This window comes from Lathyrus oleraceus, chromosome 5 (genome assembly GCF_024323335.1).
Source record: "Lathyrus oleraceus cultivar Zhongwan6 chromosome 5, CAAS_Psat_ZW6_1.0, whole genome shotgun sequence".
Taxonomy (NCBI): Eukaryota; Viridiplantae; Streptophyta; class Magnoliopsida; order Fabales; family Fabaceae; genus Lathyrus; species Lathyrus oleraceus.
In genome coordinates, this window is record NC_066583.1 from 592,202,798 (window position 1) to 592,274,886 (window position 72,089).

At 37.6% G+C, this 72,089-nt stretch overlaps 1 protein-coding gene and 1 non-coding gene across 2 annotated transcripts; one reads left to right on the forward strand and one right to left on the reverse strand.

Annotated features, from left to right (window-relative positions):
* The first annotated feature begins 29,939 nt into the window (after nucleotides 1-29,939).
* Nucleotides 29,940-33,240, forward strand: LOC127086783 (beta-amylase). Its single transcript, XM_051027592.1, has 7 exons — nucleotides 29,940-30,423; nucleotides 30,761-30,829; nucleotides 30,915-31,478; nucleotides 31,736-31,999; nucleotides 32,337-32,546; nucleotides 32,637-32,876; nucleotides 32,955-33,240. The coding sequence occupies exons 1-7, from the start codon at nucleotides 30,220-30,222 to the stop codon at nucleotides 33,168-33,170; spliced, it is 1,767 nt and encodes a 588-aa protein (XP_050883549.1). The 5' UTR covers nucleotides 29,940-30,219; the 3' UTR covers nucleotides 33,171-33,240.
* A 79-nt stretch (nucleotides 33,241-33,319) lies between these two features.
* TRNAA-AGC (transfer RNA alanine (anticodon AGC)) lies at nucleotides 33,320-33,392 on the reverse strand. Its single transcript has one exon. It is a non-coding gene; the product is annotated as a tRNA-Ala (tRNA).
* Nucleotides 33,393-72,089: the final 38,697 nt, after the last annotated feature.

The following is a 72,089-nucleotide window of genomic DNA, read 5'->3' on the forward strand; positions in this document are numbered from 1 at the left end:
TGTATCTAACAATGGTGCTCAATTCACTAGCACATTAGTTGTTGAATTTTGAAAAGACATGGGAATACAAAATCAGTTCATTTCGGCAGAGCATCCTCAAGCAAACAGTTAGACGAAAGCGGCAAACAAAATCATTTTGTCTGGCATGAATAATAAGTTGGACGAAGTCAAAGGATTGTGGGCCGAGTACTTGAATGAAATTTTGTGGTCTTACCATACTACGTTGCATTCAACTACTCGAGAAACTTCTTTCAGGATGGTTTATGACGCTGATGCAATGATATCGGTTGAGATCAATACGCCAACATGGAGAAGTCCAACTTTTTATGAAAGTGCCAACTCGAAAGGGTTGGACATTTCAACGGACTTGTTGGATAAAATCAGGGACACTACTCATATCAGAGAATTCACAGCTAAACAAAAAATTGCTCGGAGGTTCAATATCAAAGTGAGATAGAGGGGATTTCAAGAGGGTGACTTAGTGGTAAAAAGAGTGAATGGTCCTACAAGGAGGGGCAAATTGGCTCCAAATTGGGAAGGACCCTATTGTGTTCGCCAGAGGTTAAATAAATGAGTTTATAAATTAGAAAGTTTAGAGGATGTTGAAATACCCAGGATGTGGAATGTAAATAGTCTTAAATTTTATCTCAGTTAGACTATGTAATAAATATATTGAATAAAAATTATGGGGATTTACTTTTTTCCCTTGCAAGGGCAAGAGTTTTTAATTAGGCACCCATACTTAGAACAAATTTCTTTATAAATAAAATCCTAGGACGTGTTCAAGGAAAAAAGTCCAAGCAACTTGAAGCCTCTGGCATAATTGGCTTCAGTCGGGTAACATTAATAAAACCTCTGGCCTAACTAAAGTCCAAGCAACTTGAAGCCTCTGGCATAATCGGCTTCGACCGGGTAACATTTAATAAAATATCTGGCCTAACTAAAGTCCAATCAACTTGAAGCATCTGGAACCGGCTTCAGCCGTATACTATTTAATAAAACCTCTGGCCTAACTAAAGTTCAAGCAACTAGAAGCATCTGGCATAATCGGCTTCAGTTGGTAACGTTTAATAAAATCTCTGGCCTAGCTGAAGTCCAAGCAACTTGAAGCCTCTGGCATAATCGGATTAGGCCTGATAATGTTTAGTAAAACCTCTAGCCTAACTGAAGTCTAAGAAAATTAAATCTTCTGGCATAATGGTTGCGGCTTGGTAATGTTTAATGAGAGCCTCTGCTCTTCATTTAAACATTGAACCCATGAGGCTCTGAACGTCATGTAAAATTTGCAGAGTTATGAATTCAAACGGTATGATTGATTTATCATCGGCAAAATGTCTGACTTATCTTAATCTCCCCGACTATGTGGTCCAGATAAGATAATTACGGCGACCTACGAGGCCGCCCATAAATCTGTAACTCAAATAATAAGACAAACAAAATAAGTGAAGTCAAAGGGAACTCATAGTAGAGAAAATGAATAATGTCATCATAAAACCTTTAAAAGGCTTAATTATTCAGTAGGAAAGCAAAATATTGTTCAAAAAAGGTACAAGGTGATTATCATCATTGATGTCCAACACGAAAACTTAAAGTAAATTCAAATTTCATGCTCGTTCGCCTGAGCCTCTGATGTCAGATTATCATTTGTAACGCCATTCGAGCCTTCTACCTCAAGTGAAGCTTCGTCTATGTCGATTAGCTTCCCATCCACCACAATTTTATATAAATCCATCTTTAACATATCCAGGTGTGGTGCAATACATAGAGCTTGGGCTTTGTCCCTCTCAAAAGCTTCGTCACCCAGTGGAAAGAAAATCCACCTGGACATCTTGTAGCGATTTCTTCAAAGTCTTGTTGAGATGCCGAGATTGCTTTGCTTCTCGAGTTAGGCCAGCATTAGCTGCCTCTAGCTCCGAGCACTTGGTTGCCATGGTTTTGTTTTGCTTAGTTATTTATAATTGAGATTCTGACATCTCCTTTTGTTTTTTCATCTGAGAGAGTTGTTTGGTCAATTCCTCTACTTGAGTATTTTGGGTTTTCAAGTCTTCCCTTGACTGATTCAACTCTTCATTAAGGAGAATCTCATTCTTCTCATGTGCGTCGCCCACTTCAAATAAACCCATAGTCATAACAACATACCTCATCAAGTATGCCCCGAGATTTTGTTTTAATTGTTGGGCACCAATGGACTTTACCTTTTCGAAATCCTCAGTTGTGTTTAGGTGATCATAGAGGAACTTCAACCCGCCAAAACTATTGGACAAAAACTTAAACTTGGAAGAGGGTTTGGATTGATGGCTACTACCCAAATCTTGCATAAGAGTGGTAATTTTCAAAGCGGCTTGACTGACATCATCACTCATCATGGTTTTCATTTTCTTTGGAGAAGTAGGTTTTGGATCCTCAGAAGTAGGGATAGATGTTGGTTGGGGGTCCGATGTGATGAAATCCACTTTAGCGACATCTAACTCCTTTCGTTTGAGGGCTCAGGTCTAAATTCTCGTAAGGTGGCTCTTGGAAGCGAATTGATATCCACGCCTCGCTCTAGCCTCAACCATCAACTTCTTTTGTTCAGAGAGTTTGATATTTGTCATGTTGGCTGAAATAAAAAGTTAGGATCAGTAAAAAGGATGGTTAATGACATCATACTAGAGTGATAAGTAAACATATGGATGATTACCCAAAGAGTTAGAAATTTGATCGGGGTCATCAATCATTTGTAAAAGATCTTTTACTTTCACTACCCAGAAAGCATCCAAGACAACCAAAGATCTAATTTGCAAATTATTTAATTTGTCATAATCAAAGCCAGAGACAAGTAAAGGGTTATCCGACCAGCAGGTCGAGAAATGATGGTTCCCATCTAAATCATGCATAACCCGGGGACATCTTGTCCCATTTTTAAATCGAAGGATTTTGTCTTTAAATCCCTTATAGTTAGTAGTGTAATCTTGCAAAAAGCTCTTTCCCGGAATTCCACTAAGGGAAACCCAACCTCCTTTCTCTGCACCCTTTAACTCGACGAATGAGAAAAATAAATCTAATTCCGGCACTATGTCTATGGTGTCGCAAACAATCTCAAAAGCTTTAATAAAGCCCCATCCATTAGGGCATAATTGTGAGGGATCTATGTTTAAGGTTTTGAGAAGTTCGGATTTGAAGTCAATAAATGGAAATCAGACTTTAAATTCTTCAATAACTCCTGAATAAAAATAAAAATACTCATCTGACATTTCTTTGGGGAGAATAGTGCGCACCTTTTCACCAGTTAAGCAGGGCTCTAAAACTACATCCTCTTTATTTCCAGTAGAAGAGACTGAAATAGTGTAACGAAGCTTCAAGATATAGCTTTCGTCGATAATATTGTGGTTGTAGCTCAAAACCTCTTTTTCTATCAAGGATCTTGTTGCCTCCATCTGAATATCCAAAAAACCCGAGGAGGAAGACTCCAAATCAGTGTTACTAGTGGGTGAAGGGATTTCGCCATAAACTTCTCTAATAATTCGGTCAAAATCCGCTCTATTCAAACAACCCTCACATTCTCACATACATGCATTCCAAATTCTATTCTTATCACTAGCAGTAAGAACGATTGAATATGAAGACATAATAATAACAAAGAAAAAAGAAACTAATAAGTAATGATACCTAAAGTTTGAACGAAGGAATATTAGTTGGTAGACACTCAGAGAGAAAGATATTTGGAAAATATATTTGAATAAAAGCCAAACCTTTAAAAATAAATAGAGTTGTAACAGTCAAGAATTTGTATCAAAAGGTAAATGATGAAATGAAAGTTCCCATAAAAGTCATCATGATAAGGAGAGAGAAAAACTTATCATCATTAAAAAGTAGTTGGTGAAAATAGAATATCACAACATATGGAGGTCGAGGAAGGCTTTGACTCTAAGTATAAAGGGAATTTTTGGGATTTTCTTGTCCAAACACTTTGATCTTTTTGATCTCGTACTCAGGAGGCTTATTTACATCCCGAAAAATTAATTTAACCAACTGAGGTATGAGATCGATGAAGTCTATTTGAGTACATGAGTTCTTTGAGACCGAGTTAGCATGACAGTCGAGTATGTTGGGGTTAGCAGACCAGATATTTGTGCTATCGTCCACTAATCGGAATCCAATTAGGATATCAGAATAAGCAAGACGGAGTCGACCTCCTATAAGTCGGGAATGATCCAGTTATTGCAAGTCAGATTCGAGGACAAAGCTAAGATGCCGTCTGAAGGGTCATAAGAAATAATTACAGGATGATACATTATGTCAAGGGAGTTATAATTAGTGAAGAGACTGACATTACATGACAATTATAAGGACGACAGACGTTAATGACAAAAGTATTTATGAAGGATATATGGACCTATAAATAGGAGAATGTTTGGAGAGTAAAAGACAGATAAAAAATGAGAAAAACACACATAACAGACACTCCAACCATTCATTTTAGGCTCTCATTGACAGAAAACAAGGAAGTCAACCTTTTAGTGTTTTTTATCAAGAACAAAGTGGTTAGTATTCCTTCCAAATAGTGGATTGAAGTGGTTTGTCTTCTTTCAAAACACCAACTTAAATAAGTTATCCCCCAAGCTAAACCGAGATTTTTACGGGCTTATCTCAAACCAAAGTGAGCTTTTGAACTGGGTTGGACTCACAAACCAAATAAAGGTTTTGACCATGATGACCATGATCCACTAAGATTTTAAACTGGGTTTATCTTGAACCAAGAAAGCTTTTGATCAGACCGAGCTTACGAACCGATCAAAGTTTTTTACAAGGATAACCACGAACCAAGCTGAGATTTTGAGCCGGGCTGATCTCGAACCAAAAAAAGTTTTACTGGATTGAGCTTACAAACCAAAATGGTGACTTAGAACCTAAATCCCTAAACCAAAGCTTTTAAAGGATTTATATTTGAACCCAATCAAACACTCCCTTATGGATAAATTATTCAACCAAGATAAAAAGTATTCTTTGGTGAATTTAGAATTATAGGCTAGAGGTTAGCACAAAAAGGAAACTTCCACGGGCTAAAATTAATGCACCAATCGATTGACACTTTGCTCCAATTGATTGGAAGCCTAAAAATAATCAATTATGAAAGTTAAAAAATAAAGAAAATATCCACAAATCCCTTCATTAAGATGTTGTCACAAACGTTAAGGACAAGTTTTGCATTAATCCAATCAATTGGGTATGAGTACCAATCGAATGAACAATACAATATTTTGTCCAAAACCATTCACACAGTTCTTGATTCAACTAGCGCGACTCAAAAACATTTTTAGGGATATTTTATTAAGAAATAAAGGCTTAAAAACCTTTTTAGTCTATGTGTGTGATTTATCCATATAACTTTAAGAAAAAGTCCTTTATTTTTTTCAAAACACAGTTCACTCATACGTGGCACGACACGATTTCACACTTCCTCTCTTTCATACTTTGAGGCTTCAAGACATGACAACTAAACCAATCATATATGAACTTTCTTGAATATTCCTAGAGATGAGGCTTGAGATTTATTCACATTGAGTACCATCATCAGAGGATGTTTGTAGTGATCATCAAACCCTAACTTGTCTACTTGAATATTTAACCGCTTTGATATTTGAATCCTCATAGGTTGTAAAGGTTGTTATGCAAGTTTAGTTTCCATACAGGTAGGTTGTATTATCAAACACTCCTTTTAGTTGTCATCATCAAAAATAAATTACCGCGAGCTTCGTTGATTACCTACAAAACATGATTCCACATTCTCCCCCCTTTTTGATGATGATATCACATCTCTCAGAGAGGTGATAAATGAAACAAAAATATATATTTGGAATGGTTAAACTCCCCCTCAATTGATTAGATAGTATATTATACTCTTGACAGCATAATTCTCCCCCTTTGTCAAAATCTAAATGGTGTCTAAAACATGCATTGCGAGAAATTAAATATATAAACATAAGCATTTAGAAAGGGAATAAAACATTATTTTATTCAATTCAAAGAAAATTACAAAAGGGAAATTACAAAGATAAAAAAAGAAATAATAGGCATAAAAAACCTAGTTCATCTCATCGTCATCCTTGCTTGACACTATTGGAAATATGAGGTTTATTTTCTCCAATTTCTTGATAAATTTTTTAATCTTTGAGTGGATTTCTCTTTGATCATCACAAATGTCATTATTGTTTATTTATTGTCTTGCTCTTGATGGTGCCTTATGAGGTAATGTTCTTCCTCAAATTCCATACCTCATTTGACTTAAGATGCTTTTTCCTATTATTGAATGCACACTTTCCTGATTAATTCACAATAGGGTAGAATCGTGTTCTTCCTTTTGCTATGTAATATATGATGTACCATAGCATCCGTTCAGTTTCTCTCAACTCCATTTTCCAAAAACCAAACTGGATGAGTATCTAATTTTTGGATGGTGCTTAAGTTACTTCTCCTTGATAAGAGTATATGACTCATAGTATAGTGAATCATCCGACTATCCTGACATATAGCACTGGCATCGAGAGGATAAGGAACAACGAAAGATGGATCAGTTAGAGAGATAGGCCATAAACATCAAAGTTGAACTTATTACCTACATCATCATATAAATTATAGTCTTGATTGATGAATGGTAGGTTGCAAGCTTGTGAAATTTCCTCAAGAGATAAGGTGATGTGGTGTTTCTTTACTTTGGAGCTTACAATGCCATTTTGGTAGGTGAGGTTGCCATATAACATTCTTACCAACTTGGGATACCTTTCTTGAGGGACCTCAAAGATGAAGTTTCTTAACCCATCATTTTTAAAGGCTTTTACAAAGAGGAAATCTTTGAATAGATCCCCGTCCAAGTAATGAGAGGTGTACAATTCTCTTTTGTCAAAGTACCAATTGAATTTTTTTCTCTTATTCTTGAGTGGAAAAGTGTTTAGAGAAGTAATATAGAGAGCCTTGATAGGATTGAGTTCTCTTTGGTTCCATTTGAGGTGATGATGAGAGAATAGAGATCTTAGGGATTTCTAATGCAATGCCAAAAGAGGTAGGATGAAATGAGAAAGGAGAGAAAAAAATACCCAAATTTATAGGTATTGTCCAACCGATAGGGTGAAGCTTCCAGTTGACTGGAAGCTTTAAATGTTGGGAGATACACGTTGTAATTAGTTGTTGCATTAATTTCCCAACCACCTAGTTGTTGTTGTGCGTGCCAATTTTTAAATACTAGACTTTTGAGACCATCCAATCGATTGGGGCATGATGTCAGTCGATTGGATAATCTATTTTCAACATTTATGGTTTCTTTTGACCATGTACTGAATTTGCTTTCTTTTGCACATTTGCCCAACTTTATTTGCGCCTCCTTTTTACGAGAGACTATGAAACTCATCTATTTGGTCCATGGTTTTAAATTGTGGTCCGCAACCGCAATTGCGACTGTAATATTGTTGATGCGGTAGTCTCAGCATCCGCATCAGGCTGCAATTGCGGTGTGATTTAAAATCACGCGTTCAACCACAATAGAATTCACATTGAACAACTTCACCAATGTTTCTTCACATGTTTTCATCCTAACTCAAAGTTTGAGAACCCAAAATCTCATTTTACATCTCATTTGTAATGTAAAAGATTAACATTAAGAGATTTTCAATGGTGTATTTTAAATATCTTTCAAAAAAAATTCACGCCACAATGGCCGCAATACGCATCGCAACAACCGCAATGACTGCAATCACATCACATGCAACCGCATCCGCATCCGCGACCGCAACCGCAATTTAAAATCATGATTTGGTCAACACAATAATTTTATTTGATAAGCAAAATTAAATACATTATTTTAAAGGATTTAATCGGACTTTTCCGATAATTTTAACATTAAAGTTGTGCTTTACCTTAAATATCAAGAAAACTTGATAAAATTTTTCCTCTTTTCAGCAAAAACCAACACATTATGAAGTGTCTTCTTCTACAGATTGTTGGATGCGAAAGTTGGTTATAACAACGAGATAGATATGTCCACTATAGACATATCTACTCAACCTAATATGAGGTTAGCTGATTACTAAGGATCAATGATATTGAGATCATTCTCAACAGAAAAATGTTGATATGGTCACCATTGTTGATATTCACCATCAGCGGTTATTTAAGGATTAGAGACTTCAAAAACACAAATAACTTGTATACTCGAGAGCACACTCTTTGCTTTGCACAACTTCATTTAATATGCGCTAAGGCTTTTAGATGCAAAGCATCCCTACAAAACATATTAAGGTTTCACCTTTGGTACCCAGAGTTTCTTGGGTGCAGGTGCATTATTTCTTCTAAAAGGCCTAAGGTTATTGCCTTTAGACCTTTTTTAACTTGTCAAAACAAAAGGGCTCTGTTGCACCCCAAAATTTACCCTCTATTTTTAACTCTAACCAATTTTTTGTTTCACATTCATTTGCATCATCTTCATAGCATAACATTTTTTTCTGTCTTAATATTAGCCGGAATAATTTCTCGAAATTTACAAACAGACTGGTCAAATTAACTTTTTAACTGTGCCTAAAATTAGTCAACGAAAAAATGTCAAGTTTAAGTTTGCAAATGTCGGTAACATTAATCTACAGTTCACGTGGTTTAATTTGACATGCTAAAAATATTTTTACGACTATTTTTGGTCATATGTTGATCAGTCTGAGCAGTTTAAACGGTCATAATTTTTATTTCAAAATCCGACCAAACGCTGTATTTTTCCGAGTCATTTATTTCGCGCTGATTATTTTGACGTGTTCATTTTATTTTTTCGAGCATTTTGGTGCCCGACTTTCAGTTTTTTTTTAGTCTATTTATTTTTATATTGGGTCTAGAATAAATAAATAGGTTAATTAGTTTTTATTTTTTAATTTTAACTATTTTAATTATTTAACTTTATTCAGTTTTTAATTTAATATTGGGTCTAGAATAAATAAATAGGTTAATTAGTTTTTATTTTAATTTTAACTATTTTAATTATTTAACTTTATTCAGTTTTTAATTTAATATTGGGTCTAGAATAAATAAATAGGTTAATTAGTTTTTATTTTAATTTTAACTATTTTAATTATTTAACTTTATTCAGTTTTTAATTTAATATTGAGTTTCAAAATAAACTTAGGCCCATTATCATTAACCTAATTTGTTCCTATTTATATTTACTAGCATGACTGATAGAGGGGGCCAAAGGACAGAACAAAAAAGGAGAAACTAAGAGTGGCTGATCTATACTATCGTACACACGGTTTGGTAATAGTTTATATATGATATATACTTTATCTATTTTGTTGATATATTTGATTATGTTTTCGGATCGGATCGTGTCAATACGTCGTTTTCACATATACGTGTATGAGGCGTGACATTTGTGTTATCTGATCCAGTTGCGATGATCGCAATTTTGCGCTAGCAACGCCGTTGTTTTTTTTAATTCATTTTTTTTATATATACATATATTTAGATCTGCATATTTTTTTTCATAACTAACTACCCTGATTTTTCCTAAACACTGATAATTTCGCCACAAACTCTAAATTTCAAACCTAAAACTTTAACCGTGTTGTTTCCTCTAAACCATAAACCTTTTCTTAAACCTTAACAAACCTTATTATTATTTCCTATTTTCACTCTTATTTATGTTATTCATATACTGTAACTGCTTCGCCCTTGTAATATTTTAAGTTTTAACTTGTAATATTTTCAGTTTTACTTTTCGCCATCTTTATTATGTAACTGCACCAAAGCGTTGTAATAATTAGGGTTTTATTTTCTGCCATTGATTTTCTGCCATTTTATTTTTCTGCCATTTAAATTCCTGCCATTGATCCTATATTAACTGCGTGGTTTAGTAATGTAGGGCGTGAAAACCTACTAAATTAATTATTTAATATTTTTCTATAACCTTTATTTATTTTTTTTGTAAATAAATAATAAATACTAACTATTTTAATAACTTTTTTTATTACTTACTTATAATAATAAATCCTTATATATTTTGTAAATAAAATCTAATGGACCATTTTTCTAATTGAATAATAATAATAAACCTATTAATCTAATAATTTGATATTTTCTATAACATTTATTTATTTTGTAAATAACTAACTTAATATTTTTCATATAACTCTTTTATTTTATAATTTGTACATTAATGTATTTTAAATTCTTTTATTATTACTAATTTATTTTAAACTCATATTTTTCTAATAACTTCTAAAAAAATCTAACTTGTTTAACCTAAAATAATTTCTTTTAAAATTCTAACCTTTTTATTATCACTTTATTATTATTGTTATTTTAATATTGCTTTATTACCATTGTTTATTTATTATTTTATTATTATTTGCTTTTATCTATTCTATTTTTTCTTCATTATTTTCCTTATTTTAATTTTGTTTTATTTATAATATTAGGAACAAATGTATAGGTTGTAAATTTATTCTTTCTCGCCTGATTATTATGTATCTGTCTCATAGCCATGTAATAGTTTAGGAATTTATTTTTCTTGCTTTTATTTTTTTAAATATTTATTGCGTGGTTAGTAATTTAGGGAGTGCAAAAAACTAACTGTAAATAATTGAACTTAGAAAATTAAATTCAAGACAAATATCTGAAAAATAACACTCACACACGTAAGTCGATCTTTGATCGCCATCTGTACTTCCTAGGGTATTCCTCTTGGTTGCCCTCTTTAAATGGTCAAGTCCCTCGAAAATAGGGGCGTCTTAAGCAAAGTCCCTTCAAACAGAAAAATCATCAAGTCCCTATAAACTTAAAAGATCAAGTCCCTACGAGGTTGCCTACGATATAATGATCTTGTCCCTTCGGTAAATATGATGATAGTCCCTACGAGTTGCTAAAGACACCCCTTATGTTGCCTTCATTGACCATACGATGACCCTACGCCCGTCCCTTAAACACATCCAAGGTAATGACTACCTATTCCTTAATAATAGGGACAGTCTTACCATTGAAAGAATATACGAGAACACGAAAGACTTAATCTAGGGTAGGTATCTCATAGTTACTTGCTCACACTTTTCAAAATTACTTTTACACCTCACAATTTCTAAACTAGGCTTTGTATACACCCATACGAGGGTCATTACAAAGTACTTAAAGAAATTTTTCTAATCACACACTACACTCTTGCAAACAAACAAAGTGAGCTAAGTAACTAAGAGCCCATGGATAACCATGGATATAAAGGGTGATAATACCTTCCCTTTGTATAACCTACCCCCCGAACTCAAAATCTTTTTAAGGTCTTTCCTGTTCTTTTATGTCCTTTCCTTTTGGATAAAATAAAAGTCGGTGGCGACTCTTGCTATCCGCAACATTTAACTAAAGTCAGTTCTCCCACCGTGTTACAGAACTGACGACTCTGCTGGGGACTTAATAAAAGAGGGGTACCCTTAGGAATTAGATCACTTTAAAATTGTTTGCCTTGTTTGCTTTATACTTATCTGTTGGGTGCTCTTATGTGTGAAAGACCCTAACCCGGATCTAGTGTACCTTAGGTAAATGGCAATAGACCAAGGAAACTGTACGGCGTATATCGATATGGTTGATCTGGTGGCCATAGTTAGTGTGACTTCTTGGTTGGTGCTTATGTTCCTTAAGCAAGTTGAGGATAATATGAGGCTGCCATATGTTGTCAATACACTAACTGACTTTTAGAACCCTAGTCATCCCATCTTGGCCTTTAGAAAGTAGTGAGATAACCGGCTTTGGTGAAGACTGAAGTTGGTTGATACTCGATACTACACTCATTGAGATCCTAAACTTGGAGGGTTTTGGTTGGCAAGTAAGTTGCCTACTGAACAACCACCCTTGTGAAGGATCAATGATTTTGAGATCCCTTAGAACCTGGTTACTTTTGTAGGACAGGATGAATCAACTAAACTTCAGGGGAGGGTACTTACCTTTAAACCTCATGCAAGCCTTCAAACCTAGGGCTATTGTGTGACTTGTTTGTGTGTGCCACATGTTTGTGATTGAGCATAACATCATAGCATCATCATGCATCATAAGCATAGCATTTTCACTAACCATTTCAAGGACCAAAGGATTTATCTTTGTTCTTTATTGCAGGTCATGGCTTCTGCTCGTAGGAATACTATCCGGATCAACTTTGTAGGAATACCTCCTAAGCTTAAGGAATTGGTCTCTCAAGTTTCTGAAAACTCCCAGTTTATCAAGAGGCATGGTCACCTACTGGATCTAGTCACTTCAGGGTTCAATGAAGACATGATGAGTGTCCTGTTTCAGTTCTTTGACCCTAAACATCATTGCTTCACATTTCCCGACTATCAGCTGGTTCCTACAATGGAAGAGTTCTCCAAGCTTCTGGGTATACCTATTCTTGATCAGAAACCCTTCACAGGCTTGAAAAAGAGCCTAAACCCGAAGTCATTGCTGCAGCCTTACATTTAAAGAAATCAGACATTGTCCTAGAAACAAGGAATGGAGTTAAGGGTATTCTTGCTAAGGTATTGATGGAGAAAGCTCAAGTATTCCTGAAGGCTATGAGTTATGATGCTTTTGAGGAGATCTTAGCCCTATTGATTTATGGCTTAGTACTGTTCCCCAATCCAGACCAGTTCATAGACGTACACGCCATCAACATATTTCTGACTCGCAATCCAGTGCCTACATTACTTGGAGACATCTTACACTCTCTTCATACCCGTACTACGAAGGCACGAGGAACTCTGATGTGTTGCATACCTCTATTATCTAGGTGGTTTATTTCTCACCTTCCTCGATCAGTGATGAAGAATGAACAAGGGTTCAGGTGGTCCAAGAGGATTATGTCACTTTCTCATTCAGATATTCATTGGTGCTCTAGATCTATGGAGAATGTTACCATCATTGACCGTTGTGGGAGTTCCCTAATGTGCCACTCCTTGGCATAAGAGGGGGCATTACCTACAACCCTTCTTTAGCTCTACGTCAGTTTGGTTACGCTCGGACTGATGGTCCTCATGACATGCTTATTCAGGGTATTGTGTTCGACTACGACAACGATCTTCAAGGTTAACGTCAAGGGTTCATACGAGCATGGGGTAAAGTGGACAAGGTTGACAGCAAGACTCTGGAACCCAAGTACACTATTCCTATGGAACCATATCTCAGATGGGTACGATCTCGTGCTCAGACTCTTATGATGCCATATCCTGCTATCCTGCCAGTTACCATGGAGCCTGTTGCTGAAGGAGATACTTCTTACACCATTCTTCATCCAGACATGCCCACTGACATGGAAGAGTTACAGAGGTCCTGGATCCAGTTGAAGGAGCAAAGAGATACTTTTGAGACTCATTACAAGGCAAGTCAGGAAAGAATCCTGGAGCTAACAAAACAACTTCACGAGGAGCGGAATCTCAACTCATACCTCAACACAAAGAGGAAACGTCTATGGGAGACTTAAAACCCCATTTTTTGTATTCATTTCATTTTTATTGTAAGCCCAAGGGGCAAACAAGTTTATTACTAATAAAAGTTTACTTTTTGGTGGTTTAAACAAATTTAAATCCTACGGTCCTTGAAAATATTGCATAAGCATCTACATACCATATTATTGCATCACAGGTTTCTTATGAACAGGTATCTTATCTTCTCGCTGTTTATTTCAGCAGAAATGGCTCTTGAACAGACTGTCAAGATCACTTCCAAGGGTCTTATCAAAATTACTGCTGAAGGCCTGGTGAAGACTGTTGCTGAAGTTAGAGTGCCTCCCATGATTATTGCCACTCCTGGCCCTATTCCTTATACTTCTGATAAAGCTATACCCTGGAATTACGGTTCTGATGTTTATATCCATGGTGTTAAGCAGGAACCTTTGACTGATACACCTGTTACTGATGATAACCTTGATGTTGATAATATTGCTGGATCTAGTAAGATCACCAGAAGTGGAAGAATTTTCTCTCCTCCAGCTACCTCAAAAAATACAGTTCTTCCAACTACTACCTCCAATTCTGAGCCAAGTACTGATGCTCGAGGCAAAGGTCCTGTGGTTGAACCTGTGCAAGCTGAAGCACCGACTGCTGAAAATCTCTCTAAACAGATGGAAGAAGTGCTGAAGATCATTCGTAAGAGTGATTATGATATTGTTGACCAGTTGGGGCATACTCCCTCCAAAATTTCCATGTTGTCTTTGTTGCTGTGTTCTGAGGCTCATGCTAAAGCCTTGATCAAATTCTTAAGGACTGCTCATGTACCAAATGAAATTTCTGTGGATCAATTTGAAAATTGTGTTGCACACCTGACTTATGATAATGGGTTAGGTTTTTCTGATGCTGACTTGACTCCTGCCAAAAGAAACCATAACAGAGCTTTACATATCTCCATTGAATGTAGGGGCACTACCTTGTCTCATGTGTTGATAGACAATGGCTCTTCATTGAATGTACTTCCCAAAGAGGTTCTGAACAAGCTCAGTCCTGAAGATGCTGTGTTAAGATCAAGTAATATAGTGGTGAGAGCCTTTGATGGTTCAAGAAGAGTGGTGCATGGAGAAATAGATCTCCCGATCAAAGTAGGCTCTCAAGTCTTCGATTCTACCTTCTATGTAATGGATATTCGTCCTGCGTACTCTTGTTTGCTTGGGCGCCCCTGGATCCACGGGGCAGGTGCTGTGACCTCCACTCTACATCAGAAGTTGAGATATCCAGTGAAGGGAAAGATCATAACTGTTTATGGAGAGGAAGAATATATGGTCAGTCATGTGAATACATTTAAGTATGTTGAAGTGGAAGGTGAATATGTTGAGACTCCTTGCCAGACATTTGAAGTAGTTCCTTGGGTCGTTCCCGCTACTGAAGCTCCTCCTGTGGTTAAAAGAGTTCCTGTGGTTACCAGAGTACCTCCTACAATGGCTTCCCTCAAAGATGCTAGAGCTGTGGTTGAAGAAGGTGGTTGCACTATTTGGGGTCAGCTTCCCGACATTCCTTACAAGTCTGACAAGTTTGGTTTGGGTTTCACTGCAGAGTCCCAGAAGGCTGTTCGTCGTGCTCGTGCTGTTCGTATCACCAATCCAGGGAACATGAAAGATCAAATCAATGATGTGGGTGACTATAATGAAGACTACAATCTGGATAACTGGATTTTTCCTACTGGGGGTGATGGGCTCAACAATTGGAAGACTGAAGACGTTATTCCTATCTCCTTTAGTCAGGAGTAAATACTATTACTGTGTTGTTTGAACAATTAAACTTTTAAGCCTTGTGCCTTACCCGGGGCACAATGGTATGCTTGTTTCGGGATGTCATTTCATTTGCATACTTCATTCAATAAAAATTAATGGACGTTTCGTTTTCGTAAATATTGGGCTCTTTGTTTTTCTTTTATTTTATTTTCATCAGCTATGTGTTCTTACACACACCCACATCACTAAAATGCAGATCCTCATCCACTATGGATCCTGTTGATAACATTTCTACTATTGCCAATTATAATTTCGAGAATCTGATCTATCAAGCTGAAGATGGAAAAGATGAAGATTGTGAAGTACCTGTAGAGCTTGCTAGGTTATTACAACAAGAAGAGAAAGTTACACAGCCGCATGAGGAATCAATTGAGGTTGTAAATCTGGGTACTGAAGTAGACAAGAAAGAAGTCAAAATAGGAGCAGGCTTGGAAAACAGTGTCAAAGAAAGATTGAGTCGGATGTTACGTGACTATGTAGAGGTTTTCGCTGGAAAAATCAAGAGATGATATGGAATGATGAATGTCAAGAAGTTTTTGACAAAATCAAGAAGTATCTCCAAGAAATCTGATGCCACCAGTTGAAGGAAGACCTCTAATCATGTATTTGACCGTGTTAGAAAATTCAATAGGGTGTGTGTTGGGGCAACATGACGAGTCTGGTCGAAAAGAGCATGCAATATACTACCTTAGCAAAAGGTACCGACTGTGAAACAAGATACTCCCAGCTCGAGAAAGCTTGCTATGCTTTGGCTTAGGCTGCTCGCCGACTAAGACAGTATATGTTGAATCATACCACTTTATTGATTTCTAAGATGGATCTTATCAAATATACATCTGAGAAACCTGCTCTCTCCGGAAGAACAACAAGATGATTGCTGAACTCTGCACGCAGTTCAAAATAAAACACCATAACCCTTCTCCGTACCGGCCAAAGATGAATGGCGCCGTGGAGGCTGTTAATAAGAATATTAAGAAGATCATACAAAAGATGACAGTAACATACAAAGACTGGCATGAGATGTTACCCTTTGCTCTTCATGGTTATCGCACTTCAGTGCGCACTTTGACAGGAGCAACTCCTTTCTCTTTGGTCTACGGAATGGAAGCCGTGATACCAGTGGAAGTTCAGATTCCCTCTCTAAGAATCATGAAAGAGGCAGGTTTAGACGAGGATGAATGGATTCAGACTCGACTCGACCAGATAAATTTGATTGATGAGAAGAGGTTGGCAGCTGTTTGTCATGGTCAGATGTACCAGAAACGGATGATCAAAGCTTTCAATAAGAAGGTTAAGCCAAAGGTATATCAGGCTGGTGACCTGGTAATCAAGCGTATCATACTACCACAGGGTGATCCTAGGGGCAAATGGACTCCTACATATGAAGGACCATTTGTGGTCAAAAGAGTATTCTCAGGAGGTGCCATGATGCTTACTACTATGGATGGTGAAGACTTTCCACAGCCTGTAAACGCAGACATAGTTAAAAAATACTACGCATAAAAAGAGACCCGCTAGGTTGACTGGCCTAGGCAAAAATAAGGGCATCCCGGCAAACCAAAAGGGTTCGGGAAAAAATTAGGGATATATATAAAAAAAAATGTACACCCGGCAAGTCGAAAACCTGAAAAGGCGGCTTGGGCAAAAAAGGGTATCCCGTTGGATTGAAAACCTGAAAGGGCAATCCAGGCAAAAGTTAGGGATTAAAGCGTATGACTATGTCTCGTTTGGACCACTCATGTAACTTCAACTGATGGTGCTACCTAAATCAAGTTCAAACAGATAAAGATCAATCCAATCGTTTCTGTCTCAACAGCAGAAGATGAGATATTTGAAGATAATGGCAATAGTAGAATTGAAACTCAATAAGGATCATTTTTCACATAGCTGTTTTCTTTGTTTTATAAAAAATTTACGACGAATTCCTCTTACTAGGATTTCTGTCTCCTTGTACAAACTTGCCTATGTATAGGTCACTTTGTGATATAAATAAAATTTCATCTTTGAATCCAGGTTTACTTTTACTCTATTTACATAAGCGAAAACGTCCATTGGTTGTGTTTGAATGTATGTATGCTTTTGAATACGATTGATGTTTACCAGAAATGCATAAAATGCAGTAATAGTATTTACTAAGGACGAACGAGGGTAGTAGTTCAACGAAGCTTCGCCGGTTCATCCCCACTACAAATCCCCAGTCGAGCAAATCTATCTTTATAGATGCTTCGAATTACGTCTCCCCTTGAATTTATGTCCATCTCTTTTATCCTCAGTCGGGATACTCAGGAACTTATTCCTTCAATAGAAGTACGACGAACGAATACGGGAAGTGACAAATACTATACTATCAAACAAGACGGGAACGAGTTCCTCATATTCTTCAGCAACGAATCGAGATTTATTTTCCCTAGCCAGCAGTTGTTATACAAAGATATCCGGACGCTTCAGGCCGCATGATTCATACATACATCATTTACATCATACCATGGCATATCCATAAGTGCATAATACATTTACTTAGATGCACCATGCCATGCATGCATACATATTGCATAAACTAACCTTTTCCTTGCAGGATGGTTATATACAGATAAAATACTATCAACAATTCACAACAGGTCAGAAACGATCTATACGAAGATCTAGTGCTGATACTTAATCATTACTCAAGGTGTCCTTGGATAGTAGGCAAACGGTCTATACGAAGATCTATTCCCTAGTCCAAGATGTTTTCAGGAGAGTTAATCCTGATACTCTTTTGTCCTCGGATAGTAGGCAAACGGTCTATACGAAGATCTATTCCCTAGTCCATGATATTTTCAGGAGATTTCATCCTGATATTCTTTTGTTCTTGGATAGTAGGCAAACGGTCTATACGAAGATCTATTCCCTAGTCCAGGATATTTTCAGGAGATTTCATCCTGACACTCTTTTGTTCTTGGATATTAGGCAAACGGTCTATACGAAGATCTATTCCCTAATCCAGGATATTTCCAGAAGAGATAATCATCACGAAGATTTATTTCTACTGGTTTATTCAATAATTCAAAACAGTTCAGAGACGATCTATACGAAGGTCTAGTGCTGATACTTAATTCAGAAAGAAATCGCCACGAAGATTTGGTTCTGACACTTAAATTAAAAGTATGTTCTTAGATACGATTCAGAGACGGCCTATACGAAGACCTAGTACTGATATCCAGTATCAACATCAAGATATTATCACCTCCTGATATTATGGATGGCATCTATAAGCTCATCTCCAGTTCTTCCAAGTGGCATCTTCAAGCCCACTTAAGCATATACAACTAGTCATCAGTGTTACTTTATGCACCAGCGAGTGCAAATTTTTGGGCTTTTGTGTTCAATCCCCTTCAACCTTCCAAGTCATGAATGGCACACAGTCCAATCTAACTCCTCAGGTTTCAGAAAATTGAACAGGGGCAGCTGTTGCACCCCAAAATTTGCCCTCTATTTTTAACTCTAACCAATTTTTTGTTTCACATTCATTTGCATCATCTTCATAGCATAACATTTTTTTCTGTCTTAATATTAGCCGGAATAATTTCTCGGAATTTACAAACAGACTGGTCAAATTAACTTTTTAACCGTGCCTAAAATTAGTCAACGAAAAAATGTCAAGTTTAAGTTTGCAAATGTTGGTAACATTAATCTGCGGTTCACGTGGTTTAATTTGACATGCTAAAAATATTTTTACGACTATTTTTGGTCATATGTTGATCAGTCTGAGCAGTTTAAACGGTCATAATTTTTATTTCAAAATCCGACCAAACGCTGTATTTTTCCGAGTCATTTATTTCGCGCTGATTATTTTGACGTGTTCATTTTATTTTTTCGAGCATTTTGGTGCCCGACTTTCAGTTTTTTTTAGTCTATTTATTTTTATATTGGGTCTAGAATAAATAAATAGGTTAATTAGTTTTTATTTTTTAATTTTAACTATTTTAATTATTTAACTTTATTCAGTTTTTAATTTAATATTGGGTCTAGAATAAATAAATAGGTTAATTAGTTTTTATTTTAATTTTAACTATTTTAATTATTTAACTTTATTCAGTTTTTAATTTAATATTGGGTCTAGAATAAATAAATAGGTTAATTAGTTTTTATTTTAATTTTAACTATTTTAATTATTTAACTTTATTCAGTTTTTAATTTAATATTGGGTTTCAAAATAAACTTAGGCCCATTATCATTAACCTAATTTGTTCCTATATATATTTACTAGCATGACTGATACAGGGGGGCCAAAGGACAGAACAAAAAAGGAGAAACTGAGAGTGGCTGATCTATACTATCGTACACACGGTTTGGTAATAGTTTATATATGATATATACTTTATCTATTTTGTTGATATATTTGATTATGTTTTCGGATCGGATCGTGTCAATACGCCGTTTTCACATATACGTGTATGAGGCGTGACATTTGTGTTATCTGATCCAGTTGCGATGATCGCAATTTTGCGCTAGCAACGCCGTTGTTTTTTTTAATTCATTTTTTTATATATACATATATTTAGATCTGCACATTTTTTTTCATAACTAACTACCCTGATTTTTCCTAAACACTGACAATTTCGCCACAAACTCTAAATTTCAAACCTAAAACTTTAACCGTGTTGTTTCCTCTAAACCATAAACATTTTCTTAAACCTTAACAAACTTTATTATTATTTCCTATTTTCACTCTTATTTATGTTATTCATACACTGTAACTGCTTCGCCCTTATAATATTTTAAGTTTTAACTTGTAATATTTTCAGTTTTACTTTTCGCCATCTTTATTATGTAACTGCACCAAAGCGTTGTAATAATTAGGGTTTTATTTTCTGCCATTGATTTTCTGCCATTTTATTTTTCTGCCATTTATTTTTCTGCCATTTAAATTCCTGTCATTGATCCTATATTAACTGCGTGGTTTAGTAATGTAGGGCGTGAAAACCTACTAAATTAATTATTTAATATTTTTCTATAACCTTTATTTTTTTTGTAAATAAATAATAAATACTAACTATTTTAATAACTTTTTTTATTACTTACTTATAATAATAAATCCTTATATATTTTGTAAATAAAATCTAATGGACCATTTTTCTAATTGAATAATAATAATAAACCTATTAATCTAATAATTTGATATTTTCTATAACCTTTATTTATTTTGTAAATAACTAACTTAATATTTTTCATATAACTCTTTTATTTTATAATTTGTACATTAATGTATTTTAAATTCTTTTATTATTACTAATTTATTTTAAACTCATATTTTTCTAATAACTTCTAAAAAAATCTAATTTGTTTAACCTAAAATAATTTCTTTTAAAATTCTAACCTTTTTATTATCACTTTATTATTATTGTTATTTTAATATTGCTTTATTACCATTGTTTATTTATTATTTTATTATTATTTGCTTTTATCTATTCTATTTTTTCTTCATTATTTTCCTTATTTTAATTTTGTTTTATTTATAATATTAGGAACAAATGTATAGGTTGTAAATTTATTCTTTCTCGCCTGATTATTATGTATCTGTCCCATAGCCATGTAATAGTTTAGGAATTTATTTTTCTTGCTTTTATTTTTGTAAATATTTATTGCGTGGTTAGTAATTTAGGGAGTGCAAAAAACTAACTGTAAATAATTGAACTTAGAAAATTAAATTCAAGACAAATATCTGAAAAATAACACTCACACACGTAAGTCGATCTTTGATCGCCATCTGTACTTCCTAGGGTATTCCTCTTGGTTGCCCTCTTTAAATGGTCAAGTCCCTCGAAAATAGGGGCGTCTTAAGCAAAGTCCCTTCAAACAGAAAAATCATCAAGTCCCTATAAACTTAAAAGATCAAGTCCCTACGAGGTTGCCTACGATATAATGATCTTGTCCCTTCGGTAAATATGATGATAGTCCCTACGAGTTGCTAAAGACACCCCTTATGTTGCCTTCATTGACCATACGATGACCCTACGCCCGTCCCTTAAACACATCCAAGGTAATGACTACCTATTCCTTAATAATAGGGACAGTCTTACCATTGAAAGAATATACGAGAACACGAAAGACTTAATCTAGGGTAGGTATCTCATAGTTACTTGCTCACACTTTTCAAAATTACTTTTACACCTCACAATTTCTAAACTAGGCTTTGTATACACCCATACGAGGGTCATTACAAAGTACTTAAAGAAATTTTTCTAATCACACACTACACTCTTGCAAACAAACAAAGTGAGCTAAGTAACTAAGAGCCCATGGATAACCATGGATATAAAGGGTGCTAATACCTTCCCTTTGTATAACCTACCCCCCGAACTCAAAATCTTTTTAAGGTCTTTCCTGTTCTTTTATGTCCTTTCCTTTTGGATAAAATAAAAGTCGGTGACGACTCTTGCTATCCGCAACATTTAACTAAAGTCAGTTCTCCCACCGTGTTACAGGCTCTAAGTGACCAACTTTATTGCAATGTGAGAATTTACAAACAAGCCGATTCCTTTTCTTCCTATTTAATTTCTTACTGGGTGTTTTATCTGACTTAAATCCTAGTCCACTTTTATTTTAGGAAGGCCTTTGACTTGATAAGATCAAGCCAAGATTTTCTTTCCTCTTAGTAAATTTATGGAGGGTTTCATGCAGGTCTGTCACTTCCTTTTTCAATGAGACACATCTCTATTAAGTTTTTGTTGAGTTTAAATATTGGTCATTTCTAACTTAAGCGTTTTATTGCTTTCTTCAAGGAACTCTATATACCCCTTAAGGCTTAACTTGTAGTATTTTAATCCTATCATTTTCTTCAATTAACTTAGCACTGATTATAAATAATTTCTGGTAAGATGGCTTAATTACCTCATAATCAACTTCCTTGTAAGATGCTTTCAAGCAAATTTCTTCTTTGTCTGAAGATGATTCTTCTATGGTTATCCCCGAGGATGACTCCTCTTCATTTGTGGAGGCTTTGTCTCTTCTTTCAGAGATTTTACTAGATGATGCTTCTTTTTCACATTCCCTGAAGATCTTTCAACTATTGAGTATTTTCTTTCTAAGTAAGCCATGGGAGTTTTTTGATATGAGTTTGATGAGGCTGTTAATGATTCTTCAATCTTTGAGCTAAAACCTTCATCTTTAAGTAGCTAGACTAGTTCATTCAACTTTTCTATAATTTGATTCTTTGATTTTCCTAAGATTCATGAACACTCCCATCTTTTAATTTAAGGATTGGATTAAATTTCTAATTCTTAACTCTTAGATATTAGTTATTAATAAACGTCCAATATAATTTCCAGCAATTCTAAAAATTGAAAAACATTGATGAATAATACCTTCATCTTCTTCGCCTCATGTGTTCATTTCCTATCGTTCGATATTTGGAGAGACTCCATATATCATTTCAAAGGTATTCCATATTTCCTTGGCGGTTTTGCAATTATAAACATAAATGAGATTAATATCATCTAAAGACATTACTAGAAAGTTCTTGATTTTGAAATCAATTTCAAAATTTCTCTTTTCTTCCATGCTCCAAAGATAATTAGATTTATATACTACTTTTCCATCTATTTGGTGAGTAGGGATAAACGTATTGTTGATTAGAGTTTCCCATAATTCAAAATCAATACTTTGAATAAAGATTATAAATATAACTATCCATATTTCAAACCTAACACCATTAAGTAGTGGAGGTGTGTTTAAGAAAGATCTCTAGTTAGAAAATATGTTGGAAGTCATCTTCCTCTTGAGACTATTAATCCTTAAACAATACAATAACCCATTTAACATACAACATGGCCCATTAGAGTTGTTAAGGGAATACCTCGTATGTTTTAATAAGGCTACCATAAGGGTCGTCCACCCAAACCAAGATATGTTTGTGGCGGAGTTCAAGAATGGTTTTAAAGCAGGCCATTTCAAAGAATATCTCGCCTAGAGGCCACAAGAGCATAATGCTACATAAAGGGCGAGGAAACCAATGTCGAGAGGAAGGCGTGTGACATGAAAGAACATGTACCTAGTTCCGAAGGTTCACAACACCCATTAAAGAGTAATTATACCTTGCCCATCAAGGATAATGTCGCATTCAAGCAACCAGGAAAGGAACTGGAAAGCTTCATGCCCTTGAGCACTCTTCGTGAATAGATATGGAAGGAGGTTTTCCACTTGCATAATATCCATGTACCTCCATCCCTAGAAGTAGACATTATGGGACTCGAGCCAGGCAGACGGTGTAAATTTCATAAAGTTAAGGGGCACCACACAGAAGACGGTTACCAGCTCAAGAAAGATATTGAACGCCTCATCCATGAGGAACGCCTTAGTAAGTATGTCAAGGGAGACCACCCCAAGGGTCATACGGGTCCAACACTCGAGGTCGGGACAATGAAGGAAGCACCAAATCTAGAAGGGGTAAGGAGTCATCCAAATAAGAGGGCGACAGACCATACGCCATACACTTAATATAAATGCTGGAGGATTCACTAGGGGTGGGGAAACTATCTCCACCCAAAAAACGTATGACCATAAAGTATTAAATATAGAGGACCTCCCTAAGGAGTCAAAGGAAGGTGAGGCAAAGATTTCAAAAATTGTGATTAAAAGGTAGCTTCACGGATATCCTGTATTGGAATGCATTTGAGAGGCCCTGCCTCGTCCCAAAAGAATTAAAAGCATTCAAGGGATCACTCATTGGATTCTATGGGTAGTGGGTGCAAGTTAAATGCTACATCATGCTCAAGACCATCATCGGGTGGGAGAATAAGCAAAGGATATCTTGTTATATACCCCCCTGTTATAACATGATTATAGGGCGTCCAAATTTTAATTAGCTTAGCGCCGCCTTGCCCACTTGTATTTATGGATGAAATATCCTCTCTCCAAAGGGCGGGTTGGAGTAATCCAAAAAGACCATAAAATCACTAAGAAATGCTACATATAGAGTCTCAACCTGAAAAGGATTTGAACACTGGGTGTGAATACCGAGAAATTTGGTTCGAGAATCAAGCCACCAGAAGAAGCTCGCTGAGATCAAGATACATATAGAGTCTCAAGCTATTTTTTATTAGATGAGTATTATATCTTTGTCGCTTGTAAGGACATGTTACTTTATGAGGACACACTCATTTCCCTTTGTGCCTCTAAATGGGTTAGGTTTTTTAATGAGGTTTCTCACTCTATTATTTCTTAAGCATCTGCATTGTTGTCGCTTCTTTCTCTTTACATGTAACCTAAGGATACTGAAGAAGACCACCCTTAAAAGTGATCAAAGTGATGGATCTTCAAGAGGGATCCTTTTCACCCTTAGAGGAGATCAAAGTGTTGGATCATCAAGAGGGATATATGTTACCCTTAGAGGTGATCAAAGTGTTGGATCCTTAAGAGGGATCCATGTTTCCCTTAGAGGTGATTAAAGTGTTGGATCCTCAAGAGGGATCCATGTTTCCCTTAGAGGCGATAAAAGTATTGGATCTATAAGAGGGATCCTTGTCTCCCTTACAGGTGATCAATGTGTTAGATCTAAAGAGGGATCCTTGCCTCTCTTAGGGGTGATCAAAGTGTTAGATCCCCAAGAGGGACCTTTGTTGCCCTTAGAGGCGATCAAAGTGTTAGATCCTCAAGAGACCTTATAGGCGATCAAATTGTTTAGTCCCCAAAAGAGATCTTTTCCGTCCTTTGAGGTGATAAAAATGTTGGATCCCCAAGAGGGATCCTTGTCTCCCTTTAAGATAATAATTATGATGAATCCATATAAAGGACCTTTACCACCTTCAGAGGTGATATAACATGATATGCCTCTAAATGGGACCTTTGTAGCCCCAATTTTTTAGTGAGAAAATGCCTTGGGTTCTAACAGAGGAACCATGTTCGTCCCCATTATTCTGGCTTGAGGAGCTCTAAATTTATACAAGAAGACTACATTGTCTCAATGGAGAGATATCAAAAAATAGCCCAGAGGAAACTGAGACATAATCATATGGAAATAACTAAATAAAAAAGTAAATAACAAGGAAATTAATATAAAAATGGCCAAAGGATGCAGCGGTCTAGGTTTTTATAAAAAGCCCCGGCAGGGGCAAGAGCACAACAAAAGCCATGAAGGACGGTAGAAACAGAAAATAAGAAATCCAATCACTGGCCATCCTCTAGGGATGCCTCCTCCACAAGTACCTCCTCTTGGAAAGAAACTACCGGATCACTTCCTCCCATCACCATTTCATCGTCGGGACCTTCCTGAGCTCCTAACTCCTAGGGAGATCCTTCATGATATGCCAGGGCGCCTCCATATCATCCATAACTAACCATCACGAGTGGCTTTAAAAGCATCAAGCATGCTCATATCTAATTTGGGATAGAAGAAGGACACATGTTCCTTTGTACGCTCAAAATAAGTTCCAGAAATCAACAACAACATCATCCTTGGCTTTGGTCTCTACAACGGCTAACTTTATTTCCCATGAATCCTTGTCATTTTGCAGGGCCTATAACAACTTATGGCTCTAGGAGTAGTCGTCCTCGTACTTATTTAGGTTTTACCTAACTCTTTTTTGTTCTGGTCTTGCCTCTCCCGGTCGAATCTCTCTAGAATTAGCGCCCTCAGTAAGAGGTTTTCCTTCATGTAAATAAGTGCAAAGGGAGACTTAGATTAAAGAGCCTTATAGTCTCTAGAGAGATTCTTAGACAAGGGAAGGTAAGAGCCAGTAAACTAGATGACATCAAAACCAACATCGCTCCATAAAGTGGGTTGGGGTGGTAGAGCCTTGCCATTAAAGGTCCTATGAGAACTCGCCTTTTCTAGAATAAACAACCAATTCCCTCTCCAGCAGCCTATGAAGAGCCCCTTTTGTGTCTTAAAGCCTTAGCATATGGAGATTCAGGAGGCTGTTTATCGACTTCCCTTTTTGCCTTTGACAATAAACCCCTCATGATGACTCTAAGGGCTATCTGTTTCCCTGTGTGCAACTTGGATTTTGTTCCATATCTTTTTCCTCTCCTCGAGGTTATTCCTCACCATCTGACTTGCGAGACAATACATAAGGGTCACATACTATTTAGGGATACCCATGAAAAACACCAAGTTATGCAAGGCTTACTTAGGTATTCATCAAAGGAGTCACCATCCTCCAACCACATCTCAATCACTATGCAAGAATCCATAACCTCAAACTTCTCCAAGCAAATTATTCTTTCATCCTTGGGAGTAAGGTATTTGTTGTCATATATCGTGATTGCCATGGGTTCATATGTCCAGGATAAAGGGAAAATAGAGACACCATCGACCCCCACCATTACACGAGAGCCCTCTCGCCCCTTACTCGGGAGAATTTTCCCTTCTAATTCTTATAGTGGTTAAACTAGGGGTTGAAAGGTTTTTACCTACATTCCGCCTAGGTTTATCAAGCCTCACTTCGAAGGCATAATGGCATAAAATGAGAAGAATATCCCAACAGTAAGGGAGTCTTCCAAAATTTTGCACACCATCTAGAAGGCCCTAACAAAGCCCTAACTGATAGTGATTAACCGAGAATGAGCAGTATTGAGGACCCTTAAGACCTCTGTTGTGAAAGGATAAAAGGAGAAAAGAACCCTCGTGTACCTAATGAGGGAAATGTAAAAGTATAAATAAGGAGAGGCGGAGGGGACGACCATGGTAACCCTCTCCAATGGTGAACGAGCCTCCATAATGACCTCCTCTTCTTCTTCTTCTATATAAAAAATGTCCATCCCTTCCTAAAATGGGTGGATTTTCTCTTCAATGATATTAAAGGACCAAATATCCTTGGCCTCTTTAGACACGACGAAATGGGAAACCATTATCTCTTTGTTCATAGGAAAGCAGAAGAACAAAAAGAAATCACTACCACCTTCAGAATCACCAACATGACCACTAAAGCTTCATAGCTTTATGCTAACATAAGCCTTAGTACAAGTTTTTCTTATAAAATCCCTAAATCACAATTTCTATGAAAGGGAAAATAATTTAAGGGTTGCATACCTGAGAAGGTTGAGAATGAAGAAGAAACATGGATAAGGCTTAGCATACATGAAACCATAAAGAAGCTTGTAGAATATGTGCAAGCAGAGTAAGTAAAGAAATGAAAAGAGGGGGGTGATGGAACCTTTATAAGAGAATGAAAGTCACTACAAACCGTTTAGACTCCATAAGGAGTTCTCAAAATTTTAGCATGGTTTAGACATGTGTCGAGATTGTTTAGAGTCTCGAAAATAAGCCATCATTGCTTACATTAAATGAAGACAAGTGTGTTCGTCTTAGTGACTGATAGTTGACTTTCCCAGCTGACACTCTGGCTACCTATGAGACATCAAAAAAGGAGGTGATGACTAACCTTTAACTGATGGACTCTCCTTCCAACTAAAGGAGCCTCCTTCAGCAGGGAGACTCTCCCCCATTAAAGGAGTCTCCTTCAACTGAGGGAGTCACGCTCAAAAGAAACACTCAGCCTCCAAATAAAGGAGTCACCCTCAACCGAGGCATTCACCATCCAACTAAAGTTCTCTCCCTTCAACTAAAGGAAACAATATCATCAGAGTGACTCACCCTCCAACTAAAGGAGTCACCTTCATTTGAGGGACTCACCCTCAATTAAGGGACTCACCCCTAGCCACAAAGTTTAATATAAGGGAAGCTTAAAATACTTCGCCCTTTATAAGTCTTTGTGCTTGAGGGGCTCTATAATGATATATCTATGAGGGGCCCAAAATAGGGCGACATATGTCTTTCGTAGGATGCCCTCCCCATGGGATATTTCTTACGGCGTATCCTTTATGTGGCATGGGGGCTCGTCTTAAGGGTTGAAACATGGATAATACCATTTATCCTGTCCCTAACTGCATGAGTAAAGTCAAACCACGACACCCTAGGAAATAAGTAGTTAACAACTTCCTCCATTCAAGGGGGGGGGGGGGGGGGGGGACCAATTACCACCTCGTAAGGGTTCCATGAATCTTAGGCTAACATGCCTATGTAAATACCCCACTCTTATGTTTAATGAGATATAGGATAACACACTCAAAATATCGCATAATGACAGAACTTCTCACCTCACGTGAGCTTGCTCTCTCATCATCGTAAACACCACTAAACAGGACCTCTCATCGCCGCGGAAAATTCATAAACCACCAGAAAACTACTAAGGGATATGGTCACCCTTACTAGCTTATGGATACTTCACAATCATGTACTTTTTGACAACTGCAGACATGTTTATTTCACCAACAAACAACTTCAAAATGACAATTATGTGAAAACTATATTCTCTATGTTTGGTGAGTATAATTCCAAGAGATAAATCAAGTTGGATGTTACTTTGGTCATGTATGTTCATGTTATCTCTTCAAGCTTGATTCATCATATTACAATTGATAAAATATGGCATGCATGGATAAATCTGATAAAGAAATGAGTTTGTCTCTTACATATTTTTGTTTGTAATTAATGGATGTTTTATGTTGATGTATTATTGTTTTTGCTGATGTATTATGTTGTTTAATTTGATTTAATGAAATGTTTATGTTGAATGTTTATTTGATGGGTTCACACTAAGTTCAAATTATAGAATCCAAATACCAAATATTTTCTCCAGATCATAGAATTCGAGCATAGTATTTTTGGAAATTTGATAGGCACTTGAGAGGTCTGGGAGAAAGAATCCCATTTAAAATCTACACGGGGATTTCTGAGAATTTTTTCTGCCACCCCTCTAATTTTTTATAATACCCATATTACCCTTGACAAATTTTTTGCTAAAAACTGCGCACAAAAAATCCGATACAAATAAAAAAAAATTGGTAGTGTATGTCAAAAGCCTGGTATGCATTTATTCCATTTTTTAAATAAAAAAATGATGTGTGGAAAAACTTATCAGCCATCATCTACCTGTCACAATGACCCTTTATATCCTAAAAAACTACAGCAAATGACTCATCATCAGGATCTCTGTTCCATCTATCAGATCTAAGTCCTCTATGTCGAAAACTGTAGGGTGCAAGAAACTACTCGGCCTCCATCTGCCTCCTGTGAGAACCGATTATGGCTACTCTTCCCTCCCGGATATACGAGTCCTCGATGTCATCTTCCCTTGCAGATCCCTCATTCTAGCAACTGCAACTCTATCACGTTGTCTAGAAGCAATCATGTCGTCTGATCCTTTAGTCTTCACTGCAAATACAAAAAGAAGAAAATAATGTAATTTGAACTACCCGATTTTTAAAAAATCTGTAAATCTTCTTGATTTTCTATAACTACTTGCATTTTTTTCGATTTATTGAAAACATGCACTTTTATCGGATATTTTGAATTATCCGATAAAAAAATGCATTTTTATCTGAAATTTCAAAATATCTAATAAAAATGCATGAGAAACATGAGTTTTTATCGGACATTTCTAATAAAACGATAAAAATGCATGATCTTTTTTTTAAAACTCGAAATGTTACGATAAAATAGTGAAATGGATTTTTATATTTAGCAAGGTTAATATAATAATATCATAACATTTGGAGAGGTGCCAGATTAAATTTGGGTTGGCAGAAATATTTTACAGAACTTACTTATCAGACTTCAAATTGAAGTTCAATTAAGTGAAGCCCAGTTGAGAATCACAGCCCAAAGGAAATTAGAATGAAAAAAAAAAGAGGTCGGCATAAAGAAAAACACATGAAGAAACATGAGTGAAAAAGGACACTGACGGTCTAGAAGCTCTGTCTATTATCTTTGATCATTGGTTCAACAACAAAGAAGCAACACTGTCCTCTCTTTATTTCCTAAAATTTGGTCCATATATATAATAATAACATCCCAAACCCTTCAAATACACGAACCCAAAAAACACATTAATCAGTGATTAGTGTTATTAAGCACTAATAATCTGCTTCTTCACTTCATCACATGCATTAAACCAACCAAGCTTCATATAATCAGCATTAGGAGTAATCTTGAACAATTCGTGTTTAGAATGAGGATGACGATTAATACCTTCGAGGTTCACGAAAGGTATTTTCAACAGGGAAGAATGGGTATACGTGTGGAAAGAGCAAGGAAGCCAAATTCAAAGACAAAACAAGCTTTCAAATTTGATGTTATTCATCGTGCTTCCCTCAAGAAACAACGTTCTGTGTCTGTGACAGCATCCAAAGCTGCCATTGCTGAACCTGCAGAGGTAACCATTTTTTCACTCTAGGTGCTGCTTAGGAAATGATTAATTTTTCTTTTTAATTGTACAATTTAATTAATCTTATTTGTAGATTTCAAATTTAATATTTATAATAAAGATAAATACATAATAGAGTATCATCAATTTAGTAAATTTTTTAAAAATTTTAGTTTTTAAGTTCATTGAATAATCAATATATTTAGATGGGACGATTGACACCAGAAAAGTATTATTTCTTTTTTATTTATTTATATTTTAAAAAACTGAATGAAGCAAAGAAAATCATGTACTGGGATCACCATATATATAGTCCTAACATAACCGTTTTTGTCATAAAATGAAGGCACCAATTGTTCAAACATACGAAAATCCAATGCTGGCAAATTATGTTCCTGTATATGTGATGCTCCAAGTAAGTAATTCAATTATTTATTTTCAAACTTCCATCTGTAAAAATACATGTTCCATTTCAAAAATGAGTTATTGCTTCATTCCAGCTAGGAGTGATTGCAGATGACAATGTCTTGGCGGATAGAGCAGGACTCGAGAAACAGCTGAAGGAGCTACGTGCAGCAGGTGTTGACGGAGTTATGGTTGATGTCTGGTGGGGTATAGTAGAATCAAAGGGTCCTCAGCAGTATGATTGGTCGGGTTACAGGTCGTTGTTTCAACTCGTTCAGGATTGCAAACTGAAATTACAAGCTATAATGTCATTTCATCAATGTGGAGGGAATGTTGGAGATTCTGTTTTCATTCCATTACCTAAATGGGTTCTTGAAGTTGGTGAATCAGATCCTGATATTTTTTACACCAACCGTACAGGAATTCGGAACAAGGAATGTATTTCACTTGGTGTCGATGATAAACCTTTCTTTAATGGAAGAACTCCCATTCAGATGTATAGGGACTATATGAAGAGTTTTAGAGAGAATATGGCAGATTTCTTAGAATCTGAGCTACTGATAGATATTGAAGTAGGACTTGGCCCTGCTGGAGAACTCAGATATCCTTCTTATTCAGACTGTCTAGAATGGAAATTTCCTGGTATCGGAGAATTTAACGTGAGTTTGTGACTTTTTTTTGTTAAATTTGTGCGAGTTTCCACATAACATTGTGTTGAATACAAATAGACTCGGATCCTCTTCCACGGTGCAGCAAAAAAAATTCTGCGTAAAAAGTTGCTGCACCATTTGTCAAAGACTATTCGAATCCAAAACAAATAGGGTTTCAACTTGGCGATATCTGTTTACTACTCGTATCAATAATATAAACCATATCAGTTCTTAAATTTTATGTACTTGCATTTGAAATCTTGCAGTGCTATGATAAATATCTTCAAGCTGATTTCAAAGAGGCTGCAACAAAGGCAGGCCATCCTGAATGGGAGCTGCCGGATAATGCAGGGCTATGTAATGACATACCTGAATCTACCGAATTTTTCAGATCAAAGGGAACTTATCAAACAGAGAAAGGGAAATTTTTTCTTACCTGGTATTCCAACAAGTTGCTGACACATGGTGATGATATCTTGGATGAAGCCAACAAAATATTCCTAGGTTGCAAAGTGAAGTTAGCGGCAAAAGTAAACTCTCAACTATTTAGTTCTGTTATTTGAACAAAAAAAATCAGACACTTTTTGCAACAACAATTTAAGCTGTTAAGTTAAATAGATTGTTATGAATATACCAGATGTCAAAATTCACCGACCACAAATTTGAATGTGATTAACCAAAATTTTCTGGTGTTCATATATGTAATTGAACACCGGAAAAGTATGGCTAACAACATCCAAATTTGTGGTTCATGAGTTTTGCCACCCGATATATTCATTCAATATCTACTGAACATAATTAACTGCAATGTTGAACTAGCAATTCAATTTTTTCGTATCAATAAGGTGAAAGTTTAATACAAAACAGATTGCTGGAATCCACTGGTGGTATAAAACTGAGAGCCATGCTACGGAGCTGACTTCAGGATATTACAACTTATGCGATAGAGATGGATACCGTCCCATAGCAAGGATGTTCTCCAGACATAATGCCATTTTGAATTTCACATGTCTTGAGATGAGAAATTCGGAGCAACCAGAAGAAGCCAAAAGTTGTGCCCAGGAACTTGTTCAGCAGGTAATGTATTCCAACTTAACATCTAATCTAACATACTCTCTGCAAAATCAAACAGAAATCGAGAGTGATAAATTGTGTATTTACATGTAGGTTCTGAGTGGAGGATGGAGAGAGAATCTTGAAGTAGCCGGAGAAAATGCACTTCCGAGGTATGACACTGAAGGTTACAACCAAATCCTTCTAAATGCTAGACCCAATGGTGTTAACAAAAAGGGCCCTCCAAAACTAAGAATGTATGGAGTCACATACCTACGTTTGACAGAAGAATTATTCCAGAAACAAAATTTTGATATATTCAAAACCTTTGTGAAAAAGATGCACGCCGATCAGGTATTGTTAATTAAAAGATGTTGATATTTTCATACTTCGTCGTGTTTGAAGTGAACTAATCAAAGGTAAATTTTGCAGGATTATTGTCCGGACCCAGAGAAATACTATCATTACACAGTTCCTATGGAAAGGTCAAAACCAAATATTCCATTGGAGATTCTTCTTGAAGCAACGAAATCAGTGAAGTCATATCCATGGTCTGAAGTAACAGACATGAGTGTTAGTGAAACTAGTGGATTTTTCGCTGATATAATAGCAATGATCTTGTCTGTGTTTAGGAGAAACCGAAACTGAAATCGTGTAAAAAAAAGGAAAAGATTGATCCATAATTAAATTGGGAGAGGAAATTGCTTCCAAGTCATAACTTTTATGTTGCAATAAAGAAGTATTAATTAGTTTCAATAAGCAGCTATATGAGAACTATCAAAGTTTTATGTTAAAAATGGAGATGCGGGGTATCGATCCCCGTACCTCTCGCATGCTAAGCGAGCGCTCTACCATCTGAGCTACATCCCCTTTTTTTACTTCAATTGAACAAGCATTTCTAAATTGAAGCACTATTAAACTTATGCAGATCAAAATTGCAGAACTTGTTTAAGTTATGGATCCTTCTGTTCCTTCTTTCGATGATTGCTTTTCGTAGTAAGGGAGTCATGCTGTAAAGTTTTCGTTTAAAGTTTAAAACTGTTACAAAAATATAAATTACTTTTTGTTTTGAATTTTAAAAATTAAAATCAGTTTGACTTTTGATTAAATATACCATTATTTAATTTATAAACATGTTTTAAATATAAATTGGGTTTCAAATATTAATTATTAACCTGTTTTAATTCAAATAGTTTATATTACTAAATTTATACAATATTTAAAAAATTCCAAATGTACAATTGTTCTCTAGAGACATTGATATCAAGAAATATAATTGTCTTTTGAAAATGTGTAAGATAGACTATTGTATATGGTTTAAAATTTTTCAGAGTTAAATTATAACTAAATAGAATCTAATAAAATATTTGTTACATTTAAATTATATTTTATCATGATTAAATTACGATTAATCTATTTAGAACATTCGAAAAATTGAGACGACTCTGTTTAGTGTTTATGTTGAAAATGTTATATAATATTGATGGATTTTTAGTATAATTAGGATAAGGGTATTATTGTTTATTTCTACTTTATTATATAGACACTTTTTGTCATTCTAATAAAAACTATAATCATTTTCTCTTTTCACTATTTTTATTTTTAATGTTTACATGATATATAAGAGTAAGATTAATTCAGGTTTAATTATGCTATATAATTTTTTTTCTGCTTCGGGCTTCAATTGATATAAATTGTGTTTTTTTCCTTCCAATTTGTTCGTGTGATTGTGAGCGACTTACCGGTACATGAGATGATAAAGTGCCTTTGTCCAATTGGTGCACCTTTGTTTTTATAAATAATTATGATTTAATAAAATTAATTAATTAAGATAATTAAAAATAATTATCATGGTTAATTGATCAAACAAATTAATTCAATTATTAATAATGTTTATCAAATTTAATTATCAAATTTAATTAATTTAAATAAATCTAATTAATTAATTTAACAAGGGATAAATGAGGGGGTGCGTTATTTAGTATTGGTTCAGAAAATAGAAAAAGGGTGGCCCAAAGGCCCAATTAAAATGTCCTAAAGGAAATAGGAAAAAAACTAAACTAAGTAAAAAACAGTAAAATAAAATAAGTGGGGGGCTGGCCAAGCAAAGGCTTAAGAGTAAGGCCCGACTGTGCCAATCAAAGATCCAAGAGAAGGGTCAATAGTCAACTAGTGAGGGAGTTAAAAGATTGACTCTGTCTCAGACGTAGGATGAGACTCACAAATAATCTAAAGGTCAAGAAATTGTAGGCCCATGAGAAGACGTATGGGCGCGCCATTATTCAAACAATGCTAACAAACCAACAATCAAACATATCGAACATACCAATTACGAACCATAGAAACTTAATCCAACCCCAAATCAACATGAAACAAATATTAGAGGGGGATGTTCAACAACAACAATACAACTATAATCATGCAAGAAAAAAACACAAAAATAAAGTTTAGGGGTGCCAAATTGGCGAACAAGAAACTCTGGTTAGGTGGTGGGAACTCTAGCACGACGGCTCCCTCTTCAGGTATAATCCTTTCTTCTTCTTCTCTTTGTTTCGTGCTTCTCAGTTATTTCCTCATTCTATTCTACTTTTCTTCTTCTTCTTCTTCCTGTATCCCTGAGTTTTGTTGTTGGTGAGGTCTAGCTCAAACTCTGCTAAAGTTCAATGAGAAGTTTAGAGAGTTCAGTATGGTGAGCTTTTAGGCATGGGATGTGGAGAGAGATTTTAGCAGAGTGTAGTTAGGGGATGTCCGCGTGTGATATGAGTGAATAGAAGTTGGTGATTTATAGTGTTATGAGTGTGAAATTTTAGGGGGGAACTTTGGTGATAAGAATAAAATTTTGAAGAGAGAAAATGGTGAGTGAATTCGTGTGAGGTTAGGATTAAGGGTTGAGATGATTGCAATTCTGTTTGGATGAAACTTACTTGTATTTGTTGAAATTGTTATTAAAAAAAATGAACTTTGGTCTTGTTGAGAGTCAAATGAAGATGTAATGGAAATGCAATCTGAAATTGTGTTTTTCTAAGTGAGGAACGTGAGATTTTGAGGTCCCAAGCTTTTTTTATGTATGTGTATGTATTGATGTATGGATATTGTGTTGATGATATGCTTGGTTTGTGCAGTTTGATTTCAAATGTATTGTAGGGTATATGTATGGTACTCATGGTGCACATGTTATTAATGCCCTCTTTTGTTCTGCACGATGATTATTATTATTGATGATGAGGTACATCGTGGGTACATGATGATGATGAAGGCCCAAGGAAGGGGCGTGAAGACACTGCAAAACTTATTATTTATTTTTTCATTTTTTTTGTAATATTGGAATGTAAAAGAAACTTTACAATTTTGTATTATTTCTCTTTTGTCTTATTGTAAAAACTAAATCATTTTGTTTAATAAAACACTATTTCTATTTTAATGCTTCTTGGTGCTTATTGTAGAATATAAAAATAAAGTGAAAACAAAGTAGCATGTGTTAAAATAGAAACGTAAATAAAAATCTAAACATTTTGGGCTCGTTTGAATGAGTTTTAGATTTTAGTTTTTAAAAATCATTTTAAAAATTAAGTTTTTAAAAAAAGTTTTGAGGAAAAAATATGTTTGGTAATCTAATTTTCAAAAATTATTTTAAAGTTGAACATGGTTACAAATTTGCCATTGATGAATATAATACCATTTTTTCTTGTTTTGTCTTCTTCCTAATTTCCAAAACTAAAAACCAAAAATTCAAAATCTCTAAAACCTATTTTAAATTTTTAGTTTTAAAAACTCACAAATAGAAAATAGTTTTGAGAAATAGTTTTATAAAATTAGACTACCAAACAAATTTTATAATTTTTAATTTTTAAAAACTAAAAAACAGTTTTTCAAAACCATATCAAACAGGCCCTTTGTATTTTGGAATTTTAACCAATAATATAGAAAACTAAATATTGAAATGCACTAATCAACATTAATCAATTCATATAAATAAATCAATTAATATGCCTATAAAAAAATAAAAGAGTTTATGATTATTTAATTATTTATTGAAGCATTAATCAACAATTAATAAATTCATATAAATAAATCAATTAATATGCCTATAAAAAATTACAAAATTCAAATGGTAAAATAAAATCAAAACCACCCAAGGGTTCCATTGGTAAGCAAGGGTGCATTCAGAATTGAACTTAAGTCCAAACAAACAGACCCAATAAAAAAATAATAGAAACAAATATCAAAGAAAGTCGTTTGACTCTCCTGATCATCTAATGAAGATCAGACAATCTTGATTTGATCTTAAAGGTGTATCCAGGATGCCACCCCTTTAAATCCTCTAATTAAGATCAAATGGTCTTTACGGCGAGGGTCCATGGTGGACATGTTGGGGTATCCTGTACAAGATCCCTCCTATTTTTTTAACCATCAACTAGTTAAAAGGTGACACATGTCCACTTTTTAATTAAAAATAAAATAATAAAATATTAAAACAAAACAACAAGAAAAGAGAAACAAATCTCCTCCCTCAAGTTTCTCGTGTCCTTTCTTCTTTCTTCTTTTTCACTATATTTTTTCTTTTTCTTTCTTCCTCATTCTTTCACTTCATTCTCAATCAACCCAAATAAAATCAACAACCAAAGAATAAAAATGATAGGGACAAAAAAAAATCTACCGGAGCAACTATGAACAACTTTGAATTTGGTGGCGGATCAGTATGGTGTGTGGTCACGATGAAGGGTTGAATAGCGTGATGGAGGCGGCTTTACACTTATGAAAAATTGTGTCTCTGACGAGGCATCCTGTTTGTTTCCCGTGGTGTGGTTGGAGCAGCTTCCGTGTGCGAAGGAGAACGGAGGATCGACAATATGCACGATCATGCGTGATGTATGGCGGCGAACGATTCACGATGATGATGATGATGATGGATGTGATCAGAGATCCGATGGTGGCTGTTTTTAGGAAACGACAACATGTTTCACTTCTTCTTTAGTTTCAAAAAAAATTGTTTTTGTTTTTGTTATTTTAGTTATTAAATATTGTGGTTGGTTTTGTGTTATGATTGTTATTGGTTTGAAATTGAATTGATAATATTGAGAGTTGTTGATTGAGGAAGATTAATGTTGAAGGGATTAGTAGTGTGGTCTGTGTAATTGAGAAGTTTGTGTTTCTAATGGTGTGTTTTCCAATGGGGTTGTTAATAGTATGACGATAAAGATGGATGATAGGTTGAGGGTGGATCAATTGTGTTGTTGTTACAACTATTGTTAATGAAAGTTTATGAGGTTTTTCTGGAGTTTAAAAATGTGTGTTTTTCTAGAGAGAAAAAATACACGTGAGGGACGTGGTTTGGGATATTTGTATCAACTTTTTTTCCTTTTGACCTAAAACGTGGGGGAGGTTTTTATTCTGATTTTTATTTTGTGCCATCCTCTTTTTGAAGGAGAAGAGCGATCCAAAATGCAACAGAATTTAAAATTTCTCCTTTAGTGATCCTTGGGCATGATCAGTGATAGAATCGTTACCTCTTGTGGCGATTGAAACCTTTGATGCAGATCTACGGAACGATCACAAACGTTGAATAGTGACAACGCCTCTACTCAGTCCACACGAACGAATTCCTTCAATATCAGTGCTAGCTACTACGAATGAAGGCTTTGAGTGAGTGAGAGAGAGAGAGAGAGAGAGAGAGAGAAACGAAATTGCAACTGTACAAATGCTTATGCACAAGGGTTCTATTTATAGAACCACTTGTGTGGGCTGCAAGCTAAAAAGCCCACTTAAGTGTATGTGGCCCATATCTTATAATATGCCAAAACCACTTAAGTGCGTGGTACCTTTCCATATTTTGTATTCTACTTAAGTACGCCGTATCTTACGATGTTCTACAATTAACTTAAGTGCACCGTACTTTACGGTGTTCCTTAGTTACTCTATCTCTCATCAATCCGTCCTTTTGTGTGTGACCCTGTAGGTTTTCGCGGCATTGGCAATTATATTAAATCACGTATTTAACATAATAAACAGTGAGCGGTATCTAGCAACACATCACTGCTATCCAAGATACGAAAATGTCATGTGATCTAACAAATCCTTTTGTGATAATACTTATGTGTACAATTACCCTTTTGCCCTTATATCTATATTGAACACAAGGCATAGACCGTGTCATCCTTCTCCAGTTCAATATTGGGCCCGTAGACATTTATCCTGTTACACAGGATGGGCAAATTCTATCTAGGTCACTCGTGTCCTTCAGCATGCTTCGTGGAGTACCCATCAACTGTCTTTATGGTCATCCAATTACGGATAATGTTTGATCAACAATAAGGTACTCGAGTCTACATCTAGGATCCATAGTGGTTTCAGGTCGAAGGGTGGTATACACCATTATCACCATGAGAATAACTTATAACACTTTGCATAACATTCTATATAGTATTCTCATAGCGGGTCAATCCAGTATAAATATTACTCTTAATATTCATACCTATGTCTAAGACTTGATAACTCCTTATCCATGATCCATGAGATGTGATCATCAGTCTATATACATAATAGTCTTAATGCTTTAATGTTATCTCACTTCACAATAAAGCTCGACTACGGATACTTTAAGAATAATGTCCTTATGTTTAATGGGATCTCATGATTAAGTCACACTTGATACATTAAATGGATCAGCTATTCTAGGGACTTTATTAAACAAACATAATAAAGAAAAATCATTTTATTATTAATAAATAATTCGATACAAGTACCAAAAGTATTGGCCTCTAGGGCTTACGCCAACACTTTTTGGTCTAATTGTCACCCCATTTATATTCACTAATTAGGTTAACAAAAAGGGAAAAAATAAAATACAATCAAGAGGAAATCAGGATATTATTTGTTCAAACAAATCACTCTAATAATTTTCTTGATTCTTTTCTTGGTTGTTAAGATTTGAAAATAATAAAATTAAAAATAAAATAAATATCATTTTCTTTTAAGAAATAACATAAATCAAACTAAATAAATATTAAATGAAATCAAACTAAAATAACCATTATTTATTTACAATTTTTTTAAAATAAAATAAAAAAATGCAATGAAACATGACACACACACACACAAACAAACACAAACACACACACACACACACACACACACACACACACGTACTCACACACACACATGCGCGCACATACACACACACACACACACACACACACACACACACACATATATATATATATATATATATATATATATATATATAATGGAAAAAATTGAATAGTCCGAACAAATTTGGAGTATGATAGATGCCCCTACTTAATTATCTTTAACTCAGAGAATATGAATGAGCAAAGTATTCATATAATATTTGTGAAAGGCAATTAAGTAAGAAAGACCCAGATTTTGTCCGTCGAGGTACTACAAGAGAATAAGAACAAGGAGAAATCATAAAACACATCAAAATTAGGATAGGAAGACAGATCATCATCAACTCGAGAGTAGACGCGTCGATCAAGGTAAAGAGATCGTCGTCAACTCGAGAGTTAGTGCGTAGATCAAGGTAAAGTGATCATCATTAACTCGAGAGTTAATGCATAAATCAAGATAAAGTGATTGCCGTCAACTCGAGAGTTGATGCGTAGGTCAAAGTAAGAAGATCGTCATCAACTCGAGAGTTGGTACGTAGGTCAAGGTAAGGAGATCATCATCAACTTGAGATTTTATGTACAAATCAAGGTAAGAAGACCGTCGTCAACTCGAGAGTTTATGCGTAGATCAAGGTAAGGAGATCATCGTCAACTCGAGAGTTGATGCATAGATCAAGATAAGAAGATGACCATCAAATTGGGAGTTGATGTGTAAATTAAGTTAAGGATATTGTAGTCAACTTGAGAGTTTATGCATATATCAAGGAAAGGATATCATCATAAACTCGAGAGTTAATGCGTAGATCAAGGTAAAAATATCATCTTTAACTCGAGAGTTAATGCGTAGATCAAGGTAAGTAGATCGTCGTCAACTTGAGAGTTGATGCATAAATTAAGGTAAAAATATCATCATCAACTCGAGAGTTGATTTGTAGGTAAAGGTAATGAGATTATCGCCAACTTGATAGTTGATGTGTAGATCAAGATAAGAAGATCGTCGTTAACTTGAGAGTTGATCGTAGATCAAGGCAAGAAGATCGTCATCAACTCAAGAGTTGATGCGTAGATCAAGGTAAAAAGACTCTCTAGGGAAATCTACTTTGAAGATTTCCTAGAGAATCCTATTTCCAAGGTTTGCTTCATAAATCTACTACCTAGACTTACCGGGGATTCCTACTGCTAGAATTTACTAGGAAGTCTTACCGCTAAGGTTTGCTAAGGAAATCTGTTGTCGAGATTTATTACGGAATTCTACTGTCGAGGTTTACTGGGGAAATTTATTAGGAAGATTGATTGGGAAAAATTCATGAAGAATGTCCATTGGGGAAGATTCTCAAGGAAAACTCGTTGGGGATAACACAAATTAGGGATACCTAGAGATGAGTCTAGCAAAGATAAAACTCACTTGGGTAGTTGCGAATGGCTTTGTTGGGGAAGTGTGTAAGTTAGATGAATGATTCCAATGATGATTGGGCTTCTGGAAACTTCCAATGATCGGCTTCGAGGAAAAATGGGACTTTTATGAGTGATCAATGAGTCCTAGATTATGTTATGCATGCATGCTCTGTGATAATGTGTTTATTGATGCATGAGAACCCTATGATTTCATGGTGCGGTCCACCAAATATGTTGATATTGTGAGCATATTCTTTACTGTGAATAAGTTTTGAATGATAGCAAATTGTGTGATCATTGTCTAATTGTTGGTTGTGCATTATTTTACATGATTCATTTGTGTTTTTACTCTATACTATTGTCTCATGTCTATACATAAAGATCCACATTGATACATCTCTTAAAAGAACTCATAAAAACTATATTGTGTCAGTATGTATCAATACATGTTCATATGCATCGATCCATAAACTTGTTGTATATCACAAAACGTTTTTGCTTCAGTATGTATCGATCCATACAAGTCTTATATCGATACATGGCCAGTTAAAATGCTTTATGCATCGATTCATACGAGTCCTATATCGATACATGCTTAGTTAAAATGCTCTATGTATCGATACATACAAGCTTTGCATCGATACATGCTTACATCAATTCTCTAAAATTAATCAAAGTTACAGTATGCATCGATGCATAACCTTTTATGTTAATGCATAAGTCTATTTTGTCTACTAACAACTTCTGTCTTTCATATATAAGAAGTATTGTGACAACAGTTAAGTGTACGAATTCAGAAGAGAAAAACAGTTGAACACAAGATCAAAGGAGTGTGTAGCAGCAATTGTTTTTGAGCAGTTAGAAACCTGAAAGAGACTTCATCTTCTTCATCTTCTCAATCACTTTTCTTCAAGAATATCAACACATAATCATTCTTGTTCTTTGGATTAAAGGATCAACGAAATAACATTCAGTGGTACGATCAAGGATTTAGCTGAGGTGCTCAGTGGAACGATCGAGGATCTAACTGAGTTGAAGGTTGAAGGGGGTTTCGAGGAAAAACCAAACGGTTTATCCTTCAAGAACTGGAGTGTTCTTGCGGGTTTGTTAGTCACGTTTGCAGAACAGATTCAGCCGTAGCGTAGGGTTTGGAAATCGGGTGATTTCGCAAACAGGTCGTGGAACCGGTGAATTGTTTGCAATTTCTTGCAGGAAATTCTTGATCGAGCTCAGATCAAGTGGAGGTTTTATACAAGAAGAAGTTCTTGGGATTTAGAATTCTGTCTGTGTATTGTAACCTTGTATCAACGAGTTCGGCATTATTGATAATTACAGTTCTCAATTTCAGTTGAAATTGAAAGGGAGACGTACCCACACGCGAGGACGACAGTGGGGAACTTCCTTACCAAATCTCTGCGTATCGTATTCTTTCCTTATCTCTCTTTACGTTTTCAACAGTTTTGTGATTTCAGTTGGCGTGTTGTGACTGCACTTTTCGTGATACAATAGTGGTAAGAAAACTTCTTTAACTAAACTCCACCATTGTTCATCATTGATCACATACACACCAATTGTTTGACAAAACTGTTAGCTGAGTTTTATTCATTGGAAATAGAATTTAGTGATAAGTGCATTTGATTTAGTTAGATTCTGGTGTTAATAATCTCTATCGTTCTAATTCAAATCCAGCAATAAATTTGCGTGTCCGGTTTTCTAGTAGCGGTTCAGAATAGACGGAAGTCGATTCGGGACTAAAATTTTCCGCTAAGTTTCAATAACTCTGATAAAATTTTAAATCCGTTTATTTTCAAAGAGGTGATCTATTCACCCCCTCTCTCGATCACTAGCCACACCGTCTAACAAGTGGTATTAGAGCGCCGGTTCGCTGGTGCTCTATGGCTGCCTGTAACGATATGGATTCTGAACCAAAGGGGGCGTATAATAGAGCGCCTATTTTCAACGGTGAAAATTACGGCTACTGGAAAGACTGCATGCGAGTTCATATAAACTCTGTGGATAGGCTAGTATGGGCTGCCATTGAAAATGGTCCTTTTCAAATTACTATGGCAAATGCGGCTGGCGCCATAGTTCCTAAACCAGAAGCTGATTGGAATGAGAAAGATGAGAAAAAGTGGTCGTGTGATTGGAGAGCTCGAAATATGCTAATTTCAGCACTTGGTGTTGATGAGTATTATCAGGTATCCCATTGCACGACAGCTAAAGAAATGTGGGATGCTTTAGAAGTTGCCCATGAGGGTACTACTGAAGTAAAACAGTCCCGCATTAACACACTCAATCAAGAGTTTGAGCTCTTTCGCATGAAACAAGGAAAATCTATCTCCGACATGCAAAAGAGATTCACTCATCTCACTAATAGGTTGAATGTACTTGGAAAAACTGTTTCCAATGAAATAGCTACTAATAAAATTCTGAGGTGTCTTAGCAGGGAATGACAACCTAAAGTAACAGCTATTAAGGAAGCCAACGATCTAATGACACTTACGATTGCAACTCTGTTTGGAAAGCTGGAAGAACATCAGCAAACATTAGAAAGTCTTGAAAAGTTTGAGAACAAAAGTAAGAAAGAAAAGGAGAAGAAGAGAGACAAAGAGGGAGAGAAGAAGCCAATAGCTCTTGTGGCCTCTAGCTCTAAGTCCTCACGAAAAGAGCAAAGTGACAATGATTCTAGTAGTGACAAAGATTCGGATGATGAGGAAATGGGACTGTTTGTAAGGAGATATAATAGATTCATTCGAAAGAATGGAGTCAAGCATTCCGACAAAAACCTCATGAAGTTTCGAAGACAATCTACAGATTCAAAACAGGAAGAGAATAAGAAGAGTAGAGGAAGAGGATCTTGTTTTAATTGTGGTAAATCTGGACATTATAAAATAGACTATCCTATGAAGTATAAGGATCAAGGAAAAGCTCAAACAAAAGGGTACAGCAAACAAAGAAGAGCTTACATTGCATGGGAAAGTGATAGTGATTCATCAAGCACACAAAGTTCAAGTGATAGTGATGAAACCGCAAATCTGTGCCTTATGGCGCACACCAAAAATCTGTCCTACCACAAGAAGAAAATCAATGATAGAAAGATAAAATAAGCCTACTATAATAATTTCTCTTCTATGACTTTTTCTGAACTGAAAATAGCTTTTAAAAAACTGCATAACGAAGCTGTAGATGCTTTTAAAAGATTATCTTCCGATAAACAAATTTTTTCATTTCTGGAAGGTAAAGTATACAAAGCTGAAAAAGATTTAGAATGGCTAAAAGCTAGTATTGTAGAAAATTCAAAAGATATTGACATTGATGGATGTAGTAAAGTTAGGTATTGTGAAACTTGTCATATTTGGCAAAAAGAGGTAAACACTCTCAAGGTCAAATTGGAAAAAGCTTTACAACCTAAGATTACTTATGTCGTTGACTCTAGGTTGTTTAAGAAGTCATTAAATCCACCATATGCAAAATACTCTTTTATTCCAAAGGATTTAATGAACAAGAATAAACAAACACATCATCATGGTTTATGTCATTATTGTTGTCGTGCTGGCCATACCATTGAAAAATGCAAGTTTAGGAGATTTCTTGTTCCTAAAGGTATTTATCAATGGAAGCCAAAAGGCAATCATGTTAGCACTTACCCACTTGGACCCAATGAAAATTGGGTACCAACCTCTCTCTTTTGATATTGTAGGATGAGTGCCTTGCTTCCGTAGATAGGAGATGGTTTCTTGACAGTGGTTGCTCAAGGCACATGATCGGTGACATATCGCTTTTTATAGAATTCAAAGCAAAGAAGAAGGGATATGTTACTTATGGAGACAATAACAAAGGAGCTGTACTTGGCAAAGGTATTGTAGGTAATCCCTCTACCACTACTATTTCTGATGTCCATTTAGTAGAGGGGCTTAAACACAATTTGTTAAGCATAAGTCAATTGTGTGACAAGGGCTATAAAGTTTCTTTCACAAAAACTTGCTGCATAATTGAACATGCTGAAAAGAATGTTGTGTTTAAGGGAGTAAGAGTAAACAATATCTATATGCTTGACCTTTTTGATGTATCTTTAACAAGTACTAAATGTCTAGTTACCTTGAATGATGATTCTTGGCTTTGGCATAGACGTTTAGCGCATGTTAATTTCGATTTGCTTAATAAGGTTGTATCTAAGGATCTAGTAGTCGGTCTTCCAAAAATAAAATTTTCAAAAGACCACCTATGTGACGCGTGCCAAATGGGAAAGCAAACGAGGGTCTCTTTTAAATCTAAAAGTGTAATTTCAACTTCACGACCCCTTGAGCTTCTCCATATGGATCTCTTTGGACCTTCTAGGACAAAGAGCTTAGGTGGAAATTATTATGGTTTTGTAATCGTTGACGACTATTCTAGATTTACTTGGACTATATTCCTTCATAGCAAAGATGAAACTTTTTCTGCTTTTAAGAATTTTGCAAATCTGTCCCAAAACAAAATGAACTCCAAAATAGTTACAATTCGTAGCGATCATGGTGGTGAATTTCAAAACTATCACTTTGATAAGTACTGTGACAAGTATGGTATTGAGCATAACTTTTCAGCTCCTCGAACTCCATAACAAAATGGCGTTGTGGAGCGTAAAAATCGTGTTTTAGAGGAGTTGGCAAGAACAATGCTAAATGAGGGTGGATTACCAAAATACTTTTGGGCTGATGCAGTTAGCACAGCTTGTTATGTTTTAAACAGGATCTTAATTCGTCCTATTTTAAATAAAACTCCTTATGAGCTTTTAAAAGGAAGAAAGCCAAACTTGTCACATCTTCACGTATTCGGTTGTAAGTGTTTTGTTTTGAATAATGGTAAGGAAAATATTGGGAAGTTTGATGCAAAAGCGGATAAAGGTATCTTTCTTGGATACTCACAATCAAGTAAAGCATATAGAGTGTATAATAAGCGTTTAGTTACTGTTGAAGAATTTGTCCATGTTTCTTTTGATGAGTCTTATCCGAAAAATGTCGGAAAAGGTATTTCTTTTGATGACGCAGGTGTATCTACATAAGACATACTCAAGGAAGCTGTTACGGAAACTGATCAATCCATAACAGCTGCCCATGAGAAGGAGCAAGATACTAGTCATGAAGAAGATGAGGAAGAAAGGACAGCTGAAGTGAATGACCTTCCACCAGCTTGGAAATCTTCAAAAGACCATCCTATTGACAACATCTTGGGAGATATTTCAAAGGGAGTAATGACTCGTTCTAAGATAAGTAATTTTTGTTCTCACTTCGCGTTTGTTTCACAAGTAGAACCTAAAAATGCTAAAGAGGCCTTGATTGATGAATGTTGGCTAATGGCCATGCACGAAGAGCTTAATCAATTTAAAAGAAATGACGTTTGGGAACTTGTCCCTCGTCCGCGAGATCATCATATCATAGGTACTAAATGGGTTTTTAGAAATAAGCTTGATGAAAACGGAGTGATAACTAGGAACAAGGCACGTTTAGTAGCACAAGGGTATAACCAAGAGGAGGGCATAGACTATGAGGAAACTTATGCTCCAGTTGCTCGCCTTGAAGCTATACGTCTCTTGCTTGCCTATGCGTGTTCTAATGATTTTAAGCTTTACCAAATGGACGTAAAGAGTGCATTTCTAAATGGTGTCATAAATGAAGAGGTATATGTCTCACAACCTCCTGGTTTTGAGAATGCTGAAAATCCAGATTATGTTTATAAATTAAAACGAGCTTTGTATGGTCTTAAACAAGCCCCTCGGGTTTGGTATGAAAGGCTTAGCAAATTTCTAATTGATCATGGATATTCAAGAGGTAAAGTGGATAATACTCTCTTTATTAAACACAAGGGAAAGCACATTCTTTTAGTTCAAGTTTATGTAGACGATATAATTTTTGGTTCAACTAACATACACTTGGTCGAAGAATTTTCTAAAGTTATGCAGGGTAAATTTGAGATGAGTCTTTTGGGGGAGCTGAATTACTTCCTAGGTCTTCAGATAAAGCAACTTGATGAGGATACATCAGTATGTCAAACAAAGTACTGCAGAGAACTACTCAAGCGCTTTGGAATGAACGACTCAAAATCAATTGACACCCCTATGCCTACCAACGGAAATCTAGATAAAGATGAGCATGGTAAGAGTGTAGATGTCAAAAAGTTTAGAGGTATGATCGGGTCTCTTCTGTATCTTTCTGCTTCTAGACCTGACATCATGTTTAGTGTTTGTATGTGTGCACGATATCAATCAAATCCTAAGAAATCACACCTGAAAGCTGTTAAGCGTATATTTAGATATCTTCATGGAACATCTAAATATGGGCTTTGGTATTCCAAAGTGTCGCATCCTGCGAAAAATCAACCGGCGAGACTCAAAATAAAAACACACAGAGCCGCCACTAAACGTTATTTATCCCAAGATAGGGAAAGGAAACGCTCAGAGAAACCTGGAAAGACATGGTCTCGCGACCAGAGAGAAAGGGTAAGGGAGTCGGTTACGCAAGGGGAAGGTATTAGCACCCCTCACGTCCTAGGTACTCCTAGGGATCCACGTCCTAGAATAAAGAATAGGTTGCTAAACATCACACACACACACGGGGAACGCAGGTGGGGTTAAGAGAAACGGGCTCGATAAGGTATCGCACCTTATGCCTACATATCTTGTCTGGAACAAGAATCAGAGCCACTGTAGTTCGGCTTACGCACGCCAAACAACACAAAACATACAAACAAGCAAGGGTGGCAAACATGGAGCCCGACAACCACTGGATGGAATTACGTCAGCATCCGAACCAAAACACACTCAGAAGGGCAAACGTGGAGCCCGACAGCCAATCACTGGGCTTACGTCGGCATCCGAACCAAAACACACGGTCAGATAACAAGTAAACACACGCAAAAAAGAAAAAGGTTGCCCGGAGTGGTCTCGCACGACCACCTGCCTACATACCTCGTCTGGCACGAGGATCAGGGCGATGTAGTTCCCCTAAACAGGGGAGAAACTCTCTCCTAACCAGAAACAGAGGGAAAAACACGACACTAGGGAGCTGAGACTCGAGCCTAATGTTGTCATGCAAAGTCGCCCTAAGTTCAGGTTTCTAACCTACTTGCATAAGCAAACTATTCCTAACCAGGAAAGAAGCTAACACACAAGCATACAAGCATACCAATCAACATACATCAAATGAGAACAGGCATCTCACACAATCATGTCAATCAGATATCCACATAACACGCACTATAGCCAAACAAGGGGCTCAATCAATCAGGTTTGACTGCCTAAGCAATCGTCTGTACAGGCTGTGTTTGCTCTTAACCTTGCCATTACGAGGCTAAGGTGAAGCAGATGAAAGGATGAAGTGAGGATCAGACCTCACAGCTCTTATCCCTAACCAGGGAGAGCTGACAAATGAGCATGGGTCCAGAATGGGGGAACCCTTCTATACTCGATGACTCTGACACAATGTGCACTGCACAGGATCCTGGGCTTTTGATCTCAATGCTACAACCATGTAATGGGAGCAAGGAGAAGACTCAACTGAATAGTGGGGGACAGGTTGCTTGTCCCTACCTTCCACCAATTGCCTTACTTGAAGGACTTTTCCTGCTTGGGCTTAAAAATAAACATACACAAGCATTGCCTCTTAAGGAGGACTTCAGACAATTTGCCCGGCCCGGTAACAGCCGGGTCTCCAGACTACATGAAGTTTTAAGAAGTTACCTCAATGCAAGTTGCTTAAGCAAAGCAAAGCAATAGTTCACAAGGAACTGAGCAACTAAAGTACCTGGAAACAATCAAACTCAGTCAGTACTCAATCAGACAAACTGTAAAGCAAACAGTTAAACAGCTTAAACAATACAACACAAAACAAGCCCAAGGCTTAAGCCCAAGCTCCAACACCTACAAAACAATGTTATGTTAGTGTACAAACATCCACAACATCAATTAAAATCAACTTGTATCATTCTCCATGTACATTATGCTTTTGATCCTGAAAAACCAAGCAAACATTAGCAACTAGACCACTAGGCCAAGCCTAGGGTCCCACAGCAAGAAAAAAGTTAAAACAGCAAGGTATCCACCATCCAACATCAAATTAACATCAAACAAGAGCAAACATCCTTGGTCTCATGTTTATATCATCCATCAAGTTCAATTCATGCACAAAACAATCCATATTGGTTCAAATGAAGCACCAAATATACAAACAGAAGTATTGCATTCAAAGCCATGCCAAAACACATCAAAAAAATCTCAAATTAAATACACCTAAACAGGGGATAATCAAGGTCTACCATGTCAAATTTGAGCTCAATTGGGCAAATGGAACCATGTCAATGAAAATCATCAAAAACAGACACAATTTCATGCTTCAATTCACACCATCAATGCATACATCCAATTCAAAAATTCATATCTCATTGAAAACAAAAAAGAAATGGATGAGACCAAAACAGGGAGGTCACACAATGTGTCTAGTTCATGCATATCAAATTTCATGGCCATACAATACAATATGAGGATTTCCCAATCAATCTACCAACATGTATCACATGAGCTTGCAATTTCAATCACCAGAAATGAAAAATCATGATCAATTAGAAAATGCAGTGAAAAATCCTACAAAAATTCATCAAGCATCCTAACATGTCAACAAGTCATCACGCAAAATTTCAGCCAATTCCAACATGCATAGGTCATCCAATTAAATTCAACAAGTTGACATCAAGAGGTGTGACACAAATTGTCACACCTAAGTTCCAGAATTTGCTGCTCTCTAACCAGGTATCAAAAATTCATGAAATTTACATATAAATAATCCTCAATGAGTCAAGAACCACCACAAAAATTTTCAGCCATTTATCTTATGATATGAGTATTTCATGATCAAATTGCCAAAATGTATCAAAATGTGACATACATTAGAAAAGCCTATGCCAAATAAAATATTTGCCATGCACAACTTTGACCAATAGGTCAAAAAAATCCTACACAAGTCAACAAAACCATAGAAAAAATTTCCATAATTTTAGGAATTTTTTGCTATTTTTTCTGAATTTTTTAAGGTGTTAAATATTTTTTAATAATTAAACAAAATTGATTAAAGTCCAATGGCATATTGGTAATCCTCAGTGGCGGGAGCGGGAAACTCCCAGTTTGAAAATTCAAACGCTTCCACGGATCAAACACACTAATATCATCATCTTCAACATGAAAAATTTCCAGAAAATGAACGAATGCTCAAGAACACGCCTCTCCCAAATCTTAACCAAAACTAGCAATCTTATACCCGTTGGAACCGTTACAACATGTAGATCACAAATCTCAACTCCAATTAACCTAACAACTCCTAAATCGTGCGAATCGATGAACTTAGGGTTTTGGATCGTAACTTCAAATCAAGATTGCGCAGCCTATGGTTCATCGTTTGAAAATCTAAAAGCATCTTTGTAATCTACGTAACACGACCTTTCTAATGCATATAGACATTCAACAATTCATGATAATCGAATTCGGACGTAACCTGCTATGGCAGTGCTGGATTCGATTGAATTTGCGCTTGATTTGACAAAACAGCAACAGTACAAGCTCGTGGCAGCAGCATGTGATGCTCAGGTTTGGTCAATTTTGCTCCTATTGTTCAAAGTCCACAATCACCATGGAAGATGCTTCTTGGAGCAGCCGAGATTCAAAGCTTCTTTCTCCTCAAACTACCAAAACAGTTGATGAAGATGACTATGTGAGCTCAGATCAAAAGAAAATTCGAAAAATGGTTGAGAATTGGTGAAGAATTTTTGAGTTGAAGCCTTGTGTTCTTGAGAGAAAACTTGAGAATTTTGAGAGTTTCTAGATCCAACTTTGGAGAATGTGATTTCTGTTATGATTAGGAGATGATTTGGTTTATATACCTTGCATTAATCCACCACTAATCATGTTTAATTAACAATTTGGAATGTTAGTGAAATGGCAATTTTTGTAAGCAAGGGCAAATTGGTCAATACACAATGACAGCTAGTGCCAGCTGTTTTGACAGCTCATGCAAACTCCAAATGACATATGTGATGTGTAGAAACTTGTTTCATGTCCATTGGTTGCTCCATTCTCAAATTCACCATGTGTATGCAAAACATCCAATTTTAGCACTTTCATTTTCCAAGCCAAAATCCAATTCACATGCCTTAGCCATGAAATGAATATTCAAACACACTTAAAATGCCATTCCTGAGGTGTTGGAAAAAGTCCCATTCAAAAATTCCAATTATTTTGACATTTGGACAATTTTGCCCCTGGTCCAATTCAACTGTCCAGTTGAAAAGTGACTTTTTGCCTTGGCCATTTTTGGACAAATCCAATGATGCACCCTTGAAGTACATATCAAATGGAGTTTGTGCATATAAAGAACTTGCAATTTGGACAAAGTATGTGGTAGTTATGGCCTCCTGATTACGGGTCTTTTCTGAAATTCACTGAGCCATATCTTGCAAACCACACATTGGATTTTCAAGTTCTTGGACTTTTTGGAAAGGTGAGAACAAGATCTACATCTGTCATGTTGAACAATATTTCATTTGAAGCTTCCTTGGACTTCTGTTTTTGAGGTCAAAAACTTTCCATTTTTGGAAACTTCAGTTACCAGTCACCTGCTATTTTTGGCAGTTTTTGTCCTGACTTGATTTTCTTCATTCTTAAGCTTTGCAATGTCATTCAACACTTGTTCCAACATGAATGAAGTGTGTCTAACTTGTTTCCACCTCCAAATCCACCAGATCATGTACAGTTGACCACAGTTGACTTTTCATCTGATAGATGAATTTGGCAATGCATTGATCAATCTGAGCCCCAATTTCCAACTGAAATGGCTCAAGGGTGATACCCTAGTCTCAATAAGCACAATATAATCATCAAATGAACCTCATAACCATCAGAAACCTCATCTCCTGATCCAGCCCTGATTGGCCCAATACAACTGATTAGGGTTGACCAGTGGTCAAAACCCTAATCTCAAGGAATGAACTTCAATCTCCTGATGACACCCAAACATGATGATGATGATGTATCAATTCAAACAAGATGAAGACCAATATCCTTGGAAATCATGAAACCCTAATTCACAGTCCAATCCTCAGATGGCCCATGATCAGTCATTAAACCCTAGCTTGCACCTTTGAACTTCCTCATCTCCTGATTAAGACTTGGGAAGATGGCTTGCACTATGTAACCACATGATATGCAATATGAAATGCCTAATGTCCTAAAATGATATGCAAATATGTTAATGCTAGTCCCAAGAGAGGAGGGCAAATTTTGAGGTGTTACAGCTGCCCCTATTCAATCCACTGTGAACCTGTCGATACGAAATAGCCTCGGATTTCGGATGATCAGGATGAAGAGTGATTGAATACCAAGAACAGACGAACAATTTGCACTCTGATGGGATAATAATTAACAACGCCTGTCAGCATCGGCGAAGAAAAACTCGAAAAAACCGACGACCTGGATGCCAAAATAAATGGTAACGCAGGGATAACCATGGTCTGAACACCACATCCACTCGGGATTCTCATTCTTTTTTTGCTTTTCTTGAACCCCGAAAATTTTCTCTTCTTCTACCTGGTCCGAAAACCACTTCGGTCTGAACTCCGAAAAACTGGCCTGAATACCATAAGTGCTTCAACCTGATAGTCGGAAACTTCACTAATCACCACTCTAAGGGCAACACGTCAGAGGGTACACCTTCAACCAGACACTGACTGATGACTGGGAAGAAACTCGACGTTTACTGAACATCGGACGATGATGTTTACTGACACCAAAAAAAGCTCGACCAGACATTAACCAATGACCGGGAGGAAACTCGATGTTTACATGACATCAAACAATGATGCGGACAAACATCAAACAATGATGCGGACAGACATCAAACAATGATGCGGACATGACATCAAACAATGATGCGGACAGACATCAAACAATGATGCGGACAGACATCAAACCATGATGCGGACAGACATCAAACAATGATGCGGACAGACATCAAACAATGATGCAGACAGACATCAAACAATGATGCGGACAGACATCAAACAATGATGCGGACAGACATCAAACAATGATGCGGACAGACATCAAACAATGATGCGGACAGACATCAATCAATGATGCGGACAGACATCAAACAATGATGCGGACAGACATCAAACAATGATGCGGACAGACATCAAACAATGATGCAGACAGACATCAAACAATGATGCGGACAGACATCAAACAATGATGCGGACAGACATCAAACAATGATGCGGACATGACATCAAACAATGATGCGGACAGACATCAAACAATGATGTGGACAGACATCAAACAATGATGCGGACAGACATCAAACAATGATGCGGACAGACATCAAACAATGATGCGGACAGACATCAAACAATGATGCGGACAGACATCAAACAATGATGCGGACAGACATCAAACAATGATGCGGACAGACATCAAACAATGATCGACCAAACACTTACTGATGTCTGGGAAGAAACGGTGGTTCCAAACTCACAATGCTGAACTCCTCGGAGCATCGTCTTCGCTGTCAGACAAAACCAAACCTCAAGCGGTAATCACGGCTTGAATCGCGCTGATCGCGTAACGTCTTCTGACTGTATCCCCATCTCTGTCCGACGGGAACATTTCCTCCAATATCGCACTACTGGGGAACATTGCTGATCTGACGTTGTGATGCTAATCTCCTCAGAGTAACATCTTCACCTTTGGTGAACCCCAAATCTTCAAGCGGTAACCACAGTTTGGGTTGCGTTGAATACATCCCTTTTCCATCTCCGTCCGACGGAAGGAGTCTTCTCCAGTGTCGTACCACTGGGACAATACCTGTGATCCAATCATGAGGCTATGCTACTCGGAGTAACACTTTCATTTTCTGGCAAAATACCTCTCAAACAGTAACCACGGCTTGAGACTAGCTGACGTTTGCAATGATGCATGCTTGATTTCTTCTGCGTAATGCTCCATAATTATGGAAATGCTACGCGATTATTATTTTTCTATGCAATATGCAATGCTTATTCTACATGATGAATGCATAAAAATATCCCCCTCAAGGGAATTTTCTGGGGAAAACGAGACTCTCTGCTGAGGAACTCGCCACTGCTCCGATTTCCACCCTGCCGGGGATAGCACTGCTGCTAGGAAATAGACAACCCTTGCTGGGGATACAGATCCTTTGCACCCAACCCTCTCGAGGACATGCTGGGGAATACCTCCTTTGCACCCCACCCTCTCGAGGACATGCTGGGGATACAGATCCTTCACTGCACTCTGTGGGAATACCACAGTCTTTGACTTGCTGGGGATATAGATCCCAACTCTGCTTTGGGAACCCTCACTGATACTCCCGCTGGGGAAAAGAGCAATCTTCAACCTGCTGGGGGAATACCATCCAGACCCTGCTAGGGGAACGACAACTACTCCGCTGGGGAGGACCCAATCAATCCATATGTAGGATACCCTCGGCTGGGGATGCAGATATTCGTCTGCTACAGAAACTCGTTCAATCCACTGGTAGAATGAACACTGTTGGAGAGATATGTCATTGAAAAAACCCGCTCCACTCGGGGACTAGCTGGGGAGATGAGAAAAGTGGGTACAACACCCATCGACTCGTCGAACCATGCTATCCACCTCCTACTTTCGCATCGGCTTTCCACTTTTGAGAATTCCCAGACTCGTCTGGACCTTTTCTGCTCCATCATCTTGTATTCCCAGTCGCTCCACGCTCGACGGAAACGTACTCCTGGGAATAATACAGAAATTCGATTTTCCGACTTTGAAGAGTCTTCTTGGTTAATTTCAAAGGTCGTCGACCGTCTCAACGTCGTCTCTCCGTTCCTTTCTTCATGCACTCGTTCCTGATCGAACTCTGCGGGGAATTACATACTTTCCAATCTTCCGATTTTGAAGAGTCTTCTTGATTACCATCAAGGATCGTCGTACGCCTCAACGTCTCCTCGTCATTCTTTCATATATTCGTTCCCGCGCGAACTCTCTGGGGATCTGCTATAAAGCTTTCACATCACAACCTGCAAGTGAGTGAGAATGCCTAACAGTTCCTGCAAAACAGATCGTCAGATAAAACCGTGCCCCAGGCGTGTCAAGATTTCAACCCTTGGGTCACTCAACCTTCCAAATAAGATTTCAAGCTTTCAATCTTATAAACATGCATTGGAAGGAACCTGTATGTGTTAAAAATGCAAAATTCTTTATCAAAAATATCTGGATGTTTTTGCAATCAAAGCGGTAATGAAAAACAAAAACAAAATTATTTGACTGAATATGCATTTTATTGATTGAAAAAGTGTGTGGCTCAAATGAGCAATACAAAAGGAAGCAATTCCTGAAAAGAGGTAATTGCGCAAAAGGAAAAATCTACCCTAATGGCAATGTGAAACCGCGATCTCATCGAGTTCCAACTCGGTTACACCCCATATGTCCTCAGACTCTCCATGCTTTCTGCCTTCTGAACAAGACGATTCTGACTGATCCCTACCGGGTATTATCCCTGATGCTTTAACCAAAGCGCAAACGATCATGCTGGACGCAGTTGTTCGTTTCAATCCCTCTTTTGCCTGGACCGCCCTTTCGGGTTTTCAGTCCACCGGGATACCCTTTTTTGCCCAAGTCGCCTTTCCAGGTTTTCGACTTGTCGGGTGTACATTTTTTCCATTCATATCCCTAATTTTTGCCCGAACCATTTCTTTCTGTTTTTGGTTCGCCGGGATGCCCATTTTTGCCTGGACTATTTTGTTCTTTTCGTCCAGCGGGTCTTTTTATACGAAGTATTTTTTAACTGCGTCCGCATTCACAGGGGATGGGAAATCCTCACCATCCATGGTCGTTAACAACAAGGCTCTATCGGAGAAAACCTTCTTGACCACGAATGGACGTTCATAATTCGGTGTCCATTTGCCCCTTCGATCGTTTTGAAGAGGAAGGATCCTTTTCAACACCATATCACCCACGTGATATACCCGAGGTCGCACCTTCTTGTCAAAAGCACGCTTCATCCTCTGCTGGTATAACTGCCCATGACAGATGGCTGCTAGCCTCTTTTCTTCAATTAGGCTCAACTCTTCATACCGGGTCCTTACCCATTCAGCCTCTTGCAATTTCGCGTCCATCAGGACTCTCAAAGAGGGAATCTGAACCTCAACCGGTAATACGGCTCCCATTCCATATACCAATGAGAAAGGACTTTGCCCCAGTAGCCGTGCGTACCGCGGTACGGTACCCAGGATACCAGCTTCGTATTCAGCCACCAACGTTGGTCCTTCAGATGCTATCCGGGCAACAAAAGCTTATTCACCTTAACCTCCCCATCAGACATCAGAATCCGTTCGGATTCAGGGTCAAGCCCCTCCTCCGGGATTGGTCACTCTCAATCTTTCGATTAGAGTACCTCGAGATGTCCTCATCAGGGAACTCAAACTTCATCGGTTGATAATCCTCAATGGGTTGCAGAGCGATGTAATCAGACAATACACTCCCTTTGATTGCTTTCTGAGAGATATATCGAATATCGTATTCAATCAAAATCATTGGCCCTTTCGCAACTCGTCCGGTCATTGCTGGCTCTTCAGATATGCACTCGATCGGATCCATCTCGGAAATCCACAAAGTGGCATGAATCAGCATATACTGTCTCAATCGGCGAGCAGCCTATGCCAAAGTACATCAAGTTTTCTCGAACAGTGAATGTATTGTTTCACAGTCGACAAACTTTTTGCTAAGGTAAATTGCATGCTCTTTTCGACAAGACGCGTCATGCTGACCCAATACACCTCGTAGACCCCTCGAAGGCCGTCAAGTACCGATTAACAATTGCTCTCCACAGGAGACATCAGAATCAGGGGCTCCTGCAACTTATTCTTTTATTTTTCAATGCCCCTTGGCAATCATTATTTCACCTGACCGTTTGATTTTTTTTCAACATCTTGAATATAGGTTCGCACGTGGCTGTTAGATGAGATGTGAACCATGACAGGTAGTTCAATCTTTCTAAGAAACCACGAACCTCTCTTTTTCTTTCTCGGTTCAGGCATTTCTCTTATTGTTTTTTTTTTTTTTTTTTTTTTTTAGCAGGATGAACCTCGATTCCTCCCTTACAATGAACCCCATCAGCTTACCGGCCCGCACTCTGATAGTGCTCTTATCTGAATTCAACCTCAGTTTGAATTGTCTTAACTGGTTAACCGACTTGCCCCGGTCTGCCAGATGCCCCTCTCCTGTTTGGGACCTTGCTATCATGTCATAGCATTTGATTTCATGATGAATCATATCATGAAACAAAGTCACCATGGCTCTCTGATACAGGCACTGGCGTTATGCTTTTTTAGAGGACGGTCTCCTTTCTATGGTAGCTTGTGTACAACGACACCGGTATCCGACCCTGGCATATCCTGACATGACCAGGTAAAAGTATCCACATGCTCTTTCAACAAGGCTACCATTCTGCTCTTGACTTGCCTCTGAAGCGGCTCTAATTTTCACTTCCTGACCTCGGTGGTGCTTGGAATAACAACCTCAACCCGCTCCTCGTGCGGCTGAATCACTTTCTCCTCTTATTTCAACAACCTAGCTAATTCCAGCAGGTCACAATCTTCTTCGCCTTCTTCTTCGGCATGATTGCTCGGTTTGTCGAAGCCATATGAGGGGTAACCAAATTGTTATCAACGAGATCCGGAGAATTATTTTTCGACTTTGGGACGAGACAAAACTAAAAGGAAAAATGAAAATAAACATTGCCATTTTTATTTGTTTTTAAACTGCAAAAATAAATGAAAAACAGGGAACACCGCTTTTTGACTGAAAAACATCCATTTATTAATGATGCAGAAAATGCAAATTTATGAACATGAGGTGGCCCTTACAATGAACCATTACGTGTCGGGCAACACATATGGCTTCCATGCATATAAAATTGAAAACAGAAAATCATTACTCTTCTGGAAGAGTGACAGTGCTGATCTTTTTAAGCCTTCCAGCTTCCTGGTACGCACGACTTTATCCATTGATCAATCTCCCAGTCACTGTCAGTTTCTTTACCCACTGTACAGGCGTGATCTGAATCTAGCATTCCGGCACTGACAAAGGTGAACGACGGACGACGTCCTCTGTTCTGCTCAGACGAGTCTTGACCTGGATGATAACCAATCCCAAACATATCCGCCTTTACCACAATGCCTATGATCTGTCCCCAGCCTGGGATCCCTCCATTTCTCACCACTTCCAATGCCTGCTTGTAAGAAGAAATGGACGGCTTTTTCTCTTTCTCAACACCAATGGCATTTTCCACCTTGACGGTTTCAACTACCAGACTGAGTGCTTTACACCTTGCATCGTCCATTTCTACTTTCATCTTTCTCTGGACAAATTCCCCAATTACTACACACCCCTTTGTAGCGATGGATGCACAACAATCATCAACACGAGGGAAAACTCCATTTTTCGTCGGGCGTTTTGGGACCACAGACATGGGCATTCTTAACTGATCCTTCTCAGTCACCTCTACCCCTTTCTTGTCCTTCAACATCATTTCCGCTTTTACAGGACCATGCCTTGGCACGGGGTTAACACTATCATCTGCCATCGGTGCAAAGCTGATTGTCTTAGAATCCACCAAGTCCTGGACCACATGCTTAAAAGCTTTGCAATCCTCAACATGATGTCCGGGTGCCCCAGCATGGAACTCACACCTGACATTCTCATCGTAACCGACAGGCCTCTGATCAGGTTTTAACAGAGTCAACATCCTCGGCTGCACCAATCCAAGATCCTCCAACCTCTTGAACAGAGAGGCGTAAGTCACAGGCGGCTTATTGAAATGACGATCTGTCGTCCTCCTTCTCACTTGGCCCACAACTCTCTGTGTCCTCTGTTGAGGTGGTGATTGTCGCTGTTGTGCAGATGAATCACCAACAGGAATGGCTACGGTGGCAGCATAAGGGTGGTAACGATCCTTACCGCATTCTCTTTTAGTCTGCGCACCACCTGATTCAACCTTCTTCTTGGGCTGACCACTGTCAAGGGATTTCTTCACTACAGAGTCAGAGAGATTTGTTACTTCGGATGACGGAGCCTTTCCCTGAACTTTTTCCTTAATCATCCAGCCCTCAATCCTTTCTAATCTCTCGGCCATAGCTTTCTGCCCCAAGGCAAGCCCTTGCACAACACTGACCAAATCCCTCACCATCTCTTTCAGTTCGAGGATGTCGGCGTTGGGAGGATCCATCAGTTCTGTGTCAATCAAACAGGTTGAAAACTGACACCTGCAAAATAGAAAACAAGTTATTATGCATGAATGCAACGTCTATCCATATGAGGAAGCTTCTGTCCTTCGATCCTGGTTTCATCGAGACAGATAATATTTTGACATCCACATTCTGAAATTCAAGATGTCTCTCAACCAGATTCTCAATCAATAATACTCCCCATATGGCTAGACATAGTTTGGTGCAGATGAATGCAAAATGAGAATGATGCAGATGTATGCAATGCATAGTGCCATCCTCCAAGTCATCTGATCATCTGTACTGAATCTGGCCTCTGGACTGATCATTACCATCTGAGGGAACATGTAACCATAAGTCCGACTCAAGGGTTCCGAAATAAACGGAAGACGGATACATCATCATCATCACTGGTCTCTGAGCAGACACACCACCACCACCTGAATCGGCCCAGGGAATCCCGAAATAAACGGATCCCCACTGATAAATATCTCGGCCCGGGGAATCCTGAAATAAACGGATCCCCACTGATAAATCACGGACAGCACTCCGGCGTCTCGGCAATAACTGACCATAAATCTGACTTATAAACAGGACTCTGAATCACAGATCAAAAAGTCACCATCTGAACATGCATCTGAAAGAATCACCCTCCCCTCACAGGTAAATTCTAAACAGGTCATCCTAAGGCGGATAATAGTCTCGACAATCGAGCAGAGATACTCAATGGGTTTGCCCTTTCGGGTGTGCCATTGCAGCTCTCCTGAGATCGTCTAAACCAAAGATCCGGGAAATGATCGGTCACCAGAGTCAATAGTTCAGATGAAGTAACTCAACCAAAGTGGAGTACCCCACAGAGGAAAGCACTATCAAATGAACCTCGTCTGGCTCGTGGTATGTCACGTTGCAACAATATGCTGATCCAGCAAATGAGGAACATGAGACCACACTAGTCCTAGGTGTATACTCGGGCCTGGGTTTTAGCCCCACTCAGAACACCCACCCCAAACAACAGAACCACCTGCAGAGGACGGCAACAACATGATAGTATGATGCATGCAAGTATTTAATGCACATATATACATGGGTTAGAATAATAAATGCAATAAATAACACACAACAAGCAACCCAAACTAATCCTAAAACGCTAGGAAGGACTCGCCTAGGGACGATGGACCAGCATAGGTCTACATATGCTCCCCAGCAGAGTCGCCAGCTGTCGCATCCTGCGAAAAATCAACCGGCGAGACTCAAAATAAAAACACACAGAGCCGCCACTAAACGTTATTTATCCCAAGATAGGGAAAGGAAACGCTCAGAGAAACCTGGAAAGACATGGTCTCGCGACCAGAGAGAAAGGGTAAGGGAGTCGGTTACGCAAGGGGAAGGTATTAGCACCCCTCACGTCCTAGGTACTCCTAGGGATCCACGTCCTAGAATAAAGAATAGGTTGCTAAACATCACACACACACACGGGGAACGCAGGTGGGGTTAAGAGAAACGGGCTCGATAAGGTATCGCACCTTATGCCTACATATCTTGTCTGGAACAAGAATCAGAGCCACTGTAGTTCGGCTTACGCACGCCAAACAACACAAAACATACAAACAAGCAAGGGTGGCAAACATGGAGCCCGACAACCACTGGATGGAATTACGTCAGCATCCGAACCAAAACACACTCAGAAGGGCAAACGTGGAGCCCGACAGCCAATCACTGGGCTTACGTCGGCATCCGAACCAAAACACACGGTCAGATAACAAGTAAACACACGCAAAAAAGAAAAAGGTTGCCCGGAGTGGTCTCGCACGACCACCTGCCTACATACCTCGTCTGGCACGAGGATCAGGGCGATGTAGTTCCCCTAAACAGGGGAGAAACTCTCTCCTAACCAGAAACAGAGGGAAAAACACGACACTAGGGAGCTGAGACTCGAGCCTAATGTTGTCATGCAAAGTCGCCCTAAGTTCAGGTTTCTAACCTACTTGCATAAGCAAACTATTCCTAACCAGGAAAGAAGCTAACACACAAGCATACAAGCATACCAATCAACATACATCAAATGAGAACAGGCATCTCACACAATCATGTCAATCAGATATCCACATAACACGCACTATAGCCAAACAAGGGGCTCAATCAATCAGGTTTGACTGCCTAAGCAATCGTCTGTACAGGCTGTGTTTGCTCTTAACCTTGCCATTACGAGGCTAAGGTGAAGCAGATGAAAGGATGAAGTGAGGATCAGACCTCACAGCTCTTATCCCTAACCAGGGAGAGCTGACAAATGAGCATGGGTCCAGAATGGGGGAACCCTTCTATACTCGATGACTCTGACACAATGTGCACTGCACAGGATCCTGGGCTTTTGATCTCAATGCTACAACCATGTAATGGGAGCAAGGAGAAGACTCAACTGAATAGTGGGGGACAGGTTGCTTGTCCCTACCTTCCACCAATTGCCTTACTTGAAGGACTTTTCCTGCTTGGGCTTAAAAATAAACATACACAAGCATTGCCTCTTAAGGAGGACTTCAGACAATTTGCCCGGCCCGGTAACAGCCGGGTCTCCAGACTACATGAAGTTTTAAGAAGTTACCTCAATGCAAGTTGCTTAAGCAAAGCAAAGCAATAGTTCACAAGGAACTGAGCAACTAAAGTACCTGGAAACAATCAAACTCAGTCAGTACTCAATCAGACAAACTGTAAAGCAAACAGTTAAACAGCTTAAACAATACAACACAAAACAAGCCCAAGGCTTAAGCCCAAGCTCCAACACCTACAAAACAATGTTATGTTAGTGTACAAACATCCACAACATCAATTAAAATCAACTTGTATCATTCTCCATGTACATTATGCTTTTGATCCTGAAAAACCAAGCAAACATTAGCAACTAGACCACTAGGCCAAGCCTAGGGTCCCACAGCAAGAAAAAAGTTAAAACAGCAAGGTATCCACCATCCAACATCAAATTAACATCAAACAAGAGCAAACATCCTTGGTCTCATGTTTATATCATCCATCAAGTTCAATTCATGCACAAAACAATCCATATTGGTTCAAATGAAGCACCAAATATACAAACAGAAGTATTGCATTCAAAGCCATGCCAAAACACATCAAAAAAATCTCAAATTAAATACACCTAAACAGGGGATAATCAAGGTCTACCATGTCAAATTTGAGCTCAATTGGGCAAATGGAACCATGTCAATGAAAATCATCAAAAACAGACACAATTTCATGCTTCAATTCACACCATCAATGCATACATCCAATTCAAAAATTCATATCTCATTGAAAACAAAAAAGAAATGGATGAGACCAAAACAGGGAGGTCACACAATGTGTCTAGTTCATGCATATCAAATTTCATGGCCATACAATACAATATGAGGATTTCCCAATCAATCTACCAACATGTATCACATGAGCTTGCAATTTCAATCACCAGAAATGAAAAATCATGATCAATTAGAAAATGCAGTGAAAAATCCTACAAAAATTCATCAAGCATCCTAACATGTCAACAAGTCATCACGCAAAATTTCAGCCAATTCCAACATGCATAGGTCATCCAATTAAATTCAACAAGTTGACATCAAGAGGTGTGACACAAATTGTCACACCTAAGTTCCAGAATTTGCTGCTCTCTAACCAGGTATCAAAAATTCATGAAATTTACATATAAATAATCCTCAATGAGTCAAGAACCACCACAAAAATTTTCAGCCATTTATCTTATGATATGAGTATTTCATGATCAAATTGCCAAAATGTATCAAAATGTGACATACATTAGAAAAGCCTATGCCAAATAAAATATTTGCCATGCACAACTTTGACCAATAGGTCAAAAAAATCCTACACAAGTCAACAAAACCATAGAAAAAATTTCCATAATTTTAGGAATTTTTTGCTATTTTTTCTGAATTTTTTAAGGTGTTAAATATTTTTTAATAATTAAACAAAATTGATTAAAGTCCAATGGCATATTGGTAATCCTCAGTGGCGGGAGCGGGAAACTCCCAGTTTGAAAATTCAAACGCTTCCACGGATCAAACACACTAATATCATCATCTTCAACATGAAAAATTTCCAGAAAATGAACGAATGCTCAAGAACACGCCTCTCCCAAATCTTAACCAAAACTAGCAATCTTATACCCGTTGGAACCGTTACAACATGTAGATCACAAATCTCAACTCCAATTAACCTAACAACTCCTAAATCGTGCGAATCGATGAACTTAGGGTTTTGGATCGTAACTTCAAATCAAGATTGCGCAGCCTATGGTTCATCGTTTGAAAATCTAAAAGCATCTTTGTAATCTACGTAACACGACCTTTCTAATGCATATAGACATTCAACAATTCATGATAATCGAATTCGGACGTAACCTGCTATGGCAGTGCTGGATTCGATTGAATTTGCGCTTGATTTGGCAAAACAGCAACAGTACAAGCTCGTGGCAGCAGCATGTGATGCTCAGGTTTGGTCAATTTTGCTCCTATTGTTCAAAGTCCACAATCACCATGGAAGATGCTTCTTGGAGCAGCCGAGATTCAAAGCTTCTTTCTCCTCAAACTACCAAAACAGTTGATGAAGATGACTATGTGAGCTCAGATCAAAAGAAAATTCGAAAAATGGTTGAGAATTGGTGAAGAATTTTTGAGTTGAAGCCTTGTGTTCTTGAGAGAAAACTTGAGAATTTTGAGAGTTTCTAGATCCAACTTTGGAGAATGTGATTTCTGTTATGATTAGGAGATGATTTGGTTTATATACCTTGCATTAATCCACCACTAATCATGTTTAATTAACAATTTGGAATGTTAGTGAAATGGCAATTTTTGTAAGCAAGGGCAAATTGGTCAATACACAATGACAGCTAGTGCCAGCTGTTTTGACAGCTCATGCAAACTCCAAATGACATATGTGATGTGTAGAAACTTGTTTCATGTCCATTGGTTGCTCCATTCTCAAATTCACCATGTGTATGCAAAACATCCAATTTTAGCACTTTCATTTTCCAAGCCAAAATCCAATTCACATGCCTTAGCCATGAAATGAATATTCAAACACACTTAAAATGCCATTCCTGAGGTGTTGGAAAAAGTCCCATTCAAAAATTCCAATTATTTTGACATTTGGACAATTTTGCCCCTGGTCCAATTCAGCTGTCCAGTTGAAAAGTGACTTTTTGCCTTGGCCATTTTTGGACAAATCCAATGATGCACCCTTGAAGTACATATCAAATGGAGTTTGTGCATATAAAGAACTTGCAATTTGGACAAAGTATGTGGTAGTTATGGCCTCCTGATTACGGGTCTTTTCTGAAATTCACTGAGCCATATCTTGCAAACCACACATTGGATTTTCAAGTTCTTGGACTTTTTGGAAAGGTGAGAACAAGATCTACATCTGTCATGTTGAACAATTTTTCATTTGAAGCTTCCTTGGACTTCTGTTTTTGAGGTCAAAAACTTTCCATTTTTGGAAACTTCAGTTACCAGTCACCTGCTATTTTTGGCAGTTTTTGTCCTGACTTGATTTTCTTCATTCTTAAGCTTTGCAATGTCATTCAACACTTGTTCCAACATGAATGAAGTGTGTCTAACTTGTTTCCACCTCCAAATCCACCAGATCATGTACAGTTGACCACAGTTGACTTTTCATCTGATAGATGAATTTGGCAATGCATTGATCAATCTGAGCCCCAATTTCCAACTGAAATGGCTCAAGGGTGATACCCTAGTCTCAATAAGCACAATATAATCATCAAATGAACCTCATAACCATCAGAAACCTCATCTCCTGATCCAGCCCTGATTGGCCCAATACAACTGATTAGGGTTGACCAGTGGTCAAAACCCTAATCTCAAGGAATGAACTTCAATCTCCTGATGACACCCAAACATGATGATGATGATGTATCAATTCAAACAAGATGAAGACCAATATCCTTGGAAATCATGAAACCCTAATTCACAGTCCAATCCTCAGATGGCCCATGATCAGTCATTAAACCCTAGCTTGCACCTTTGAACTTCCTCATCTCCTGATTAAGACTTGGGAAGATGGCTTGCACTATGTAACCACATGATATGCAATATGAAATGCCTAATATCCTAAAATGATATGCAAATATGTTAATGCTAGTCCCAAGAGAGGAGGGCAAATTTTGAGGTGTTACACAAAGGAAGTGATTGTAGCTTAGTAGGTTACTTCGATTCTGATTTTGCTGGCTGCAAATCAGATAGGAAAAGCACAAGTGGTACATGTCACTTGTTTTCAAACTCCTTGGTAAGTTGGCATAGCAAAAAGCAGGTATCTGTGGCTTTGTCAACTGCAGAGGCTGAGTACGTTGCAGCCGGTAGTTATTGCGCTCAGATTTTGTGGCTAAAGCAACAACTACAAGACTTTAACATTCAACTCAAACGTATTCCAATAAAATGTGACAACACTAGTGCCATCAACCTCACTAAAAATCCTGTTTTACACTCACGTACTAAACACATAGAGATTAGACATCACTTTCTTCGCGACCATGTTGAAAAAGAAGACGTTGTATTTGAGCATGTTGATTCTAAAAACCAGCTTGCTGACATTTTCACTAAACCTTTGGCAACGGAACCGTTCTTCAACATTCGTCGTGAATTAGGGATTTTAGATTTCTCTTCGTTGTTGCCTTAAGCATGTTTATTCTTATCTATACTATGCCTCACCTTGGTTGATGAGATTTGTTTTAGATTTCATTATACCTCACAAGGTTACATCAACAGAGGTAATATCACTCCTTCCTATATCTCTTTTAGAACTATGTGACTGTGTATGTTAGAACAAAATTTCTTATGTTCGTTTATATGAATTTCTTTGCATATATTGTTTGAACATTAATATCTGATTTGTGAATTATAATTGGGCATCATTATCATAACATACTTCATACTGCATAACCATACTGCATAAAAATTAATTAAAATTTGGTTTAACATCAGTATGTATCGATTCAAAGATGTATGTATCGATTCATGTCTTCTGCATTTCACATTTGTCAAAATTGGTTCAGTATGTATCGATCCATCCGTCGTTTGTATCGATACATAGACCCTTTAAAAACAAAAATGCGTGACATGGATCGATCCATGCCCATATGCATCGACACATACTGATTGTTTTTGGATTAAATGCATTTTATTTCACTCATGGATCGACACATCAGCAACTCTCATCACATCCTTCACAAACTTGGTATCAGCTGTTCCCATACCTCCCAAAACCTGCGGCTAACCCTAATTTCCTTCATCATCACTCCCTCCAAAACCCTAAATTCATCCCACTTTTCTTCAACCTTTCATCACCATGCCTCCAAGAACCATTCCAACTAGAGCAAAGGGAAAAGGAAAAGGAAAGGAACCGGTTGGCACCTCTCAGCAGTTACCAGAAATTCCTCCAAATGCCTTAGATTTGCTTCATCCTGCCATTGCTACTGAGTTTGAGGATTCTTTCAAGACAAGGTTAGTTATGAAACCCCATGTCTTCGATAAACATGATGCTTTTCGTCTGCATCTCAATGATGAGCTTGAACTGCTTAATGCACAAAAACTCGGTTCTTTTTTGACTACAAAGGATGATTACCATGAGGATATCATCCGTGCATTTTATGCTGGCTTACAATCTGGTAAAGGATATATGTTTAAATGTTTTATCGGTGTCAGAACCTATACCTTTGAAGCTGGTGACTGGGAAACAGTGTTTCAAATTCCGCTTTCGTCGCATAATTTCAAGAATTGGCATGACTTGAAGTTTGATACTGACTTTAACCTGAAGGAGTTTGCTCTGTCTATCTTGAAATTGGACAGACCGTTAGGTGAGGATGAACATGTTACGTCTGGTATGATAAAGAAAATTCCTCGTATACTCCATTGGATTATCTCGCACATTCTGCGTCCAGCAAACAGTGGACATTCTAGGTTAGACAGGGCAAGCATTCATCTCCTGTATATTCTTCAAAATAAGGTTCCATTGAATTGGGCAAATTACTTTGTGAAACGCCTCTTTTTCGTGCGTAACAGTGCCAAGAATGTTGCTCTTGGTTATGCGTCTCAAATCATGAAGATTCTTAAGTTCTGGAACGTTGCAATCCCTCTTGTTCCTCTCATATCACCATATGCTACTCAAGAGTTTGACTCTTCCACTTTATTATGGGATATCGGTGGGACAAGGACCGTCAATGTTTCTATTTCTTTGAAAGGAAATCCAAAACAAGAATCTACAATTTTGATGTGCCTTCTGAACGCATTCATGTAGTTGAAGACCAACCTGATGAAGAAATGCATGATGTGAACGAAGCAGATGTGCCTGCAGCTGATGACAATGCTGGTTGGGGTGATTGGGTGCCACAAAGGTGGTCTCCAACCAACTATGTACTTGAACCAACGGCTCCTCCGTTCTCCGGCGGTACCTCATCTTCAACATCCACTGCGCATCTCACTCAAATGCTTCAACAGATGGAGCTTGCCAACCAAGAACGTCATGAAGAGGCACGGTCCTGGCACGTACAACAAAGTGAGTGGCATAAGGAGCATCGTGAGTGGCATGACGATCATACACGGATGTACCATAACCAACACTCTTGGCACACGGACTTGGTTAAGTGGCACCAAGTCTTCTACAATGAAATGTCTGGTTTTATGGACGACTGCCTGTAGCACCTCAAATTTGCACCTATCATTATGCATACATTTTCATATTAGGTCATAGCATATCATGATCCATTGCATAGCATTTGCATTGGCCCTCAGTTGCCTCAAGAGTAAGCAATCAAGAATTAGGTCAAACTAATCTCCTGATCAGTCAACCAAGCAAGCAAAAGAATTTCTCATTGAATCAAGGCCTTGGGGTTTGTCCAACAAGTTCACATGACTTGGAGGTCTATTTGAAGTGATCAAGGCAAGGGTTGAGGGCTCAGAGGTCAGCAGTTCATATACAGACAGTCAAAAACCCTAAAAAAGTCAACTGTCAGTCAAAGCAGTGGATGGTGGTCATTCTTGTGGAATTAGGGCACCATGGTCAATAATCAAGAGTTCATACAACTTGGGACATCATTTGAAGTCAAGTTCTCAAGGAATTAGGGTTTTGAAGTCATCAGTCAATGCACAGACAGTCAAAAACCCTAAAAGTCAACTGTTGGTCAACTGTCCATTTAATCAATGATTGGGTGATTGGAATGGGTTTGTGAGAGTTCATTCATGTCCAAATAGTCACCATATATCATGCCAAACACCATCATGGAAGAATTTGGAGCCAGATCATGAATTTCCCAAAATGGAAACTGGGCCTGTAACTGAAACTTGCCATAAATGGAAAGTTTTAATCCTTTTGATACAAGCCTCAAATGAATTTTTGCCCAACATGAAAGTTGAAGATCTTGTTCTCCCATTTCCAAAAAGTCCTAGAACTCTCAATTCCCATGTGTAGTTGGCAAGTTATGATCGAATCGATTCCAGAAAATCTTGAACTTCAGAGGGCCATATCTCCCAAACCGTTTGGCCAATTTTGGTGGGGTTTTTTCCTACAAGTCACATTTGATCCCCTCTTTCCAAAAATATAAATTTCATGAGCCAAAACTTCACCAATCAAAATGGCATATTTTGACCTTTTTCATTTAAATGTAAGTTTGACCAAGAGTTGACTTTTTGACTCAAGCATTTTTTCAACATTTGGCCAATTGAAACAGCTCATGAATATCATTTTAAGTGTGTTTGCAAAGTCAAATTATGCAGCACGTGTGAATATTGCTTGGTTGCTTGAATTGTAAGAAAAGTACCATTTAACCATACTTGCACCATACTTGTCCATGCCTTGCCTTGTACCTCAAAAGGACAGCAATCATGCAGCATTTCTTCTGTCATTAGAGCCTCATTATGCAGCCAAATAACCAATTGTACATATAGCCATGCCTCACTTGCTTAAGATTTGGAAAATGAGTACAAAGCAACCATCCATCCATGCTTCCACAACCATAACTTGTACTCTCACAGCAGAATTTTCCCCACAATTTTCTGTCATATTGCCACACAAGACAAGGGCTTGGCTGGTACTGTCACAAGAAAGCAGCTACAAACCACAGACCTTTGGCATTTTCCAAAAAAAAAAAACCTGTCACAACTTGCCTTGCCTTCACAATCCTCTCACCTATTTTTGAAACTAACAGTCAAACACTTGTCCTCTCATTTTGCTCCCAAGTCTCACTTACCATTTCATTCTTTGAAATCACATCACATAGCAGACCAGCAACAAAAAAGCCTGGCTTAATTCCCTCATCCTACAACTGCCCTCATTTTGGCTATTTTGATTTCCAATTTTTCTGTCCAGGCAAGAATGAACCAAAACCCTTGGCATTTTTCTGTCATACACACACATAGGACAATAGAAAACCTGCTGCAGCAGCCCAAGACCACACCTTGTTGTGCAAATCAAAGATGACCAATACCATGCCATGTACTATGCAGCAGAATTGAGGCCATTTTTTCTGTCATGACAGTAGTAGCAAGGACAGTAGGACAAAACCTTTTCTTTGGCCAAGGCAATTGGAGGAGGCATGCTGATTTCAAGGAACCTACCTTGCCTTTTGATTTCTTTTTGTTCTGTCCAAACACAGTGACCATAGGCCATGCTTTCACTCAAACCTTGCTTTGGCATTTTAGAAATTTTCTTCCAAACTCCACAGTGGAAGAACAGTACCTTGCCACTGAAGCAAGACTCAACAGCATATCTTAGGGTGTATTTTTCTGTCCTTTTTAGGACAGTAACAGCAGGGCATATTGGTGGGGACAGTAATAGCAGCAAAAAACCAGGGGACCTCTCTCACTCATCCTAAAAAGAAAACTACATTCAGTTGGCATGGGGCAGAAAACAAACCCTACTGTCAAAAGCTCACAAAAGAGGACCTTGGCTTGGCTTGTCACAAGAAGGAAGCACCTTTTTTTTGTCATGAGCAATCATTGCCTTGCCAACCTACACAACCAACCTCACACTCTCACAAGACTTCACTCATTCATTCTTTGCATTTCCAAAAATTCTGTCTAAAACATCAAAGGACTTAAGCCTTGCATCGTTTTTTTCAACATCCAAACTGCACTGTCCTGTCACTAAAAAAACCTGCTAGCAGAGATACCACAACCACCCTCACTCATTCTCAACGACCTCATCCTTTGCATTTTATCAAGGTCTGTCCAAAACTCGCAAAAGGAACAAAACCTGGCTTGGCCTGAGACAACATTTTTCCATCATCTCCTGTCATGTGAAAACCCTAGGGTGGCAGCCACAAACCAACATAACACAAACAAAATCACTCTCAAAAGACTCATCCTTGGCACTTGTCCCAATTTTCTGTCCAAAACACCACAGAACCTAGGCTTTGCAGTGATGTTTCACTATCCACTCATCAAAATGAACTAGCCACAACCTTAAAACAGCAGAAAACTCATACTCTCTCATTCTTGCTTTGTTGCGCATAGTTTCTTTTTGATCAAAACCTGCAAAGACTCGAGCCTCCCTTCACTGCATCATCACCTGGACCATCTTTGGAAGTATTTCTCCTCATTAAAACTCAGCTGTATTGTATTTTCTGTTTCTGTTTTCCTCAAGCCATAACAATGGTGAATCGAGTTTTGAGGATTTCCAAACATAGCTGAGCTTACCTACTTCAAGTTCTCATCATTCCAAAGCATAAGGAAGGGCTGTTTCAGGCTGCAACATCAAAACAAGCACTGCATCTTGGTTTTCTTCACAACCAAGTAAAAAACTCGAATCCCTTTTTTCTCTTAACCATGCTATATTTTTTGTAATCCTTGCCTTGCTGATTGTTGTAAGCCTTATATTATTTGATTTAGTTAACAATGTTGGAAGAAATCTGGAATTTCATTTTCATGAACAAGATTGTTTTCCTTCGATTTGGCTTGTCTAGGGTGATTTAATGAAAATGGATAGCACATTCATGTTGTATGTTGCATATTGATTCTATTGATGTGCTGGTTTGGTCATGCTGGGTGTTTTGAAAATCCAAGTTGCATAGTGATGATGAATGCTTGCTGCTGTTAAACCTTATCCCTGCCCATGAAAATCCTTTTGAATGGCTGTTTGTTATGTTTGTTCTGTTGTTAGTGATGTTGCATAAGGATGTTACTTCATGGCCATGCTGGATCATTGTTGCTTCTGTTATGTTTGGTTGTTCATGACTGTTTTTATGATGATGAAATTGATGATACCCTGTAGCTGCAACCTTGAACTGTCCAGAAATTTGCCATGCTTGTGTTTATTAGTTGCTGGATGATATTACCTAAACCAATACCATGTTGATTGTGTGCTGATTGAATTTTGTTTGGATGTTGGTGACAACATGAGCTGCCATGCTAATTGAACCCTGTTGCTGCTACAGCCAAGCACATAAACCTTAGCCATTTCCAAGATTCCTGTTGGCTGCTGTTGTCTGTTATTTGCATGAACCATTACCACTTGCTTTGCTTTTGTTTGGTGGTCGAATTTTGTGATGTTAATGATGAACATAAGCTGCCATACTGATTATGCCCTGCTGTTTGAAGCCTTCTGAACATGCTTAGAGAATCCATGTGGATGATGAATGCTGCTTTTGTTTAAACCAGTTACTTTGTCCATAATTATGCTATGCTGTTGTATGCTTGGTCTAGTTTTGTTCATAATGCTGACTGCTTGAATATGCCATGCT

Excerpts from the sequence above, each read along its gene's own strand:
- LOC127086783 (XM_051027592.1), top strand. The coding sequence starts at position 30,220 with ATGAGGATGACGATTAATACCTTCGAGGTTCACGAAAGGTATTTTCAA. Across the intron at positions 32,547-32,636 it reads CCCAGGAACTTGTTCAGCAG|GTTCTGAGTGGAGGATGGAG; the intron begins GTAATGTATTCC and ends ATTTACATGTAG. Across the intron at positions 32,877-32,954 it reads AAAAGATGCACGCCGATCAG|GATTATTGTCCGGACCCAGA; the intron begins GTATTGTTAATT and ends TAAATTTTGCAG.